Below are 70,101 nucleotides of genomic sequence, written 5' to 3'. Positions count from 1 at the left end.
TGGAATTTCCACCGCGGCGCTAATTGATGAAGTGCACTCACCATGTCGTCTTCGCGAGGGGGGCTGCTGCGGCACGGAAGAGTTCACGGGCCGGAGACGCGGGGACGCGGTCTTTAAGGGAACTCGCTCCTCTCTCTCCCTCTCACTCTGCGCTGTCTCCCCCCGCCCTCGCCACTCACTCCTCCCTTCCTACACCTACCTGCACCCACACACCCACCCGCTCGCTCTCTCTCTCTCACTCACGCCTCCACACTCTCTCACTCACTCACCCAGCCAGCCAGCCCGCTCAGCCCCCCGCCCGCTCACCCCCCCCGCCCGCTCACCCCCCCCGCCCGCTCACCCCCCCGCCCGCTCACCCCCCCCGCCCGCTCACCCCCCCCCGCCCGCTCACCCCCCCCCCCGCCCGCTCACCCCCCCCCCGCCCGCTCACCCCCCCCCCCGCCCGCTCACCCCCCCCCCCCGCCCGCTCACCCCCCCCCCCGCCCGCTCACCCCCCCCCCCGCCCGCTCACCCCCCCCCCGCCCGCTCACCCCCCCCCCGCCCGCTCACCCCCCCCCCGCCCGCTCACCCCCCCCCCGCCCGCTCACCCCCCCCCCGCCCGACCCCCCCCGCCCGCTCACCCCCCCCCCGCCCGACCCCCCCCGCCCGCTCACCCCCCGCCCGCTCACCCCCCCCGCCCGCTCACCCCCCCCCCCGCCCGCTCACCCCCCCCCCGCCCGCTCACCCCCCCCCGCCCGACCCCCCCCGCCCGCTCACCCCCCCCCCGCCCGACCCCCCCCGCCCCGCTCACCCCCCCCCCCCGCCCGACCCCCCCCCGCCCGCTCACCCCCCCGCCCGCATAAACAAACGGTGCTTTTTCTGGAAGATCGTATTGTTTTTGTAGGGGATGTTTCAACTTGCGTACAGTAAATTATAAATGTATCTTGTAATTTTATTGCTTGTTGCGGTTGCACCCGAATCAAGAGCCGAATGGCTCACAGGGTTATTCCACATAAATGAAAACTGAAACCCCCCCCCTTCTCTCTTTCCCACTCCATCTCGATCCCCTCCTCTCTATCCCCCCCCCTCTCTCGCTACCCAATTAGCTCCTCCCTTCCATTCCCCATCCCCCAATTACCCCTCCCCCCACCTCCCTCCACCACTCAACCTCCCCACTCCCCCTCTCTTAATTCCCTAACCTTAGCTACCCCCCCCCCTAATCCCTCCCACACCCTCCTCTCACTCGAGCCGTCTCTTTCCTCGCATCTCTCTTTCTCTACCTGCCTCTCTCTCTCTCAATCCCTGCCCACCCTCTCTCTCTATCGCTCTCCCGTCTGCCTTCTTACATCTCTCGCATTACATCTACTCGTATCTCCCTGACCTCGCTATTGATTTTCCATGAAGACGGACCCTTACCCGAAACGTCGCCCATTGCATAGTTTTCCTTTGAAGACCACACGCAAGTTTTGTTATTGACGGGCGTGTTGAGTGTTGCTGTTTGTCCGTGTGCATCACTGCCAACGCAGCAGCGGTAACAGCAGCATCACCAGCCACCAAAGTGTCTCCCATAAGAGTATTCTCACACGTTGTGATACATCAACAGTGGCTGTACACCGAATATACTGCTCCCCCCACACACACATAGGAATGTAGAATTTCCACCACAGGATAAATATCGATCCCCCTCCTCCTCTTCTCCCACTCCCCATCTTTCCCTCTCCATCTCCCCGCGTTCTCTGCCTCTCTCTCTCGCCCCCCCCACCGTGTGTATGAATCGAGTTATAATGATCAGTTTAGCGCGTGGCTCAACTTTCCAATTGCATCTCAAGGAGTCGGCACAAATCGGTGCCCGCGCGTCAATTATCTCAACCCTGGTCAGGACTCGGAATTCAGGATAAACACGAAAATAGATTGCCACATTTTGCAAACCGTTCGAAAATAAACGCCCGAATTCCACCACCGTCATCAACATCATCCCCATCGGCAGGCAGTGGTGGAAATTCCACAAAATGACGACGGCGACAACCATCGCGTACTCCCTGCTATGCGGCTGTGATCGTACTTGTAACAGAGCTGCTTAGATCTATGGGCCTTACCAGCTGAAATATTATCTGTGTAACTCAATGGATCTCTATGCAAACTATATGGATCTCTATGTAACTCTAAGAATATCTATACAACTTTATGGATCTCTAACTCTATGAATCTATGTGTAACTGTAAGGATCTATATTTAACTATTTTGATCTCTATGTAACTCTATGGATTTCTATGTAACTCTGTGGATCTCGATGTAACTGCATATATATGTATCTATATGTAACTCTATGGATCTCTGTGTGTAACTCGTCCGTGTAACAGGGCGGCTTAGCTCAATGGGGCCTTGACAATTGCCGTAATAAAGTCTCGTCGATACAAAAATAAAGTGAATACAAATAAAAATAATTTTTAAAAATTAAAATAATAAAAACAAAAACATATTGTAAAGAAAAAAGAATATGAATTCCTGCAGTCACGGAAGTTTAAAGTCAAAATGTAATGAAGTCCGCTTCTAAGAAAATTAAGACGCGGTCATTAACAAATGAAAACAATTGAACAACCAGCGAATGGGACGAAAGCGCACCAAGCGACAGGCAGAGACGCACGCTTTGACATTACACCGAGAGACGCAGACAGGAGCCCGTGGAGTTGACATAATGAACACGCGCAGGCGAAACGTGTCATCACTCACAGTGTTAATAAACGAAAGTGGGGTCCGGGGCAGGTGCCGTCGTCGGTTGAGAGGGGGGTGGTGCGTTGAGGGGGGGGGGTGGGAGGGGGTGGACGCGGGGGGGGTGGGTGGACGCGGGGGGGTGGACATGGGGGGGGGTGGACATGGGGGGTGGACGCGGGGGGGATGGACGCGGGGGGGGGGATGGACGCGGGGGGGGGGTGGACGCGGGGGGTGGACGCGGGGGGTGGACGCGGGGGGTGGACGCGGGGGGAGGACGTGTGGTGGGGGTGGAAGTGGGGGGAGGTAGACGCGGAGGGGGGACGCGGGGGGGGGTGGACGCGGGTCGAGTATAATAACGGAACGGCGGACAAGGGACGGAACGCGTCCGAGGGAGACGTCCACCCAGGGGAGATGGAGCCATGAAGTCCGTTCGTGCGAATGGTGGCGCGACGTGGACATCTGTGAAAAGAAGAGCTTCATAGCTCATCGGATTGCTCCAGTGTCAATAAATATTCTGATTCTGATCGCAGGATCGTGAAAGGTAGCGACGGTGTTTTGGGAAGTCTTCATCTCGTAGTGGATCGACAATTGTTGATGATGATGACGATGATGATAGTGATTGCTAACGTATCAAGGTCATCACGATCCAATGCCATCGCCTCCTTCCCTCTGCTAGATCTCGCAGCTGCCTCCGCTGCTGCTGGTGTTCGCGTGAAGGGCAGCCGTCTCTCAAGGGTTCACGATGGCCACCTCGCTCGAAACTCCATCTTCCGCCACCGAGATGGGCCCCATCCGATTGGCTGCGGGGCATCTGCAATGCGGCGCGGTGACGTCACAGCCGTTACCTGGGCGCAGGTGGGAGTCACGTGCGATTTGGCGCGCGCGTCTCGCCTACCCAGCCCCTCCCCTCCCCCGTCTTCACACCTAACCACCCCATCGCCCTTCCCCTCCCCTCGTGCCCCCTCCTCTCCTCCTTCCACCCCCTCCCCCCCAACCATCCCCTCGTTCCCTCCTCCTCGTCTCCCCTATCAACCATCACCCCCCCGCCCTGCTCCCTGTTGACTCAGCCTGCTCGGCTGCCCCGTTCATTCACCTGCGCCAGCAAAACACCTGTGCGTACCACGTGACAGCCCCTCATAATGGCCATCCACCTCATTCAGCTGCTCTTCCATCGTCACCGATCCACTTCCTTCTACAACATCATCATCATCGTCGGCTCCTCCATCACCTCTTCCATCATCATCAACTTCTCATCATTATCATCTCCTCCACCATCACCTATCCACCTCATTCTGCATCACCACCTCCTCCTCCTCCACCATCGCCTTATCCACCAACTCCTCCCTTTCCCCGGGGACTCTTTGCGTGCCGCGTTGGGAGCTCTCGGGAGAGGTTCGGATAATTTTACCTGGACGCGTCACCGCACCCACGCGTCATTTTCCACACGCACCACCTCCTCCACCACCTCCTCTGTTCACCGTTTCCGCGACTCACGGCGCGATACCTGAGTAGAGGTGTCCACCTCTGTGATCACAACGACAACACAAACATAAAATCCGCGGGACGGTATCACGCACGGAAAGGAGGAATACATATCTCACAATACCTCCAGAACGTTTTATTTGGTGCCCAAAAGCACAAAAACATGATAAATCAACTCAACACATTTACCAATAACAACGCTACGTATGTGTAGCCTTAACAGGAACAAAATGCACATGATAAGTGACGTTTCGGGCAATGGCTCTTTTTCATCGTACAACAAAAGATGAAGACTTTTTTTGTACTATTAAGAAGGTTCATTGCCCGAAACGTCGAGTTTATTTGTTGACCGTAAATGCAACGTCTTTTGAGGATTCAAGGCCTCCCGCTGCTCAAATAAGCATCGTGGCGGCGGGTTCTGTTGACAGCCCTGCAGAGCCGGTGATGGAAATTCCACATTCGTATGACGGAGGCGCGTCCGTCCACAGGACAACCACTGTCGACACCCCAACAAGCGGCAGTGCCGCGGTTAGCGCGCTGCGCTGCACTACGAAGCCGCCCACACGAGGTTCGATCTCCGATCACGGCCTCCAAGACCGGTCTGGGGCCTCACCCCTAGGTCGACTCAGCCTCGAATGAGTACCCGGTGTGATGTGTAAACATCGCCACTGGGGAGACAAAGACGCTCGGACGTGAAGCTGGCCACACCACTCCCTCGTGCGCCGTTCCGGCCTTAATATCTGCTCGCTAACAGCACTTGCCCCAACATCGTATGCAAGGTACAGGGAAAGAATTTTGTTTACAAAATGTTGAATTTGTATAGAGAGGGTATCGCTCCTGTTGTGTTGAGGTGTCAGCGCAGGTGAGTTAACCTGTGACACGTGGCACTGGGGGCTGGACGCGGCACGACAGCGCCACCACGTGGTTCATACAAAGCCAAAGATCCCCCGTATAGCATTTAACCCCCGACCGCTGTGGCCTTGACAGAAAAAAATTAAATTCAGCGACGTTTCGGGCAATGGGCATTCGTCGTAGCACATCAAAGATGCGTTATTGACGAATGCGATGTGAAGTAGAGTCATTGCCCGAAACGTCGCGTGTTGTAAAGTGTTTTTCTTACGAGGCCGCAGTGTTGTTGACGAATGTGTTTGATCTGGTCCCTCTACAGGTGTGGTCCAGATGTCTTGTGATTTGTAGGTGTGGTCCAGATGTCTTGTGATTTGTGATCTCCATTGAATTCTCTAAAACTTAATATTCTTGTTATTATTAATATGCAAAGACAAAATTAGGGGTAAATTTATTGGGGGTGGGTCACAAGACGTCTGGACCACCCTGTAACATCACATCTCATCTAAATCCAGTTGTAAAGGGCATCCCCAAGTTGCAGCTATCCCCGTCTGGTGCCACGAGGTGGCTCAGCAGCAATCCTGGCCGGCAGACTGCGGCCTCAGTCGATGAGAGAAACGGTGGTGAGGTACGTCTGCAAGTCAGGGAGGCCGGGTGATTATTGATTTTATATAATCCCAATTGCAGGTTAATGATGAATCTGCGTTGTGTAAATTGACTTAGGGACCGTCCATAAATGACGTCACGCACTTAGGGAGGGGGGGGGTCAGACATTTGTGACGATGTGTGACGAGGGTGAGGGGGGGTGTGAGAAATGTGACGTCACATCAAAATGCTTTCTCCTACAACATCAGAGTGCAGCGCCACATTAAATACGCACGACAATAACAATAGTTTAAAGCGTTTTGAAGCATGTTTTATTTTGGGGGGTGTGGGGGGGCAGAGCTTTGTGACGTCATATTTGAGGGGGGGGGGTCTGACTTTTTCTGACGCCGTGTGACGAAGGGGGGGGGGGGGTCAAAAATCGTCCAAAATCGCGTGACGTCATTTATGGACGGCCCCTTACAGGTGTGTGGGGAGGGGGGCGAGGCAGCGGAGTGAGTCACTGTGCACGTGACACGGCCTGTCGGATCGAGACGAGTTGCCACCCGTCCCGGTTTCACCCGGACATTGTCAAGGTGGCGATCCGCGTGTCGAGGTGCCAACAGGAATTGATTTGTACCAAGACCTCGTGGTATCGGTGTTGCTGTCTTGGTGATAGAACTCGGCTGAATGAGAGAGAGGGGGGGGGTATGTCCAGGTTTGGTCTGGGGATTAGGTGGCAACCTTCTTGGGATCATAACACAAGCACGCTGATGTGTACCTATGACTCACAGCGTTATATGGGGTACCAATAACCGGTGTGCAAACATCATTACGGGGGAGAAGCGGAGATGTGAACGTATCATGAACCAATCGGAATGCACAAGATGTCTTCAGAGGCCGTCCATAAATGACGTCACGCGATTTTGGACGATTTTTTACCCCCCCCCCCCCCCTCGTTATACGTCGTCACAAATGTCTGACCCCCCCCCCCTCAAATATGACGTCACAAAGCTCTGCCCCCCCCCCCAAAATAAAACATGCTTCAAATCTCTTTAAACTATTGTCATTGCAGTGCGTATTTAATGTGGCGCTGCACTCTGATGTTGTCGGAGAAAACGTTTATAAAAAAAAGTCTATTTAATTAAGTAGAACGTGTTGTCTATATTTATTGAAAGTTGCGCATTTTGATGTGACGTCACATTTCTCAACCCCCCCCCCCCCTCGTCACACATCGTCATACATGTCTGACCCCCCCCCCCCTCCAAGTGCGTGACGTCATTTATGGACGGCCCCTCAGGCGTCGTATGCTCAGCACGGGCTGAGCTTGGATAGAAGTTTGATGGCGGCGATTACCCCGCATGAAACAGGCTGCATGAGCATCCACTGTTGCGCTGCACTGTACTCCTATGTTCCCTCGGCCTTCACAAACCCGCACTGACCAGCCTGGTGAAGTATGGTCACATCATCCCCAAACGGCTCGCAGGGCGCGGCCTACTCTCATCCAGCAGTGGATTGACAATATATTTATCTGTAGCTGCACATGAGTACCTGTATGCTAATGGGAATCAATTCACTTAATGTATGCCAGTGTTTGTCCTGCTATCAAGTCTTTGTTATATATGTCGAGTTACACGCGCACTAATCTATTGACAGGTGCCTTTGAATGTACAGGGTGTTCCAGATGTCTTGTGACCCCCATTGAATTCTCTAAAACATTTTTTTAATAAGGTTTATTTAAAACATAAATGAAAATGCAAATGAAAAAAAGGATAGGTAGGGGTCAATTAATTGGGGGTCACAAGACTTCTGGACCACTCCTGTCGTGAAAGTGGGGAGCGGTCTTGAACTATCAACCCTTTTAAATGGGGGGCCCTGCGTTGTTAAATAAATAAATATCCCATCTTAAGCTTTGTGTGAACACGGGGGGGGGGGCGGGGGGTGATCACCCCTAAGCCCCACCCCCCTCCTTCTTTGTATCCGCCACTGTTAACCAGAGGTGGGACAAAGTCATTGTTATGCAAGTCCAAGTCGAGTCGCAAGTCATCAAATTCATGACTCGAGTCTGACTCGAGTCCAAGTCACATGACTCGAGTCCACATCTCATAGGTGGGACAAAGTCATTGTTATGCAAGTCCAAGTCGAGTCGCAAGTCATCAAATTCATGACTCGAGTCTGACTCGAGTCCAAGTCACATGACTCGAGTCCACACCTCTGCTGTTAACATGCTTGGGTGAATGAGTCTGTTTCTCTGCGGTTGTTTATCAAGTCGTATTTGTGCCCGCATCGGCAGGGTGTGTTGTTGTGAATCTGTGGAACCACGTGGCCGGAGTGTCGGGTTTGCCGAGCACGGTGATTCACGCCACCTTGATCCCCCCCCCCCTCTCGTTTACCCGTCTAACCTGTCTAACCTGCATCACACACACCTCACCTATCCCACATCGTTCACCTCCATCACACAATCACACGCCTCACCTGCATCACACACCTCACCTACCTCACCTGCGTCGCCCCTCGCACCTGCATCACATAACCTCGCGATCAGGGACAGCCGGAACAGAGAATGACATAATTCAAACATATAACAAAATGAATGAATGTGTGCTTGGGCAGGACACGTCATGGTTACAGGGATGGCGACCGATGGTCAAGACTCACGACGGAGTGGCAGCCAAGGGAGAAATGGACCGCATCACTGCCGGATTAAGCGAGTGCGGGGCCTGTCGCATATGTTATAAAGGAGCCCCAAACAAATAAATCACATAAATATTAAAACACACATGTTTTACTTGCACAGTAAAGTAATTGTATTGTTTCATTTGCTATACAGCCAGATAATACGACAAATCGCTAACCTTAAACACCCAGTCGTTCGTAAAAGTTGAAGGCGGTATAGTACTATAGTAATAGAGCAAGTGCAGAATCGCTGAATCTGAATTGATAGTTTGAAAGCATTTAGCGCGGGGCCCTTGAAAGTGCGGGGCCCGTAGCATATGTAGCTACTTTTGCTACTAGGATCATCCGGCACTGGACCGCGTGCTCGAGGACATCGAGGGGAGATGGAGCGATGCCATCGAGGGGAGATGGAGCGATGCCATCTAGCTCGTGCGTGCAACAGGCGCTGAGGATCACGTCGCAGAAACGTGAGAGATGGCGACGGCTTGGGGGGCATCCCCGTCATTCAGCAGTGGACAGACCATGGCTGCCGATGATGACGATGATGCTGATGATGATTGTGACCTCACCTCCCGACCAAACTTACCTTTGCCAATGACATCATCGAACATTCCATTCACCTTGGCGCATCACGCCACTTGCCCCGGAAACGCTCTGCCCAAATTAGGCGCGCCGTGCCGAACGAGTCACGCGTGGCGCTGGCCAAGACGACACACGGTGCTGACGGCTCGACATGGGGGTCACACTTCTTACTCATCAACAACAGCGCGTGGCTATAAACAATAATATGCCATTGGCGACATTTCGGCTTCTTGGTAGAAGATGAACGACGACTACGCTTCAATCGTGGATACAATCATCACCTTGTGTCATCGGTTCGCTATGGAGGAGGGCCATCGTCCGAAACGTCGCCTGTCGTTTCATTTTCGGGCCGCGCAGCGTTGCTGACAAATGAGTTGAGTTTGTTGTTATTCAATCTTGATTTGAAGCTTTCGTGACTGCAGGAATCCATACTCTTTGGTTCTTTCGGTAAAGTCACGTCGGTATAAAATCAACTAGATCACGACGTTTCGGGTGCAACACAAGCGTCCGTCATCAGTTTTCCCACCTGACTTTACCGAAAGAACCAAAGAGTTTGTTGTTGTTGTTGTTGTTGTTGTTGTTTTGCTCGTGCACCGCAGCTGCCCGCAACGCAGCGCTAACGCCCGCTGTGCATGACGGTCACCCATCCAAAGCGCTGTCCAGACTCATCACGGCTTAGCTTGCCACATCTCACGCTGCCCGGTACCGTCTTGTATTCATCGACGATGAAAGCATTGGCCGTCGTCTAGCCGCAGCGGGATGACGGCATCACCAAACCACTGCGCTTCCGCGACTAGATATCACGATCGTCCATTCTCTATCCACTGCTGGATAAAGCCCTCCCTGCACAAGCCTTGACACAACGCGTCACCGCTACTAGGCTTCATCAGTGGCGCGTAGCCGTGTCGCATTGCTGCCGTGACTGTTGACTCACGCGGTGCTGGTGACTCTTCGTCTGCAGGGAAGAGGATATGGTGATATGAGTCATATCTCCACTCAAACAAAGACACACATCAGCGTCAGTCATGATATATCCACTGCTGGATGAAGGCCTCCCCCCAAGCTGTCGCCTTCCCATCCCTACCGATGTAACAATCCATCCAGCACACGAGTTTACGTCATCACTTCCCTCATTTGGCTGCCACTCCGCTGTTAGTCTCGACCATCTTCAAGCGACGTTGTCCTGGGCTTGATCTTGGTGAATGGGTTACATATTCTCAACTCTTTTTGAGTTGCTGATCTAAGCTACATAATGGTCACACGTTTAGTTCTACCGATCTGGTGGCCTGGATAAGGCTGAGAAATGTTGAACAATACTTGCAATCTAGATTTCAAGTTTTCGTGACTGCAGGAATCCATACATACTCTTTGGTTCTTTCGGTAAAGTCACGTAGATATAAAACAAAATAAATTGCTGAGGCAGTGCCCGCCTCAGCAGTCGTTTCATGCTGTGGTTGTCCCACCTGATGACGGACGCTTGTGTTGCGCCCGAAACGTCGTGATTTAATTTATTTTGTTTTATATCTACGCGACTTTACCGAAACAACCAAAGAGTAATAATTGCAATGATGTACACCTCTCTCTCTACCTGTGTGTGTGTGTTGTTACATCTGTTTGGTAACATTTCTGTGACAATAAACAGCTGAACCATCTCAAATATTCGCAATACAGTACACGGCATACCAGCCTTCATACCATCGTCACCATGTGCTGTGTAAGAATAGCGTATAATGGTAGGTTTTTACCCTTTTAACTGGTACAAAACTGACACCTTTATTCAAGGCATCATTTTTGCAATGACCACAACACAAGTAGTCAATAAAGCAAACAAAAAGAAGCAACTCTGATAAGGATAATAATATGCACTGTCCTTGAAGTTGATTGGCCCACACCCGAGACGGCTTTCTTTAGAGCCTAGTCCCCATTGGTGTAGGGCCAGATGACTACTTGTGTTGTGGTCATTGCAAACATGATGCCTTGAATAAAGGTGTCAGTTTTGTACCAGTTAAAAGGGTAAAAACCTACCATTATATTTTGCCACTGGTAAAAGAGATCTCATAGTGTAAGAATAGCGGTTGATCAATTATCACCAGACATGCTGGATGTTATTACCAGCGAAACGTCGTACTCAAATTTTAAATGATGTTGATTTACTCTTCAACACACCGGTGGGCTAAAGTAGTGAACTATTTGTCCTTTGTAAACGTGACACATTTTTTACTGTTTGGCCGTGTCGGGTGGTGGAGGGTTACGACACATTTATAAATAACGCGATCTAACCCAAAAACCTTTATTATGAATATCACCAGACACCTTTCTAGATAATAAAAAAACTAAACTATATTTTTTCACAATCCATTGCTGTTTGAAGGACCCGGTACGCCCTGAGGGTCCCGGTGGTTGTTTAACCATACTTCACCACGACGGTTAGTTGCGGGATGGTGATGGGTCGGACGCTAGCCAAGACTGGTTCGGATATCACTCGCTACTGATGTTAGCCGTGGCCAAATAATCGAACTCATGGTGCCGGTGTCAACCGCGTCGCAAATACCACAAACATCGACAGCGACGAGGTTAATAGAACCAAAACTGGACAAATACACCACAAAGCCATGCGGACATGCATGCTTGGAATTACACCGATGGACTGAAAGGGTATCAGAGAACATACGCAGGTGAGATACCTCGGATTTACTGTTGAGCACAGTAAATGGGCTTGTGCAGGAGACGTCGCAGGCGCGAAGGGGGCCACAGGCAGCGGCGAAGACTAACAGCGGAGTGGCAGTCAAAGGAAGAGCAGAGGGAGGACTTCATCGGGACGGACGGAGCGATGAAATCAGCGCGTGTGCTCAGGTCTGCGCGAGGAAATTTAATTTCCCATCGCGGGGTCGTGAAAAGTGGCCCGGCGTTTGAGGGCTAGTGGTAGGGGGTGCGGGCAAGTCGTTCATCCAGCAGTGGAGTCGACCATGCGCCTGGCTATGATGATGACGACGCTACACACTCACCGAGGCGATGACATCATCTGGTCGTATCACATCGCAGGAGCATTTCGAGATAGCGGCAATTTTGGGGGGGGCGGGAGTGGGAGGGGTGATCCCTTCATCCAGCAGTGGATTTGACCATGATGATGTGAATGATGATGGGGATCACACATCTTGTTGTTATTGGCAAAGTTGCAACGTATCAACGCTCTTGCTATACGCACACCCCGCCCCCGCCTGCGCGCGGGTGCGGGAGGCGTGACCGGACGCGAAGAGGAGAAGGAGGAGGAGCAAGAGCCATTGTGGAACGCGTAAATAAATATATATTGAAGTGAACTATTTAAAAAGCCTCGTCCCTCCCCCACCCAGCCACCCTCTCGCCCCCCTGCCGTGACGTGAATCCGCCGCACAGGTCGCTTCGACTTCACCTGCGCGGCGAGGAGGAGGAAGAGGAACAGGAACGAGACGCCATTTCATCCTCGATCTTCGCGCGTTCCACATTTACCTGCCGTCTTGTCTCACCTGGCGCGGTGTCCTTTTGGTGAATAAAATCCACGGCGACAACAGGAGCGAGAAGAAAGGGTTGTGGTGGTGTTGTCCACGACGATGATGATGATGGCCTCCTCGCCTCTCGTGATGGTGGCGCTGGCTCTCGTTCTCGGCATGGTCGCCCGAGTTTCTGCTCAAGGTGAGGCTGCGGGTGGTGGCGAGGGATTTTGACCCTCACCTGTGTGGTGAGGATTGAAACGCTCACCTGTGCGGTGAGGGTGGGAGAACTCGCCTGTGCTAGATGAGGGTTGGAACATTCTCCTTTTGCGAGGTGAGCGTTAGAAGAACGGCTCACCTGTGAAGGGTGAGGGGTAATACGGCTCACCTGTGAGGGGTAATACGGCTCACCTGTGAGGGGTAGAGCGGCTCACCTGTGAGGGGTAGAGCGGCTCACCTGAGAGGGGTGAAGGGTAATACGGCTCACCTGTGAGGGGTGAGGGGTAATACGGCTCACCTGTGAGGGGTGAGGGGTAATACGGCTCACCTGTGAGGGGTAGAGCGGCTCACCTGTGAGGGGCAGAGCGGCTCACCTGTGAGGGGTAGAGCGGCTCACCTGTGAGGGGTAGAGCGGCTCACCTGTGAGGGGTAGAGCGGCTCACCTGTGAGGGGTAGAGCGGCTCACCTGTGAGGGGTAGAGCGGCTCACCTGTGAGGGGTAGAGCGGCTCACCTGTGAGGGGTAGAGCGGCTCACCTGTGAGGGGTAGAGCGGCTCACCTGTGAGGGGTAGAGCGGCTCACCTGTGAGGGGTAGAGCGGCTCACCTGTGAGGGGTAGAGCGGCTCACCTGTGAGGGGTAGAGCGGCTCACCTGTGAGGGGTAGAGCGGCTCACCTGTGAGGGGTAGAGCGGCTCACCTGTGAGGGGTAGAGCGGCTCACCTGTGAGGGGTAGAGCGGCTCACCTGTGAGGGGTAGAGCGGCTCACCTGTGAGGGGTAGAGCGGCTCACCTGTGAGGGGTAGAGCGGCTCACCTGTGAGGGGTAGAGCGGCTCACCTGTGAGGGGTAGAGCGGCTCACCTGTGAGGGGTAGAGCGGCTCACCTGTGAGGGGTAGAGCGGCTCACCTGTGAGGGGTAGAGCGGCTCACCTGTGAGGGGTAGAGCGGCTCACCTGTGAGGGGTAGAGCGGCTCACCTGTGAGGGGTAGAGCGGCTCACCTGTGAGGGGTAGAGCGGCTCACCTGTGAGGGGTAGAGCGGCTCACCTGTGAGGGGTAGAGCGGCTCACCTGTGAGGGGTAGAGCGGCTCACCTGTGAAGGGGTGAAGGGCAGAGCGGCTCACCTGTGAAGGGGTGAAGGGCAGAGCGGCTCACCTGTGAAGGGCAGAGCGGCTCACCTGTGTGGAGTGAGGGGTAGAGCGACTCACCTGTGAGGAGTAGAACGGCTCACCTGTGCGGAGTGAGGGGTAGAACGGCTCACCTGTGAGGGGCAGAGCGGCTCACCTGTGCGGAGTGTGGTGGGGGTATATACGGTATTTTAATATAATATTTTAATATAAAACGTCGACTACCTATTAACAACTGCGATGATGTTACGTGCGTCGTTGAGGACGACGTTTAAAAAGGTGTAACCATCTCCAGTATTGACCCAAATCTGTTCACGAACGTTTTTTTTAAAATAATCTTTGTTTTTAAAAGCAATATATCAACTTAACACGACGGGCGAGTGGTGAAGGTCTAATTTTAATCGGAGATGGCCCCAAAACGCCAAGCGGCCAGCGACAAACAGCACCGCTAAAGCAATGCTGCGGAGACTTAACTCGTTAAAGATGACGTCCGTAAGCGGATCGTTTACCAGAATTGACCCAAAGTGTATTAAAATCGAATACATTTTGTAACGACGACAACCAACAAAAATTGGTCCTTCGCTCCGACTGGCGAGGAGACTTTTAACGTGGAGATGGGCGGGAGTGGTGGCGGCTGCCATTTTGGAACGAAACGACAACTTTCGAGCTCCACTGCTGCCTAGAGACGGGCGGTGGCTAGGGGTTACCGGCGGGGGAAACGTGGCCAAACGAAGTAAAATAAACCACCTTGATAAGTGGAAATGCCTGAGCAAATGCGTGCATGACCAACGTGTATAGTATTACAAAAAAAATGTATTTTCACCCCCGCCTGTTTAAACACTCCCTGGGCCCCAAACATTGGGCGTTTGGTATATTGAGGGGGTCGTGGGGGTTTTTTTTGTTAACGAGAAACAGGAACCACGTAAGATGTATTACGCGCGCGTGCATGTTGAGGTGTGCGCGCGCCTGACGAGGAAGTGGCGTTTAATAATAAATAAATAAAGCGAACCACACATTTAAGGGAATCGTTCAAACCACGGAGCGTAATGTTTTGTCGAGAGAGATAAATGGCCCAAATGTATGAAACGTTACACACGGGAATGGGCTTTAAGAGTTATCCAGTATAGAAAATGGAGCCCCCCCCACACACCCACCTAACGAAAATCTCTCGTCGGTTCGAAAATATCTCCTTGTTTGACGAATGTGTTAGCGGTTTCCGTGGCGAGACGATCATGAGCCATGCACGAGTTCGTAAGCGAACGTGGTACCGTGAGGTTTGTCGATGTATCGTTAGACATCAACAAAACACCTTGTTGGGGCTGGGTGGAACGTTGCGTGGTTAGGGCCCTTTACCCAGACGGCAAGACGGGTGATGGGATTGCAGCCGGAGTGAATGCCCTGCTGAGATGGACCGGCCAAGTGCCTTGTTGTGCCCTTTATGGACCGTTATCGATGGCTACTATGGGGAGGCTTCTTCTTGGTTCTTTCGGTAAAGTCACGTAGAAGGGAAGTAATAAAATGATAAAAATAAAACATAATAAAATAATTCTCACGACGTTTCGTGAGAATTATTTTATTTCGTGAGAATTATTTTATTATGTTTATTATGTTTTATTTTATTATTATTATTATAATTTGTATTACTTCCCTTCTACGTGACTTTACCGAAAGAACCAAGAAAATGAATCCCTGCAGTCACGAAAGCTTTAAATCGAAATTTATGGGGAGGGTGATTCTACAGCACGGCCGATAGTAGTAAAGTTGGTGTTTGCGCTGCTATAACTTCCACCACCAAGGCCACGCGCCTTGTTGGCTTCATAAGTTGCATATTGAAATAAGCAATTTGTTAATCCAGGGTGATTCATTTATAGATAACCTACCGATTTGTAATCATGACCTCAATGACCTCGGCTTATGCATCTCATTAAATGTTGTAAGCAAATAACAACGGCTGCCGTTAGACACTATGTATAACGTTTGGAGCTGGTATTACTTGTTTTTGAGATTGGAGGGTGACCAAAAGGCTTTGGAATAAAATGTTAACCATAAATTCACCCGATTTCATTTCAGTGGGGGTATCTATACATGGATCGCCCAATGTGTAACCTTTAGATTCGTGTTGCTGTTGGTTGGGGTGAGGCTTTTCTTTGGGTAATCTGATGCTGGGGTTGTGTTGCGGTACGACTTTGGGGCGAGGCTGCCTCTGCCTTACGCCAGTGTTTAGCGTGGCCATTGTTAAAGATTCATCTGTCGGGGTGTGGTGACTGTCGGAGAGAGAGGATGCCTGAAAAGTGACAATTTATGGACTTGCCGGAAGGTTTCGGGGCACCCTCGTGGGTGTGTAATAACACCTCCATCACTCCAGGTCGTTCAGGGACCTTGCCCGTGTATGTATGTTGACCTTCTTCTTCTGCACCCGTACGTAGCCAACCGTGTTAATTGGAGGCGCGGGGGGAAAACGACAAACTATAAACACGACATATCCAAAGAAATTGGTTATCAATCCTAGATTTAAAGGTGTGCATAGCTCCAGTGGCATCCTTGCCCATGTTGCGCCTCCTTGACAAGAACTTCCCCCAGCGTGCCGGATGTCTCAACCACAGACCCCCCCCCCACACACTACGCAGTAACGCACCTGGCGGCTTCGATCATTTGGCTCCATGAGATGCGCGGTTCAATAAAATCTGCTCCTGTGACTTCTATAATATGGGGTTCTCAAGTCTTGGCGAGTTTTAATGGCGGCTCTGCCCCGTCACCAATGGCTGCACTTATAAATGGTGGCTAGATTCCGCCTCCCCTGAGGAATTAAAATGATCGCTTTTACCGTCGTGCGATCAACAGAGCAGAGCGCTCGTATGCAGAGCGGGTGGAGAAATGTTATTCGCTGCTGTGTGGACCGAGGTCTCTTAAAAGGGTTGGCGATCGCGTGAGGGGATTGAATGAATTCTGCGACACGTCAAGTCACCACCACCACCACCCCCCTCCCCGAGCACGTGGTTTTTTTTGCGTTCATTTTGTCCTTCCTGGCGCAGCCTCCTGATTTTAGCACTGGTTGGCTTCGTACGGTGGGAAATACATTTAACGTGCGGACAACAGCGCTCTCGGTGATAAGGTGGAGGGAATTTTAGCTTATATATTTACGACATTGGATGGTCAACTTTATCAGTCCGCATCCCTGCCATTTGGAGGAGAATACACCTGATTCCATGTCCGTGACCACCGTTCTCATCAACCCCTCCCGCAGACATGTGTCCCGCCTGCAAGGGGGTGGTCGACCCGTGCGTGAGTGCGTGTCGCTTCAACCCCTACGCGACCAAGTGTATCGTGGACTGTACCAGCGGCTGCAAGGCCCTGTGGAAGGATCCCGAGAACAAGATCGTCAACTGCGAGAAACGTGAGTCCCTTCCCCACCCCACCCAATCCTCCCTCCACTCGTTGCTCGTGAAGGCTTTAGCGCTTGTTCTCTGCACACATTGCCCGTGTCACGTCCCCCCCTCTCCTCCTCCCGCTCTGGCGGTGTGATATGGGTGTTTGTGTGGTCTACATGTGGAGTGGCGGTTAAGGTGTGTGGTGTTGTGTGGGTATGCAGATGTAACACAATGTGTGTAAATGTTACACAATGTGTGTACAGTGCTATTGGTAAATAGATGGGCAGTTATGTACTAATGGGCATCTGAAAAAGCATCGTATATCAAAATATTCTGATTCTGTGGGAATTCTGGTTTGCGGTGTTGTGCGAATGGTTCGGGCGTTCAGCATTGCCTGAAATGTGGTGGGTGTATACAAAGTCATGTTGCGTACGGTGCGAAAGAAGTTCAACACATACAGAGTGGTGTGTGTGGCGTCGTGGTGGTTTTTTCTTTGCGTGGTTTCTCGTGGCTGTGTTTGCACGTTCGAGTTTGGTGTGCGGATTTGCCCGTCCTTGTGCGTGCCGTGTGCAAGGGGCTGTCGTCTCGTGTTACACAACTCTCGTCGTTTACTCGCCCTCTCGCTTACACATTAACGAGCCCGCCGTGCCGTTGGTGTTTGCGCAACCGGCGTCATCGCACGGGTCACGGTACCTGCAAACGTGACCCGCCAGCCAACGCATTTTGAGCGCAGACTTCATGGACACACTACTCCCCTCCCCCCCCACAAAGTAACCTTCACAGTCATTGGGGAATTTCCCAGAGCATGGCAGGCGACAGTCCGTGCTTTCGTGGAAACGCAACTGATCTGGCAAAAAAATGTTTTGCCAAATGAACCTTATGGCGGTATACATAGGCTTAGTTCTTTCGGTAAAGTCACGTGACTTTACCGAAAGAACTAAGAGTATGAATCCTTGCAGTCACGAAAGCTTCAAATCTAGAACTTATGGCGGGACCCCGAGGTCCCATAAGCCCCCGGCTCTCGCATCAACTGCGTTGCGACGTCATTTTATATCTGAAGGCGAACGCTGCAGCAATCTATTCCTCTCGACGAGTTCTTCACGATGCGCTAATCAAAGTTTCAAAGTTTTTTGTTTATGACAACGGCCATTTTGGTGGGTCGCTGCGTTTATGTGCGCGGTGGGATGGAGGTTCAAAGAATGAATGTTAGTTTTAATGAAATGAGGCAGTTTTGGCCCATTTTATTGTTTTTTTTAAATGAAAATCTGGCCAGAAATCGTCCTTGCTTAACACCGTTGATGGCAATTGTTGATTCCAGTCTGCGTCGGTTTTCACGTGGTTTAAGCAAAGGTGACCAACGGACTGCACACTGTAAGTAAGCAAGTGGACATTTTGGACATGCGTGTGATCTCATTTGCAAGAGTGAATCACTGCACCCTTGTCACAGTCCAGAGTCCAAGTTTTTAAAAAATTTTATGCGCAACTCATCCGTGAATGTAACGGGGTGATTGAGTGGTATCCTGCCCTGCCTGCTCAACAAAGCAATGGCGTGGTTGCTCTTCATTGGCCGGCGGTGGAAATTCCACATTCCTATGGTAGGAGCCAGGCTCTTGATACTGATTGGCCAATTCACTGGTGGTTGGGGCACCACGCTTCAAGCAATTGCCTTATGTGCAGGTAAATTTGTCTCAAACCTCCCCCTAGCATACATGTTTTTCCTTAGACGGTGCTATAGACAAATGTGAATTATATATTTACATCGTTTGCTTTATTATGAAGCCACTGGGAACTATACACTTATCTAAATTGACAATTCATTCATATTTTTTTAGAACCGTTTTTGTGTTTAGTGGTCCTTCCCTCACACTTCCGATTTTAGTACTGTTGGCTACGTACAGTGCGAAAGACCTTCAACATACATTGTAATGAACCCTTTCCCGTTCGGAGACGTCTGAAAGTTGCAGGGTGGGTCCCATTCACCACTGAAGCGTACAAGCAGTCGGCGTTTATTTTATTTCTAGGCATAGCGATGTTGTTTTTAAAGACATTGTACTTACCGCAGAGAGCTATAGCGACCATGACCGCACTTTTTTTTTATAGCCGGCGCCAAACCATGCCACACGCCCTCCCGCATGGCCTTGTGGAAGCCTCTCCGTATGTCTTCCGACCTTAAGACGTACCGACAAAATAAATTTCATCTTAGTTTTTTTTCATCTGATTCCATTCCAATGACTTTCCCCATCGAAATGGGAAAGGGTTCAAGTTGCTTGCCTGTGGTGACCTTTGCTCCCCATCATCTCTCGTCCCGAATCCGCCGTCCCTCTTCCCCCCCCTCTCCTCTCCGTCGACGTTTGGCGGCGTTGCAGTGACGCCTCGCTGCATCCTCATGCACCAGGAGAGCGACGCGCTGAAACGCCAGAGCCGCTCAGGTCCCGCGTCCGGCGGCCGTCTCGACACGGACGGCCTCTACGACCCCAAGTGCTTCGACAACGGCACCTTCAGGGCGGAGCAGTCCAACGAGACGACGCGCCAACGCTGGTGCGTCAACAGTGCCGGGGTGCGCAACACCGACAAGCTGGTGGACGCGGACCCGGAATGCAAGCGGCTCGTCATGTGCACGTGAGTAGTAAGGGGGGGGGGGGGTGGTGGCACGGTGGCGATGTCGACTCTCCCTCTCGCATGGTGCGCAGGAGGTCGTGGGTTCGATCTTGACCCCTTGACGCCTGCTGTGTGTTTGGAGTTTGCATGACTCTCCTCGTGGTGGTGTGGATTTTTCTCTGGGATCTCTGGTTTTTCTCTCCACGTTTAGAAACGTGCGTTTTAGAGGATTTTGCTGCTATAAATGTGCTAGCCAGGTCACTTCTGAGAAAGAGCCTCTATACAGCTCTGGGCCTCCTGGTAAGATAAAAATAGCTTAAGTGTTTTACCTTCTAGTTCTGGCAATGCCGCAAAGTTGCCTCTTGCCAAGTTTGATTTAGTTATTTGTCAGTTGACTAATTGATGGTGATGATGATCGCTCATTGCAATGCATTCTACATGTAGTCCTTGCCCATTCCAATTTTTATTGTGAGATAATCCTCCTCACCTGATTGTCAAGTGCCAAGTAGTCCAGGGGGTGGTGGGGGTAGAGTGAGCGGCTCAAATCGGGCGGAAGGGTTAGAGTTCACTCGCACTGTCAGTACGGCCGCCACAGCCAAAAGGTCTAATCCGATGTGCGACTAATCACCACATTGCACACAGCGCAGCTATCCGAAAGAACCAAATAACAATATTTCCATAATTTTTCGTTGTGCGATTATTTTTCATGAAATAAACAAACACCTCAAATGAAGGGGGTGGTGAAGCGCAGGGCTTTGCCGCTGGTTCGCGCGCCGTGCGACCTTAAAAAGCCGCGGCCAAACGCCGGTGGCGAGGAGAGGTGCTCTCGTCAGATGACGACGACGACGACGACGTCGTCGTCGTGATGAGGTGCGACGTTTAATACCGATGTGTGTTTGCCCTTGCAGCCAAATCGTGCTGGACTTCTTCGTGAACATGACGCACCCTACTGTGCTTGAACCGCAGTTCAAGACGTAAGTTAAACGGCGGGGGGGGGGGAGCGGGCGGGGTGGGGGACGCCCCTGCGGTTAACTTTCTTGTTGTGGGTTTTAGGGGCTCCTGTTGGGGGAAATGAGAAATTATCAAAAGGTGGATTGTAAATTGTTAGAAAAACGTTAGCGTGGGTTATCTCTTCAGCAGTGTATACGTTTCTATGCGAGTTGTCGACTTGCTGCAGGACCCCATTGGTTATGGTGGATTTCGTTACTGGGTGAAAGTCTGACCACTTCCGCTTGGTTCGTAAGGATTTGTCCATTTAAAAAAAAAAGGTGTTCGTGGTACACGCGTCGAATTCTGCGTGTCAAATTGGATTATTTTAATTGATTTTTAAACTGTGCATGTGTTACCTAAATAGGCTGTAGATTTTTAAAATTCAGAATCGACAAAGCGATGCGACCTGGAGACTGCGGACTGGACAGATGACACGAATGTGATGGCACAAACAATTTGCGGACCTTGCAAAACGAGACTAAGAATCTATTCCGGAATCTGTCTCGAACCACGACGATTCACCAAACCTGCTCCTGCGTGTTTTTCGTGATGTTTGGTGCACAATTGTCTGACGTTTCACTCAATTTGCTGCGAGCTTCTTGAGGAAGTTACTGAAAAAGAGGGGGGGGGGGAGGTGAAACGTCATTGGATCGAACGTAATCCGTTTGTAATTGTGTTTTTTACCGACGGCTGAGGTTTAATTTTACAAATTCTTCTTTCTAGGAGACTTCAAAAGGTGATGCAGGACTCCTTCCTCCTGAGCCCCTCTCAAATGAGCGAAACCATGGTACGTCATTGTTAGTGCTCTATTTGTATTAAAACTAAAGTTGCCTGAAAGATCAATAGGATGGACAAACGTGTGTACATCATACGGCATGGGGAAAGGCCTTCGTCCCAGCATTAGATTGACAAAGATGTGTTTTTTTTTTTTTAAACATTGCCACGAATATTCGGCCCGAGCTGGAATCCTCCAACTGCTGCATTCTCTGAGGTGGAGCTCCCAGGTCTCCTTCCCCGTATAGAATTCCGCGTGATGCAGTCTGGGTGACCCCGGTGGGCTAGTGCTCGCCGATTGTTAAAAAAAGCATTTGTGACAAATATAATGCAAATTTTTTACGAGAGGACAAATCGCTAACGATCAATGTCGCCACTGCCCCCCCCCCCACCACGTAGATGGACGACACCGGAAATGTTCTAATCACCATCAAGGCCGGCAACACGTCTGCCGATCAGGATGTGGGGACTGTCGCCTACTACTTGGAGAAGCAGGTGAGTGGCCAACTGGGGTTCGCTCCCGCTGGGGTACGCCCCTTCACATGTTTGAGATGATGATGATGATGTGCGGGCCCGCTCGATAGAAGGGTACAGCAGAGTACAGTGTTCCGAGATGCCCCATCCACGTAAGGTGCTCTTAAAACGCTCGATCATTGACCCATAACATGGATGTTGAACTTTAGAACCGTATGTTGCCAACCGTGTTCATCGGAGGTACGGGGGGAAGGACGACAAACACAAAGTGGTTCTAAATAAGTGAGTTGTCAATATAGATTTAAAAGTGCATCGCTCCAGTGGTTTCATAATGTCGGAAGGAAGAGCGTTCCAGACGGCCACAGAAGTGCATCTGAAAGCACACCCATGCGGTGACCGTCTGTTCGCTGGTCAGCCAAAAGCCGCTGCGAGGCTGACCGACGTTTGCGTGATTTGTTATGATCCTTGACAAGATCGACAAGGTGTTGCGATTCATTTTGTGGGCGAGCACTTTGTGTAATGAGTGTGAACACCGTAATATGTAGAGAACCACAGAACTTGGGCAATTGTTAGTAGCACTGGCTCCTCGCTACCGCGTGGGCTGCCTTCCCCACTCGTCTGCAGTTCTCCTCACGCCCTCTCTTCGAGTCTTCTCCTTTATAATTATTTATTGACTCCCTTACCAAAAAACATTAAATCCTTCCAGCTTTGACTTTTTTATTTTCTCCCCCAGTTTTTGAAGGGGGAGCTGCCAGGCCTGCCACGCGAAGCGCTCGACCTGAGCAAGCGTGGCGCGCAGGTGTGGTACTACGACGACGAGCCGCCGCGCATGAACATGAAGCACATGGCCCCCGGCATCATCGCCATCATCTGCGTCCTCGTCCTCTCCCTCGTCGCAGCCATCGTCGTCATCGTGAGTGTCTGATTCGGGGTTTTTATTTTTTTTGCCCAAACGCGCGCGACACTCGTGCAGCGGTGTAACTAAACCTACGAAGTCAACTATTCTTATAGATCTTCTTGGTTCTTTCGGTAAAGTCGCATAGAAGGGAAATAATAAAATTTAAACATTTTTATTATTTTATTTCCCTTCTACGTGACTTTACCGAAAGTACCAAGAAGATGAATCCCTGCAGTCACGAAAGCTTTCAATTGATATTCTTATATAGTTTACTTCATATGCCCACGGCTATATAGCTCTTTTTCAGAAGCGACCTGGTCACAAATTATAACTCAACGAAGTGGCTTATCACGTGGAAATTTATAGCGGCCAAATACTCCAAAAGTATGTTAATTCTAAATGGCGGGAAAAACCAAACGACCCGGAGAAAATTACATGCGACCACAGGGAGGGGGGACATGCAAACTCCAAATATACAGGCGTCTGGATCGAACCCACGACCTCCTGTATAACAGGCAAGGGTAATTAACATCTCGCCACCGTGGCACCCCTGGTGGTATTGGCGGAACACCACGATGCTGAATGCTGCCCCGATTTGGGTTCAAACCTAGCCACAGGATTGCCCTTTAATGCAAATTTTAGCTCGGATCCTCCAGAAATTTTTTTTGACTCTGGTGAGGCTTTCCTGGGTAAACAAGCAGAATGATCATAGATTTTGTATTAAAAAAATACAATTGCAATGTGGGTGTGGATATAACTGCCATTTCTAACGCTCATTCGCACCCCAAAGACGACGCGTCGTCTTCCCCTATATCGCCTTCACACACTGATGGGTCAAGTGCTGTTAGTGAGCACTGATGAAGGCCCGCCTGGCTACCTTTGTCTCCCTAGTAGAGATTGTTTACACCGCACCAGGTACTCATTTGAGGTTTAGTAGACTTTGGGGGGGGAATCCCAGGACCGCTTCGTATAATCGTCACTGGTGTTGGCTGGTGCATAGCATGGCGTGCTAGCCGCTGTTGTATGATCTTGTATAAGAATATAATTACAGTGGCTGTGCCCTGCTAACGTTGTCCGTGTCTCCCCAGGTGGTGATGAAGAAGAGGTCGTCCAAGAAGAAGGACAACATCTTTGAGGTAAGGCCATAGCAGGCGGGAGCGAGGTCGCCGCCCTCCCGCGTAACGATTCGAAAGCGGTTGACGGGCCCCATCCTTTTCTTCACCCCCCCCCCCCCCCCCCCCCATTCATGTGGTCCCGTTGCACCGGGACAGCTATTTGCGGATTTTCAGTAACCCTATCGTTGGACCCTCCTCGGCGTTTTGTAATGAGCTCTCGTTACGTCGTCAAAATTTCTAGAATAAAAAAAAACGGATTGATCGCGCAGTGCTACGGGTGAGGCGCGAGGCAGCCAATGAGTCTGGCTTCTGGGTGAGCGAGGGTGGATCGCCGCCGCTGCTGCTGTTCCTCAGGGGAACGCGTGCGTTGGGCGATGTGTGGAGCCCCCCCCCCCATGCTCACAGATTGGCGAGTCCCTCAATTTTTCCACCCACCCTCGCGTGGCAGCCATGGCAGCACCCTAGCCGCGTGGCGTACGGCGGACGCGGTTTGATCCGCGGGGCCGGCGTCTCTCCACTCGAGTCCGAGGGGGGGGGGGGGAGGGGGAAGTTCAGTGGGTTGGGTTGTCGACGGCCTTTTTTTGCGAGACATGGTTGCAATGGGATTTGCGCTCGTGCCAACGTCGTGCACGGTGGAACTCCTTGTATAAGTGGTGATGCGAGAGGATAGAAGGTGGGGTGTGCATATTGGTAAATCTTAAATGTTCACATGCATAAAAGTTCCTCTATTGTACCTGCCTAGCCGCTTGGTGTTTTGGGGCTTTGGGCCTGTGCTTGGCAACTATGCTTTGGATTTGTATTAAAATGACTCTTGTTGTCCACCTGCCAATCCACATAAACAAGGGTCATGGGGTGCCTTTGACACGTCCACGAGTCTATTTCTGGCTACTCCCAAGGCTGCTTGCCTTTTTTGGGAAGGTTTTTTCAAATTGTTAATGCCTAAATTACCTGCAGGCTAATGTGGCTCATGATTAACAGCACTTGGCCAATCTGCTGCTGGATGAAGGCCTCTTGAAGCCAGCCCCGTGTCTCAAGATCCTTGTGCATCGCAACTACGAGGTATCCCTAAACCCACTTGTCTCCCCGTGTGTCTCTGACATATTAGGGCCAGGAGCTGCAACAGAAGCTGACATAAACAGCGAGCGACTCGTAAATCAAGGAGGGCATCGCTCCTGGGCAACACTCCTTCGGAAATCGCATCGCCATTATCTCCAACCTAGTAGTTAATGAATCATCCCCGATACAATGTCGGTAAATCTTGACCTCTTAGCTGTTTTTGTACATTTAGGTCATTCACGTTCATTGCTTTTGGACCTGGAGGGAAAAAAAAAAACTCTTTTTCTGGTCATTTGTCTTTGAAGAAATGAGGATGTTTTTCCTGTGGCGTTTTAGATATTGTTCTTGGCGCGCCGCCGTGTAATCATGCGATTGCCCGTGCGTGATTTGATTTTTATAATTGGTGTCCTTTAACCTGACCTCCCGTGTGTCGACTTGGATCTGTGAAGTCGAGTTAACCGAGCCGTACGTCGTCGCATGCCATTCTATATTTAGGATTGTGTTTTTATACTTCACGTTTTAATAAACATTTTGAAAACGGGGGGGGGGGGGGTTGTGGGAGGAAAAAAACCTGGCAGTGCGAACAAACACTCGCAGCCACTACCGTCTCCTTAAAAAAAAACTAAGTAGCAACGGTTACGTATTTTAATTGTCGACGCAACATTTAATACACACTTTTTAAAAGCTCCACAACCTTCAAAAATCTACACCCCAAAACTAGCGGCCATTGTTAATCTGTAGGCTTGTCTCAAAGTTGTGACCTCCGTATATCAAAAGTTGGGAATTTAGTCGCCTAGCCAGAATTGCCCCCCCGCCTAGGGGTCGTCCCAGTCGTTCATCCAGGGTAGGTAAACTGAAGATCCAACCCAGTCAACATGCTGACAACAGTGGCAGTTTTTGAGGTTGCACTATGGTATGCTTTGAGGATCGACAATTGTGGTTTATGTTTTGAATTGGAATTCCATGCTTCCCACTTTTTTTTTTACCAAACCTGCATTGACCGGCACGGTGAAGTTAGTCATATCCCTACGTGTCTCGTGTTGTGTGAGGCCCTAATTGAGCAGTGGGGTAACGGAGGGGAGGGGGGCTGTTTGTAGAAAAGCCACCCACCGTAGCGATGGGACGAATATCCATCCTCTCGTGGGAGGGTGTAGTAAGCGTTGTGCGTGTTGGCAACTTAAAATCCTGTAACTGTATTTTCCAGTTGTGCAGCTTGTGAGCTTGGTGGTGATGCCAGATATGGAGGTTAATTCTCTAGATCAGTGGATGGAAGTTTTCAAACATTTGAACATTTTTAAGTTATTTTCAATAAATCGATTGCTTGGTCTAAAGGGGCAAACGCTGTAATGTTATATTCCTAGATGAAGGAGCGTTAGATAATCGTGGCGGCTGTATTTTTGACACTTCACCACTTCCCGGCGATTCAATTTGTCACGATTTATTGAACCTTGTGGCGAAGGTAGCAGCTGCTGGTGATCGAAGGAGTTTCTATAAACCGGTACAGTGCACGTGACCTCGATAGAGGGAACATTGCTTCTTAAGTGCGTGCAGTTTTGTGAAGTATCGCGAGCCGATTTAATCCATATGCCGTTTGCCCTCTAGGCATACCTAAGTAAAGTTCACAGGTGGAAACTCAACCGTGCCCTGTGTTTTTTTTTTAAAGTGTAACCCCAACATTCGAGTTGTAATTCAGGGGGTCTGATCTCGGAGAAACCACTGGTCTGGCACCACACGTTTGGTTCCTGTTTGTATGTTGGAATTGTTTCATCCGTTAAGGGCAAAATAAAACTTTTGGAAAAAATGTGAACGTGGTCTCTGAAATGTAATGGTTAATGTTACGGTTGTGCGAGTGTTTATTGGCCATGCTTTCAAGTGTTAAGCTGTCGAGTTAGTGAACTTTGCACAGTGCTTTGCCACTTTATGATTGTGAGCAGTGGCACAGTGGTTAGCACACTGCTGTGAAACCGTGCAACCTCGGGTTCAAGTGCCAGCAACGGCTGTGGCTCGAATCGCTTGTGTGCGTTCACACAGCCACGCGTTACAAAGACATCCATACATAACGCTCGTTGGTGGTGACGTCATGCACGCCGCTTGTGCCAGGCTAGGTACACCTTGAGGCCACACTCGCACAACACAAACCCATATGCTTTACACGGGCACGACAATGATCACCGCAGTTTTGTTTTTTATTGCGATCGTCATTTGAGCAACAAAAATAGGTTGATGCAATTTAGTGTTTTACGTGGGGGGAGGGGAGGAATATATAGTTTGATGTAAAGGCGCAGCCCTGGAAGTGCTTGCTCGTGCCACTGCTGTGAGAAGGGGTGGGGGGGTCCACTCGAGGGAGCTCCCGCTCCGATTGTGCGGTAAATGGTTTGACACTCGCTCCAGTCTGCAGGCTTGCCCAAGTGTTGGCGGTCGGCAGCTACAAATGTATCCGCTAGATAGGTAAGCTAGCTTCGGGAAGGTGGGGAGGAAAGCCGGGTTGGGGAGAGCGAGAGGCCGTTGCTTAGCAGTGGGGAAGGTGACGTGTTAGGGGTGCGTTGATGGATCAAGAATGCCGGTGGGAGACTCGGTCGTAGCTCGTGTCCGGCAGGGCAGGCGTGGTGGGGTTGTTTAGGGGTTGCCCCAGTTGGTCCACGTCTTGATTTCGTTGTAGAGGGCGTCCCCAGGACAGGTGGTGGAGCCCACTTGACGGTGCCCGATGAGGCGGTAGCTGCTCTTCAGCTTGCCCTTGTTGATGGCGCAGGTGATCAGCGCCTTGGCCGCTGTGATGGCCGACGCCACGGGCTTGGAGGCTGTGCAGCGTGGAGCGCACGTGGCATGGGTAATCGTCATCATCGTCATTGACACCGCGACCAACATTACCGTCATCGTCGGCGTGGTCGCCGTGCAGAATGCAAGCAGCCCAAAATAAATACATAATCTGACCATCCGCCTACACGTCCTCCTATTTGCGCGTGTGTATATGTTGAACTTCTTTCGCGCCGTACCTAGCCAAACCGGACTAATTGGAGGTGCGGGGGGGGAGAGACAACAAACTAGACGCACAAAGAAGCTGATGGCCATTACCATGTGATCGGGTGTTCAAGTGGCGAGGTGGGCAGGTGATCGGAGCAGATGCCCAGGTGTGCCCAGGTGAACTCACAGGTGTGCCCAGGTGAAATCACAGGTGTGCCCAGGTGAGCCTAGGTGTGCCCAGGTGTGCCCAGGTGTGCTCAGGTGAACTCACAGGTAAAGTCTCCGATGAAGCTGGCCGCCAGGTGGGTGTTGTAGCCACTCGTGTGCGCGCCTTGGCGGTCCCAGCCGCGACCCTCGTACACATTGCCATCACCTCCCACCAGGAAACTGGGGGGCACGGGGGGGGGCAACAGGTGGGGGGGCACGGGGGACAACAGGGGGGGGCAACAGGGGGCACGGGGAACAGCAGGGGGGACGGGGGGGACAACGGAGGGGGGGGGGGGGTACAAGGGACAAGAGGGGGCACGCAGGGACAAGGGGACGTGAGGATACAGGGGCTATGCAAGTTGTTCGTGGGTTCGACCCCGACCCTGACGCCTGCTGCTGTATATTTGGAGTGTGCGTGTGTGTCTCTCTCTCCCCCCGTGGTCGCGTGGATTTTTCTCTGGGTCCTCCGGGTTTTCCCTCCACGTTTAGAATCAACATACCTCTTACAAGTATTTGGCTGTTTATAAATGTCCACGTGATAAGCCACTTGGTTGAGTATCATTTGTATCATGTCATTTATATCGCTGAAAAAGAGCGATGTAGTTCAGTGGGCGTTACCTGGTAAAATAATTATAGTTTCCTTGATACTTGATTTGGAGCTTTCGTGACTGCAGGAATTGCTCTTTGGTTCTTTCGGTAAAGTCACGTAGACAGAAAAAAGAAATTAAATATTCTAATTAAATTATTTAAAAACATTCTACGTGACTTTACCGAAAGAACCAAAGAGTCGTTTTCTTGATAGTTTAGTTTTACCGTAAATTGCGTGCGTGTCGACGCTTCTGAAAATAAGTTCTTACCTCTGGGCTAAAAAAAAATGTTGATTTTCATGTTATATTTGTAAGTGCTTTGGTTACCTTTCCGATACTTTGCCCTCTTATCGTATTTTTTTTTATAGTTTGTTGTTAATTTTCTGACCCGCCCCAACTGGACATCTGTGAATTAAAGAGCTTCATAGCCCATAGGATTCCTCCAATATAAATACAGATTCTGAGACCTCGCAACTCTCTCATCTACCTCAGGGGCCGTCCATAAATGATGTCACGCACCTGGGGGGGGGGTCAGACATTTGTGACGATGTGTGACGAGGGGGGGGGTGAGACATCAAAATGCGCAACTTTCAATAAATATAAACAACACGTTCTACTTAATTAAATATACTTTTTAATACAAGTTTTCTCCTACAACATCAGAGTGCAGCGCCACATTAAATACGCACTACAATGACAATAGTTTAAAGCGATTTGAAGCATTTTTGGGGGGGGGGGGGGGCAGAGCTTTATGACGTCATATTTGAGGGGTTGTCTGACTTTTTCTGACGTTGTGTGACGAAGAGAGGGGGGGGGGTAAAAAATCGTCCAAAATCGCGTGACGTCAATTATGGACGGCCCCTTACCCATAGCTCACACCTCTGGGGGAGGGGGCGGGGGCCCTCTCGCCTGTCACTCACCTGTATCCAATGTCGGACCATCCGTTCGAGTCCATGTGGTAGTTCTGGATGCTGCGCACGCGCGCCGAGCACGCGGCCTCGTCGGAGCAGGTCGGGGTGGCGGTGTGGTGGATGATGAAGTAATACACGGGCACCGGCATGGAGGTGATGCCGTTGGGGGAGCGGGCCCCCCACCCTGAGCGCGATACGATGCGCGGGCACGCTGCGCACAAAAAAGACAAAGATCCCCCGTGTAGCCTTAAGCAGACTGTTGGGGCAAGTGCTGTTAGCGGGCACCTATGAAGGCCGGGAAGGCACACGAGGGGGTGGGTGGCCAGCACCACGCCCGACCGCCTTTGTCTCCCCAGTGGCGATGTTTGTACACACTGCACCAGGCTGAGTCGACCTAGGGGAGGCCCAGGACCGGTTCAGATAATCGTCACTGTGTCGGCCGTGAGCGGGAATCGAACTCGGGTGTCCGGATTCGTGGCACAGCGCGCTAACCGCTACACTTCGACTGCGTACAAGCACACACTCAAGACAAACAACACCGCCCACATAGCCTTAGAGCAGTGTTCTTCACTAAATTTCAGAGGGGGGGGGGCACGTTCGCCGATAAGGCATCAGTGTGAGGGCCACCACACCGCCCGCTCAGGATGTTTTCACATGTTTGTGTTGCCAGGGGCCCCACTAAAGGCCACCAGGGTTCCACCAGTGGCCCGCGGGGCCTTGCAGTGAAGAACGCTGCCTTGGGCTGTTGGGGCAAAGTGCTGTTAGCGAGCAGCGCACCTGTGAAGGCCGGCACGGCACACGAGGGGTGGGTGGCCAGCACCACGCAAGGCCGCCTTTGTCTCCCTAGTGGCGATGTTTACACAGCGGAGCAACAGGTGCTCTCATTTGAGGCAGAATCCCCACAACTCGACACTCGAGTTTATACCCACGTGTACAAACACGTGTGCACGTGAGTACACACACACGTGGACACGCACACACACGCGTGTGCATATCCGAATCATTTCAGAATATTTATACTGGAGGAATCCGATGAGCTATAAAGCTCTTTTTTTGCAGATGTCCAGTCGTAGATATCGAGGTGTACACGTTAAAATTAAGCCCTGGCTTAAAATAATTTAGAAGTTGCGGGCGGGGTCTGAATGACACCTTTCAGCAAAGCGGGGGGCTGCGGGAGGTGGGGGGGTCAGCCCCCTACAGCCTCCCACAGCCCCCCACAGCCCCAGCCAGCCACCCACGACGCCACGGGGCTTTTCGAACACTCACCATCGATGAAGGGCAACAGAGCGAGCAGAAGAAGGAACTTCATGGCTGCGGGAAGAACTCGTACCACCTTCCTGGGGAAGACTCAAGTGCCAGTGAGATGGGCTCCATCCTTTTATACAAAACCCCCTGAGTTGCCTCGACCTTGTGCCGAGTCGCAGCATCACGTACGCCGGGCACAATCGTGAGAAGAACCCCATCGATTTCCCGACACGGCGAGCTGATGTTTTTTTGATGGCCGTTGGAGCTTACCACGACCCCTTCCCCGCCCCCTTCTCGGGCAATGACCCCCCCCCCCCCTTACGAATTTAGGTATTTTCAGGTGAAGGTCAGACACGTACGCAGGCTTAAGTTCGAGATGAGCCCTGGTGTCTTATAGTTTTATTTTGTGTGGGGAATTTCATTCATGTTGTATAACGTATTCAATTCCTTCCCTCGACTGTTTTAAATACCGCCCATACCTGATGCCAAGCACTTCGCCGATGTTCGCCTTATACTGGTAAGAACCTCCTGGTTACACCAGCCCACAGGGGATTATTGTGTCCGTCCGTCGTGCATCCAAAAATGGGAGGGGTGGGGCTGGGTGGAGAGGGGAGGGTGGGGAGGGGCTGGGTGGGAAGGGTGGGGAGGGCCTGGGTGGGGAGGGGAGGGTGGGGAGCGGCTGGGTGGGGAGGTGTGGGGCTGGGTGGGGAGGGCTGGTCACCCCGTGGTGCCCTTATCAAACTCAACGTTTAACCTACTCACGCCGGCTTGTGCCCGCCCTCACAGTCGGGCATATTTGCGGAATACACCACGCCGCCGTTGACCCTGGCCATTGACCGAGCAACCCAACGTTCCTACCAGCTCCCTCTGCCGGAATGTGTTCATCATCGTCATCAGCAGCATCATCATCAGCTATGGTAAATACCCTGCCGGATAAAGGCCTCCCCCAAAGCTGGCATGCCATCTCACGGTGCCGTGATGCAGCGATATATACAGCGAACATCTAAATCTGTGTTGATATTATTTCAGAGCCTTCCTCTCGTTTGCCTGCCACTCCGTCCTTAGTCTCGTCCACCGGTCATCATCCTCATCATCATCCCTTTCAGCGACGTGACCCTGCCAAGCTCCATTATACTTTCCTGGCCAGTCACAATGATGACTCTTATACCTTGTCAGGGCCATCTATAGGTGGGGGAGGGTCCAGGGCCCGAGGCAAATCCCACCATGTGGGCCCCCCGACGCCTTCAAACTAAACCGGGAGTATTACATCTGACACCGTGACCTTAAAGCGGCGCCCCCACCCCCCCCCCCCCCATGCGCGGGGCCCTGGGCAATCGCCCCGACCCGCCGTACCCGAGGAACGGCTCCGGAACTTGCGTTTGTTCGCTACTCCACGTGTTCCGCTTTGTCGTCGATCTGCGTAATTCCAAGCAGGATTATTTTATGCAACGCTCCGCTTACGTTCCGTGTTTATATGATCCACGCGTTACAGCAGATAATCCACACCGACGGAAATCATTCCGCACCGGGGGACATCCTTGCGTTGCTCTTGGGAAGTCGACTGCTGTGAGGGCAGAATTTCAGCAGCATTGGTTCAACACAAGCAAAGCTCAAGTGAGAAGTTAAGTTTGTATGTCGTGGTCGCGTGGATTTTTTCTCCTGGTCCTCCGGGTTTTCCCTCCACATTTAGAATCAACACACATTTAGAGTGTTCGACTGCTATAAATGTCCACGTGATAAGCCACTTTGTTGAGCTCTCATTTATGGCTGGGTCGTCTCTGAAAAAAGAGCTATCTATCTCGGTGGGCCTTACCTGGTATAATAAAAAGTTTTGTTTAAAGTTTATTTTTAGTGATTAGCTTATCTTTCCTATACTTTGCACTCCTATCGTTGTTTTTTTTATAGTTTGTTGTAACTTTCTGATCCGCGCCTACTGGGCATCTATTTAAAAAAGAGCTTCATAGCTCATCGGATTTCTCCAGGATAAATAGAGATTCTGATTCTGGATGAAGAGGCTTTGATTGTAACTGTTTGGTACTGCTGCTGCTGCTGCTGCTGCGTTGGCAGTGGTGCCAGAACAACACCAAAGACCGAACACGCTCGTCACCAACAACACGGCCTGCGTGCGTGCGGCCTTGAAAGGACAAATATAATAGGCGACATTTCGGCCAATGACCCTTCTTCATAGCACATAGAGAGGTACTGCGAAGAAGAGCCATTGCCCAGTGTTGTTGGCTGATGTACCTATTGACCGTCTAGTTCGTTGTAGACACGGTTGGATACGTACGGTGCAAAATAAGTTCACTATACGTGCACCGTACAAGTTGGATGGAACTCATGACTCAAGACCTTCCCCACTCCGATGCGCTGACCTAGGCCAGCGGGTTTCAACCTTTATTTGGCTACTCGTGTAGCCACACCTATCAAAACACACGGTTTAATCCCGCATTCTTGTCCAGGGAAATTGAGTTTTCAGCTCCATACGGCGTACAGCCGTTTCAATACGCGCAGCAACAAAACCATGTCAATTTGTTTGTGTTTCTCCCTTGTGATGGGACTTTGTAGGATTAACTTTGAGATCTATGAGGGGCACGGGGTGACCAATAATGTCTGAATTGGTCTGTCATCAGGTAGGGCACTGATAAGGGGTTGACAGGAATGTGTACCCCTCGTTGAATGTTGTAACCCCCTTGCCTGACCCAACGTGGTTCTGAGAAACAAATGTTGTGAACAAAACAAACGTGAACACTTGAACCCAATTTGCCCATTTTTAAATCCTTTATATTAAGTTCACTTGCTTGCTTGCTTGCGCGCTTACGACCGTGAAAATCTTTCTGTCATTTTTTAACCCACTTCCCGTGGTCCAATCGAGCTGATATTTTCCACACAGACTCGTTGTGCGTGACAATTAATGTTCGTGAACATTTTTTTCCAAAATTTTACACTTTTTAGGACAAAAATATCATATTTAATTACCAATTGCTTAATGGTGCCATGCAATCATCTGACCCATAGGTGGCAGCCATCTCAAGCCAGAGGACGAGAGGACTCTAGCCGCCACGCATATACAGGATTTATAGTGAAAAACTTTGTTTTTACGGGTTAATTTTTTCTGATCGAAATGCAAGAAATTCAACAGGGCGCTGTTGTGTCTATACCTTTTTTTTAATTAAGAACAATTCAAAAAAATATATAATAATTTTTTTAAATCTATATATATATACTTTTTTTTTTAATTAATTAATGAAAACAACTCACTTCTCCTCACAAGAACACCAGGAATCCATGAAACATGGAGGGCGGTTAAAATGTTGAGAGTTCGGTCACAAAGAGGTCATGGACATCCAGATGGACAAAAGATGTATGGACTAGCCTCCCAAGACATCTGGAGATGTACAAGATAAGGGCAGAATAAATAACGGTTGAAACTTCGCGTTTTCTTAACGTTTTCCTTACCGAAAAGTAGAAACTTAACAAAGATAATTAACCAACAAACAATAATATTTTTTCTATTATTATATGTTTCCTACCTACACGACCTTCCAAAAAAAATAAAAATAAAAAATAAAGAGTACGAATTCCAGAAAGCTTAAGTGGAAACATAATAACGCTTAACCTCAGGACATTAAAATATAACTCAGAATAAACACCAATCTCTGGAGAACTAAACTTGGCGAAGCCAAATAATGTGACGAGAATCATTACGAATATTCATTAAACATAGACGAATAATTACCACGATACTAAGACCGAAGGAACTCATAAAATATAATTAACGAATAAATGTAACACACAGGACCACATAAATGTATTACAAACATCTCCTCAGCCACCTTTGTCTTCCAGCGGGGTCTGACGGGCAAGGAGGGAGCAAAAGGTCACAAAGGGGGGGGGGTGTCTGCTTCTTCTCACTCTGTCTTGTTTGTTTTCTCTCGCAAGAGACGCGAAGAGAGGGGAGTCACGTTTTGAGTTAGGCACGGGCGCACACCGCGAAAGGGCAGTCTGGGTTGAGTCGGAGTCGAGCTCAGCGGTGCGACGGGGCACGCAAGGGAGCTGTGGCGGTTGTGCCTCGAGAAGTGATGGAACGAGGAGGAGTCGTTCGAGTCGCAGAAGTCTGAGTTCAACCTGGGTCGGGGCTGGGTTTCAGCCGTGCTCCGGCTGGCGGAGCGTCGTGAGGAAACGAAACACCGATGCCGATAGCAGGTGTCGCTTCTCGCAGAACAAATGTAAGTGCGAGTGAAGCTGGCAGCTGCACTAACAAAGGAAGCACGGAGCAGAGAGAGTGACGAGTGACGACAAGCAATCAACCTGTAAAAGGACGGAGATCGCCAAGCGTCGACCAAGCGTGCAAAGCAGAGAGCGCGAAGCAGTGGAGAAAGCCTGGTCAAACGGCTGTGGAGAGAGAGAGAGCACAAGAGCAGCACGACTCGGACGTCACCGGGCGTCACCGAGCGTCGTGCCAACTCGTCATCCAGCAGTGGAGAGAGAGAGCGCGCAAGAGCAGCACGACTCGGACGTCACCGGGCGTCACCGAGCGTCGTGCCAACTCGTCATCCAGCAGTGGAGAGAGAGAGCGCGCAAGAGCAGCACGACTCGGACGTCACCGGGCGTCACCGAGCGTCGTGCCAACTCGTCATCCAGCGGTAGAGAGCGAGGGCGCACAAGCCGAGCGACACGCTGAGCGAGGAAGCAGAGACACGCAGGTGCTCGCGGCGGCCACGCCCAAGCCAGAGAAAACTTCTGGCCGCTGGTTGTATCCTCCTACACCACACAAGCTAACGACACAATTAATATTACGAGGGGACAACGCACACACAGCACGCACACGAATAAGACTAAAAAAAAATTATTGTCTTTGCGTTTCAAAAAGGGTTGCCATTTCGAGGTGGTGCGTTCAATATGAACTGATCGTGCAAAGCGGTGCTGCCGTCGAGTTACATGAATAAGAAATGTTTTAGTCATTCATTTTCGTTAACTGCATAATTTCGCCAATGAAGAAGTATTTTAGTCATTCATTTTCGTTAATTGCATAATCTTGCCCATGAATTTATTGACGTATACCTGCTTTCGCATAAGAGAGTGTCATGTGCTTGTTTAGAATTAAAATTGCTTAACACCAACTGTTCGAGTGCTTCTTTCCAAGTCCATGCAAAACTGTCTTATTCATAAGAGCTGTATCCTGATGAGATCTGAACTGGTGACCTTAAATATCATAACACACACTAGGATAATCGGTAAACGTTTAATCGATGATAATCGTGTTATCCTGATTAACAACTCTGGATAAACGAAGCTGAGCCTAATTATCACAACTGCACACATTAACATCGTCGCAAGCATCCGCATAAATTACTACGATTATCTCAGCGATTATCATAATTTATGCATATCATTACACGCATCATCATAATTTATGCATATTAATACACACATTAACATAATTAATGCGATTTGCGCATTTTTCGGAAAATTATTAATTTTTATTATTTTCATCAAAATTTCATAACCCGACATATACAACAGCGCGCAAATAAATAAATAAATAACCGCGGGCCCCCACCGCGTCATCGCTGTGCGGCAACGTCACAGCCGCTTCGAGGGTGACGTCACGTTGCTAGGGGAAACGAAGTGGAGGGGGAGGGGTGCGAGGAGTGGGGGGTGGTGGGAGGAGAGAGACTCCCGTCTCCCAGCATGCACCGCGGCCAAGTTGCCCTTAGAGACAAGGACTGGGTCAGGGTACGGGGGGTAAAAGAGGGGCGTATCCGGCGGCCATCTTCCCACGGGAGATACCTCTGCAAAACCAATGGGGTGACGTCACCGAACGGCGACGCGGTCACTCCCCCCCCCCCACCGCGTGGGGTTGCCGCGAAGTGGCTCAGCGGTTGTTAGTGTCCCGTAGTAAGATGGCCGTCGCCTAGGCGCACGATGCCGCGGCGCGCCCCAGATGTGGTTCGGAGTGCAAAACAGTCCACGCTTGCCCAGGCGGCGACGCCGGCCATGTCGAGGTGAAGGAGGGTGAGTGCGAGCAGACGGGACGAGGAGAAGGAGTGGGGACGACGAGGGGACGGGACGAGGTGCTGAGTAGGTGATTGTGGTTGTTGTGGTGGTGGTGGTGATTGCTGCGGTGACGGCGGTGTTGGTGATGGGAGTGATGTGGTTAGTTTGGTGGTGGTGGTCGTGGAGGTGGTCGTGGCGGTGATGGTCGTGATTTTGATCACCGTGGGAGTTACGTGATGGTGTTGGTTGGTGGTGGTGGTGATGCTCGTGATTTGCGGTGATGGTGGTAGGCACGTGGAGGAGACGCGTTTGTGATGGCGATGATGTGATGTGATGAAAGTTATATTTCTCCAGGTGGAGATGATTGCCGATAGCAGTGATGGTAGGACAGTGAATATGGTGGCGATAGTCACATCGTACAGGCGGTGGCGATGATGCCTGATGGCACTGATTGCTGCGCTGATGGAAGCGATGGTGGTGGCTGTGGTCGTGATTTCATGATCGCGATGACGGTGGTGGGGTGCTGCTGATGATGATGACAGTGATGTGGGCGATGGTGCTTACGTGAAGGTGATGGTCCGGCTGGTGGGTATGATGGTGATGGCCGTGATTTCTACGGTCATGTTTTTGTGATGGTAATGATGGTACTGGCCACGGTGTAGGTAATGGCAAGGGCGTTGATGGTCATGGCGGTGATAATGATACCCTTTCAACTCGTAGAATACTCCACTCACTGTACGTTGTGTGCGTTTTTGCGCCGTGGTGGTAATGCACGCTCTGAATTACACTCAGATGCCTTAATTAAAACACATGGATTAGATGCGTAATCCCGTGCCGCATTGAACCGTGAGCTCGGACAGGCCACATGGCAAACAGAGATTATGGCCATTCGTTGAGGCGGAGTGGCCCAAAAGGACATCGACCGAGGAGATGGAGGGATGATAGCCCCATGGTTGATGGCGATGGGTTAGATTATAGCAAGCCAGGAGAAAGGGTCGGGGGGATGATGGGGCATGTTACGACTTGTCCTAAACAAAATCCTGACAATCGTGAACACACCGTTCCGTTACAACACAAGTTTTGAACACTATGTAAGCGGCATGTCTGTACGGTCAAATAAACCACCACTACACACAAGGCCGAGTTATAAGTCCTCGCCCAGCAGCGGATTAACATGCGTGCATGTTTGTTAATGGGTTATCATATTGCGTCGGTCAATAGAGCCGAGTTAAATGGCACGTGCCAAAAGTGCGTAAAGCCGTAATCCTTTAAGAGCAGTCCATTACATAGGGATATCGCAGTCCATTAAGTAATTCGCGTGTTTTAGATTAACCACAATGGCTATATAGTTAGGGGTGTACACATGCACCTATTGTACAAATTTGACTTGTGCTGGGTGAGGTCATTATTATTATTCACGATATCTTAAAGGTCCAAAGCGCTCAGCCCCATTCCCTATGTCATTACTATCACCCATGGTCAACCACCATCACAGGCATCACACCATCTCCTGAATACCATTATCAGCGCCACCGCAGCCATCACTATCATCACCTTCATCAACCCCCAACCACGACCACAACCATCATCGCCTCGGCAATGATCACAGACACCGCCATACCCACGGCCACTGCTCGCCCCCCCATCTACCACGACCATTATCACCAACATCTCCACTGCCACCATTTCTGCTGGGGTCGCTGCTGTGCATTGCGCCATTGTGACACTTCACATGGAGGGCGTCTTGGTGAAGGAATGCGGGCACGCGTGTAACCACACACACACGAGTTTGCGAGCACATATTCCCCATATCAACCACACTATTTGTACCGAGAGGGAGCGCCCTTGCCAAGAACATCTGCTAACCCAGCAGTGTTTGTTAACGAGCCTCAGCTGCTGCTGAGAGACAAGAGGTTGGAATAAATCAACCCAAAGGTCACTTGCTTAAACACAACCCAATAGGCTGATAGACTTGACAAATATTTATTTTCATGGGTGAGGTTAAAGTATGTTTATTTATTTAAGCCTCGTGAGTAGCAGGGAGCAGTGCATTAGAACCCATTATTCTACTGTACTGTGCTCTCTGCCTTTTCCGACCCACACTGACCAACATAGCGAAGTATGGTCAAACAGTGACTTCCATAGGCATCTTCATCCATACAGAAGGGTACTCTGAGTGCAGAACGTCGGCAAGTAATTGCTTTACCCTCTTTTAAACGATTCGAAGTGGTTTGGATGTGGGCGCTTGCCACTCAGTGCAACAGTTACACCCATTTTCCACTGGATCCCCTTTTCAATTCTGTGACTTTTGAAATCGAGGCCGAAATCATTTATCGAAAACTCGACAATTGTTTGACAGCCCTACTAGCATGAGAACCCCCATGCGTGTTGTTTATTCCCTCCGTAACCCTCCTGCCCTCTCCTTCCACCCTTTACAGGGAGAGGCCTCCACCACTCCCAGCGTCGCGAGGGCCCTTCGCCATGGGTCCCGTGATGCCGCCGGTCAAGAAGTCGACCCTCACGACCTTCCCGTTGGGGCGCCACCTCGCCCCCGGCAGCCAGTCCCCGCCGCGCGCCACTCGCCTCTCCCTCGGCGCAAACTTTGGCGTCTTCTGCCTGAACGCCACCGCCGCGGCCGCCACCGTGCCGCGACCGCTCAGCCGGCGTCGCCCCTCGCAGCAGCACCACCAGCAGCCGGCGGCGCGGAAGCGCTGGGCCATCGGCGCCGACGGGGACGACCTGACGAGCCTGCAGTGGCTGCACGAAGACCCCTGCCTGCTCCACGGCCTGGGACTCGGGGCGCAGCCACGCGCCGACCCGTGCCCCTCGGACGGCAAGCTCGGAGCGAGCGGGTCGTCGTCGTCGGGCGGCGACGGCGGAACGTTCGCCGGCGGCCACGCGTTTGGCGCCGCCGCCGCCAAGGGATGTCCGGGCGACGGGGCACTGCTGCTGCAGCCGCTGTCGGGCGAGGACAAGCCGCCGTACTCTTTCAGCTGCCTCATCTTCCTGGCGATGGAGGAGGCGCCCGGCAAGCGGCTTCCCGTGCACAGCATCTACGAGTGGATCGCCGCGCGCTTCCCCTACTTCGCCCGCGCGCCCGACGGCTGGAAGAACTCGATAAGGCACAACCTGTCGCTCAACAAGTGCTTCCGCAAGGCCGATCGGGGGAAGGTGATGACGTTTGTTTGAATAAAATGAACGTGTATGTAACAAATCTCTTTAACCGACTCTGTACATTGACGACGGGAAAAGGGCGGAGACTAGGAGACAAATGAAAAGGGGAGGGGGCAAACCAACAGCAAAGCAAATGCGAGGTGCACAGCGATGACGACTAATTTAGCAAATTAACTCTATCGTAAATAACATTTCTAGATTTGAAGCTTTCGTGACTGCAAGGATTCATACTCTTAGTTCTTTCGGTAAAGTCACGTAGGTAAAAAATGAAATAAAAATTAATAAAAATAAAACAATAAAAATCACGACGTTTCGGAGGCAACACAAGTCTCCGTCATCAGGTGGGACCGTCACAGCCAGATTTGCTGCATCAAGTGAGGGAGGGATTCAAGGTACTTAAGAGCTTACACCTTGAATCCCTCCCTCACTTGATGCAGCAAATCTGGCTGTGACTGTCCCACCTGATGACGGAGACTTGTGTTGCCTCCGAAACGTCGTGATTTTTATTGTTTTATTTTTATTAATTTTATTTTTTACCTACGTGACTTTACCGAAAGAACGTAAATAACATCTCCGCTAACTAACTGACTTTACCCCCCCCCCCCCCACTGCTGCATCGCAGGACCCCGGCAAGGGCTCCCTGTGGGGGGTGCAGCCCGAGTACCGACCCGTGCTGCTCGACGCGCTGAGGAGGACGGGCTACTGGACGCGCTCGCTGACGGACAAACCCTCGTCGTCGTCACCGTCGTCACCATCGCCGTCGTCGCCACCGCTGCCGCTGCTGCAGCCGGTGCCCCTCTCGCCGCGCCGATCTCGGCACGCGCCGCGGCACGGATGGTCGGCGTTCGCCCTGCGCAGGTACCTCCTGCTTGCCGCTCCTCGACGGCCGTCACGGCGTCGTTGCGAAGCCGTTGATCGGCGTCGTGACCTCCGATTAGCACGGTTGGCGACGTATGGTGCGAAAGAAGTTGAGCATGCGTGACGTCACCGTGTTTCGGCTGATGTGATGTGTGATAAGAATGTCATAGTTGTGCCTGTTGATGTCATTGAGGTGTCGTTATGAAGCCACTGGTATGCTTGTATGTACGTTGAACTTCTTTCACACCGTACATAGCCAACCACGTTAATCGGTGTGGGGGAAGGACAACACAAAAAGCAGTTCTAAATAAATATGAAAATGCTTTGTATGATTTGCAACGGTAGCAATCAAAATGAGTCCTAGGACTCTTAGTCGGGGGGGGGGGGGGGTCCTGCTTTGCGTGTTGTTTGACCGATTCCACGCTGTTAACGTTGGATGACCACGCCTCCTTTCGTCCCGCAGTTCCTCGTCGCTCGTGCGCGCCCACCGGAGCCTCTCCAGCTTCCACGGTGAGCGTCGCGTCGCAGCGGCCTCTTCGGACCCTCCTGCCGCTGACCGGCTCCGCGCTACAGGGGGCTCCCGCACTCGGGTTCCCATCGGGAGTGCATTCTGTGGCTTGTGGCTTGGTGGGCTAGCTGGATGGGTGTATGGATAGTGTCTAGTGGGGAACGGTGGCGCAGTGGTTAGGGCGCTGCGCTACAAACTCGGTGAACCGTGCTCGTGGCCAACAACAGTGACGATTATTTTAACCCATCCTGGGCCTCCCCTTGGTCGACTCCGCTTCAAATGAGTACCCGGTGTAGTGTGCAAACATCACCACTGGGGAGACAAAGGCGGCCGGGCGTGGTGCTGGCCACCCACCCCCTCGTGTGCCATTCCAGCTTTCATAGGTGCTCGCGAACAGCACTTGCCCCAACAGTCTGTTCAAGCTATAAGGGGGATCTTTGGATAGTGTCTAGCAGCTACTTGGCTGTTTGTTTAAGGCTAGGACTGGCGTTTGATTGGCTAGTCAGAGTTGGGGGTTGAGCTAGTATGAGTGGCGAGTGTTAAGGCTTGTACTAGTATTCACCTTAGCCTTAAGTCTTAACTAGCCAAACAGGCTCAGGGCCGATACTAGCAGCTGGTTGGCTAGAATTTGGGGTAGGGCTCACATTGATTGGTTAGTCGGCTAGGGATAGGTATAGAGCTAGCATTTCATAACCTAGTCAGCTCGGGTTAGGGTTAGGTCTGAGCCTAGTTGGCCATTTAACTCCGGTGACTGGTACCAGCAGTGTCAAGATCGGCCTCTGTGGAGGAGGTTCATGAAGGACGCTGCTCGGCATTTGGATGCAGTTGCCCTCCAGCAACAGCTGAGGACAGAGGAGCGACACTCACAACGAGCAGAGCGCTGGACGGCTAGGTGGTGCGTCTGCCAGTCATCTCTGTCAATCCATGGGACCTGACTGTCCCATGACCTGTCAGCAGTGAGCCTTTGACACTTCACGTTGCCTCGAGGTGCACCTAGCCTGGCACAATTGCCGTGGCGACGTCACCGACGCTTGGTGGCGAACGATTTTGTTTTTTGTTGTTGTCGTTGTTTAACTCCACCCCCAAACCCCACTTCCCCCACTTCCCCACTGCCGGTGCATTCTCCCTCTCCATGTTCCCCGCCACCGATGCTAACGGCGCCACCGCCTCTCTTCTCCGTTCCAGCTGCCGATCGGCGTTCCTCGATGGTCGTGAAGTCGCTGCACGGCACTGGGCCGTGGAGAGGTAGCGTCCCTCCTATCTTTGGTTCCTCCGGGCTGGAGTTAGGTTGTTTATGATTATTATTGTAAAAGAAAAGGCAATATATCGTGCTGCTGCCGTGCAGTAATTGCGAACGCGGAAGGACTTGCAATCCGGAGATTTTAAATTCTGTGTCCCAATGCGGCAGTTGAAATAACGAATTGTCCATTTTGTTTGTTTTTATATATTTATGTAGAACTTTTTTCGCATCGTACATAGCCAACTGTGCTAATCAGAGGTGTGGCAGTAGTACAGCAAACTAAACACAAAAACTTGTTTTAAAGAAATTAGTTTTTTGTAATCCCACTCTTTTGTCTACGTGGCAACTTGATTGATTTCGTGGAACAGTATATTTTTTACCGGGTTTCACCTTGTCTTTTGAGTATCATCAGCAGAGTGCTGTCACTTAGACGAAGACTGCTGGATTTTCCAATGTTACAGGCAATATCCGATAACAAACATGATTGGGCCCAGTAGTTTTCGTGACTTGCAGGGATTCATATTATTGGTTCTTTCGGTAAAGTCACGTAGAAGGGAAATAATAAAATAATACAAATATAAAACAATACAAATTCTCACGACGTTTCGACTGCAACACAAGCAACACAAAAATCCACAGCAAGAAAATGTTATTGCTGTGGATTTCACACCTGATGATGATTGCTTGTGTTGCAGTCGAAACGTCGTGAGAATTTTTATTGTTTTATATTTGTATTATTTTATTATTTCCCTTTTACGTGACTTTACCGAAAGAACCAAGAATATAAATACCTATTCAAACTGCAGTGTTTATTTAAAACCTGACAGTGCATTGAGACTTAAACATCTCTCTTTTCTACACAAACACACAGACCCTAGTGTGTGTGTTTAATTATAGATTAAGAACTAATTAATAACTACGTTCCTTATCTTTGCGGGAGTGCTGGTGAATCTCACCAGTTGCCCGTGCGGTCTGGCCAAATGGACGACGCTCACACGCGACTCGTGTTTTTTGCCGGAACTCCAGGCTCCAGACTCGATTGCGCCGACACCGTCAAGCCGTGCCCGAGAAGCCGGGGCCCGTGGTGTCGCCCTGCCACCGCCACCGCACCGGTGCTTCAGCCGCTCGCCGAGGGCGGCGTGGCGGAGAGTGAGCGCCGTTCGGAGGCGTACATGCGCCTCGTGCGCGGCAGGGATTCCAAACTCTACCTGAAGCGCGGCCAGGGCCCGTGGCCCTCTCGGCGCCACCCGCCGGCCGCCGGCGATGAAATCGGCGAAGCGTGCGGCCCAGTTGCCGGTGGTGCAAGCGGTACCGGGAGCGGCGGCACAAGTGACGCCGGCGGCATGGGGAAGGCGGATGTAAAACCCGCAGCGACGATCGATGGGAGCGCCGCCGTTGTTGCCACAGAGGCGGTGAAACCGGCGGTGAAACCGGCGCCGGAACCGGAAGCCGTGGGCGACAGTGGTGGTAACGCCGTCGACGGCGCCGGGGTAGAAGCGGAACACCCGAGCACCAGTGTCGGGACGGTCCCGAGCGACGACACAAGGAATCCCGGTGGCGGCGATAATAGTGCCGGGGTAGACATGGCTGACGGTAGGAGCGCTGTCGTGGTCAGACGCGGCGGTGGCGGCATCCGTCGCGTCGGTTGCACTAACGCCCTCGCTGACCACAACTACGGGCTCCCCTGCCCGCCGCCAACACCACCACCGGCACCGCCAGTGGTGCCGCTACAACCACCGGCGGCGCCAAGCGGCCATGTGCACCGCCAAACCCGGCGCGAGAAGCCTTCCGGCCGGCGCTGGAAGCGCGCGTGTCGCGAGGCAGTGAAGCGCGGCAGAGTCGGGCGTGAGGACGGCGAGGTGGAGCAGGAAGGGAGTGAGGGGGTAACGACAACATCGTCGTCGTCACGGCGCGGGCGGCATCGCAAGCGCAGGCGGGAGGACGAGCGGAGGGAAGAGCAGCAGCAGCTGAGCTGGGAGGCGCGGGTGGCCGGGGTGGATGAGGACGTGAGGGAGGCGGTGACGTCGTTGTTGTTCCTCGCCGGCATTGACGTGGGGCCCCTGTGGAGGCCGCCCGCCGGCGCGGCCGTGGCGGTGGCGGTGGCGCCGGCGCGCCGCGGCACTGCCCAGCTCAGCTGACCACGGCGCTCGGTCGGTTTGACGGAGGAGGGACGCGATCGCAAAGGAGAGATGAGCAAACGGCTCCCGTCATGCAAAGTTCACGCGCATTCGTTGAAAGTAGCGTTGGCAAAAAGTACAACATGTTTGAGATTACATTTACGTGTGTGCTGAGTAGAAAGACACACTTTAAGTCTCTGGGTTCTCGTCCACACGGTCAGCCGCTTTGTCAGTCCACCGCTGCATCACCACGCCGTGCCGATCGTGGTGGGTTACTTGACCGTACTTTACCAAGCTGGTCAGTGCTCGTTGGTGAAGTGGTGGGGTGGCCCAAAACTGGTTAGGATATATCGCTCGCCACGGATGTTAGCCATGGCCGGGTCACCACCGCGCACCATCCTAAGATCGACAACACCTACGGATTGGAAGTTTTATGAATGTTAGATCATTTGGTACGTGTCCAGTATTGTGGGAGCAAAGGATTCGATCAATCGATGTCTCGCTGCGTGGCAAGTAGCTACAAGATGAGAGCCGTACGTGATGTTTTTTTTTTGGGTTGTGTTCATCAGCGCCGTTGGACCCCCGCGTCCGATTGCGTTTTCCCTCCGCTAAACGACGGAAACATTTTCCTCACCGACGCAAATGCGGCTTTTTGTGGGGTCGCGCACGAGGCCGCAGGTGAGGGCGTGCGTCAGCGTTCGCAGACCATTGTGTGTGTGTTAGTTATTCATTAATACCTAATTAATAACTGGGCGTGCCTCGTGGAGGAGGGGTTTTCTGCCGAAGGGAGCCAGGATGTGGGGGTGGTCGCCGTTTCTAAAAGGGCACCTAGTAGTCAAACGCTGAAGTAAAGTTGCCAAGTATAATTTGAAGTCGGTTAATCGACGTCCCAGCTCAACTGAAAACTCGCAAGTTGTCTGCTAAATTGCGAATGTGTGGAACGGTCCTGTGCCGGTCGTGGAAATTCCACATACCTATAGCCCCTGGCCAATAAGGGGGCGGACGCCGTAGACCTTCCGCAAAGACGGGGGTGCCTGTTTTTATCCGCCAGAGAGAGATGGATGGGTAGTCGACCCTCACCCCCCTCATCCCCCACTAACCGGGGATTCAAACCTTCCACTTGTTTTGAGAGTGGAACACTCTCACCGCTGCCCCACCTTGTTGCTATCATCGTGAAGCAACAATGCCTTGACTCTTTCACTCTCCGAGACGTCTGTAAGTTGCATGGTGGGTGCCCCTAGTTCACCGCTGAATCTCGGAACGCGGAAGTGTTTAGCGTTAATTTTTATTTAGAGAGGCGTAGCGCCGTTGTTTTTGAAGATTTTGTCACTCACTGCGGAGAACCATTGCGACACAACCGCACTCTACGATAGCTGGCGCCAAACCGTGCCGCACACCCCGCGTGGCCTTGTACGTCTTCAGGTCCCTCCGACCTGAAGACGTACCAATAACTTTATTTTACTTTCTCTTCCGATTCCTTTCCGATACTTTTTTCTTCAAATTCCTTCCCGATGACGTACGTGTACGATGAGGTACACGTACGTCATCGGAATGGGAAAGGGTTTATTTCTGTCTCCAGGCACGGCCCACGACCGCCCCCACCTCCCACCCCCCCGGTTGTACCCCTTCGCCTGCCTTGTTGTAGGACCCCCCCCCCCCCACATCGCTCGGCTGCTGTTGAAACTCTAATGGCTTCCGAGATGTTCTTTTAGCCCCGAGTGTTCACCGGCACGTTCAGTATTGATCTCTCTCTCTCATTGGCAAGAGCGCACAAGTTGTGAATGCAGGGTGATTCCGTTTGCAGATACCCCACTAAAAATAATCGGGAGTGATTCGTAGGCAAGAAAAAGAGTTTGACTTCAAAGCCTCCGCACGTATACTGCCCATCTCCATTCTTCACGTTGGTAAATCGTCTAACAACCGTGTGAGATACGGAGCCATCACTTTCACAGTATTCAGTCGTCTTTGAGAAGAGAGTGAGGAGGGTCGTTATGAAGCCAATGGGCTATCTTTTAATTTATTGAGTAAGTTCCCAACTTGTTTTTTTTTTGTTAATCCTGATTGTGCCGTCGGTGTCGCGTTATCACGAGACGAAGAACCCTCCCACAGAGTCGCCACCTATTCAGTGGGGTATCTATACATGTTAAGCCATAACATTAAGTTTTATGTTGCTCATGGGTTGCTCACACAGTCGTTAAATATCTCCTTAACGAGGCCGCAAGTTGCTCATTGCTTCCCGCGTACCCCTCCCCCACAACACTTTACCTGTGCCCCCTAGTTGGGACAGAGGCCCCCCCCCCCCGTCCCCTGCTTCGCTGCTGCCAGCCACAGGGAGACTTCGCAGCTTCACATCGGCAGGAGCGGCAGCAGCGCGTTTCGTTTCCCCGTTCGTGTCGACTCCAGACGCGTTCTCGCCGCTTGAGTGCAGCGCGAGTCGCCGTCCGTCATGCGCGGCGGTCAGGTGACCCCCCCCCCGCCCCACATCGGCAGTGGTCGTCTTATCGCGTCCTGCCACCACAGTGGCAGGTTTTACGAGTATCGACGGCCCCGCGCTCTTTGCGATTCACCGCGGCGACACGTGCCGGGGGGGGGGGGTTAGGGTTATGGCGATTGCCCCCTTTGCGTCAGTGATCACGACGACGACGACGGCGGTGATCATGCGTGTCATAGTTTAGGACGAGGGGTGGGGAAGCTTTACGGCTCCCCGCGGGCCACACGATGAGACCCACCAACCACTTCTTAACGGCGAGCGATGACGTCTTGGCCGCACTGATCGGGTACTCCAGAGGGGGGGGATGTTTTCGATGAACCTTGCAACAACAACTTGTTTCTAATTTTGATAACGCTTGGTCACCTGTAAAGTTTGTGAGCCCTGGTTATTTCTCGTGTTTATTTTGGATAGTGCCGAGGTGCGTGCGTGCGTGCGTGGGGCAACCCGCCAACGGTATCCAAACGTCATAGCACAACACCGTGGCTCTCGTGGTGCGAGGCACCAGGGAGGCACCGCCCAACGATCGGCATCGGAGCCGTCGCACGCTCGCACGCTCGCACGCGCGCACGCTCGCACGGGCGCACTTGTCAGAGTGGACAGTGCAGAGAGGCCGTTTGCATGGTACTGGCGGAGCTCGGTACAGATTGTAGACTCCTGGTTGAAGCCACACCAGGTTCGCTGGAGGCTGCTGGAGCAGTTCTCTCGTTGCCTTTTTGGACCCGGAGCCTTTTTGGAGAGGTGGGAGCGGGCAATGTTGAAGGTCAATGTTAACCTGTGGTCCTTTAGTGGGGTCTATCCCCCCCCCCCTTCGATTGAGCACCTCTTCGTTGCGGATATTGGATTTGCAACGACGTGTTGTTAATACTGCGCTCTCGGCGGTCATGGTGAATATGGAGAATATTAAATATATATTTTGATTTTTGTTTTTTAAACATATTTCTAGAGAGACAAAAAAATATATCAATTTGCATTTTAGAAAATATTTTTTTTTCTAACTTTTGCAAAAAAAAAGTGTTTGAGCTAACGCTGCCAAAACCGAACGGAGGCTTCCACGTGGGACAACGAGTGGAGTTGGACACAATTGGCACAACGAACCCCTCCTCCCCAATTACACCGTGACATCACTGCCTTATCTTGCCGATGCCACCTGTGAGGGGATGTGAACTCTGACCCGTTACCGCGGAGGCACGAGCGTTGGCTGCCTCCTCCCTCCGCCGTGAGACGGGGAGGAAGGGGTTGTGGGGGGTTGTGGGTAGTCCGTTCGCGTGTACGGCTGCCAAACGTCGCCCCGGTGTGTTTCAGAAAGGGCCGGCTGTCCGTCTGGGTTGTGTGTCCCACCCCCCCCCCCGAAGGTTTTTTTCCGGCCGGATCGGTCGGTCGGACGGGGCATCGCGTCCCGTTGGAGGCCGCCCAGAAAGGTTTGCGTCTGCGCCCCGTTAACACCGAAGACGTTCGCAGGTTTTTGGTTTCCCGCTGGACATGTCCCGGCTCGCTGATAGAGTGGGAGTCGGTGGCGCATGGCTGGGTAGTCTCGGCCAACCAAAGCGAGATGTATATTTGGATGCGGTGATCCTGGTGGCATTTAAGGCCTTGGACCGTCTGGGTTTCCCTCGGAGCTAGCCGGCGCGCTGGTTTGTTCTTTTTTGCATTAACGGACACTGCCGAGGAGATTTTATTTGTGGAAAACCGGTCGGGTTCTCGGTAAGGGGAGGGAAAATTACATTTAAAATGTTCTCTTAAAGTGTTAAAATAATGTTTGAACTATTGTTGTTGATAACGTTGGTAATAAAACTAAAGCTATATCTGTTAGTGGTTTTGTTGGGTGATTTTGTTGCTATAATAAGCATAGGAGTGGGGGGGGGGGGTTAGAGGCGCAGCCCTTGCAAGTACTCGCTTACTCCACTGCGGGTGGAAAGGCGTCCACTAGAGGCAGCTGCGGAGAGCCCCGCACTACCGGTTGGATGTCTTGGCAGAGGTGGAAGTTATCCACATCTTACTCCCACCACACGCCACCTGCCAATCAAAGGGGGCCGCGGTGGCGGGATGTTAATTACTTGGCCTGGAATACAGGAGGTTGTGGGTTCGATCCCGACCCCTGACGCCTCCTGTGTATTTGGAGTTTGGGTAATTTTAGAAACTTGCGCAATCGTTTGAACTTCCGCACCCGGAGATGGAATCGAACTCGCGACCTCCGGATTGCCAGTCACGTGTGGTGGCCATACTGGACATCTGTGGGGGGGTGGGGGGGGGGGGAAGAGCTTCATAGCTCATCGGATTCCTTCAGTATAAATAAACATGCAGACTCCGACTCTTTGCACGAGGATCCTGCTCCATCGGAACGAACGTTTTGGCAATTCCGGTAAATGAGAGTTCTGCTTTTTTTTGGGGGGGGGGGGGAGGAAACCAAAGTACGTGTCCGGAGAAACCCCCACCACACCCGGGGGGGGGGGGTAACATGCCCCGCGGAACAGAAAGGTTCACAGTGAAGCACCGCAAGATAGCCGTGCGGCATCTTTGTCGTGTCGTGCAATGCGCGTGGATTCATTCGTTGGTGGTGGCTGAGCGAGTGAGTGGCTGAGCGAACGAGTGGCTGAGCGAGCGAGTGGCTGAGCGAACGAGTGGCTGAGCGAACGAGTGGCTGAGCGAGCGAGTGGCTGAGCGAGCGAGTGGCTGAGCGAGCGAGTGGCTGAGCGAGCGAGTGGCTGAGCGAGCGAGTGGCTGAGCGAGCGAGTGGCTGAGCGAGCGAGTGGCTGAGCGAGCGAGTGGCTGAGCGAACGAGTGGCTGAGCGAGCGAGTGGCCGAGCGAGTGGCTGAGCGAGTGACTTTCGGGCACCGTGGCTGCGTTTTTAAGCTCGTTTCAAGTCCACGATTCTTGAATTGATCAAGCGCGCGCAAGCTCAGCAAAGCGGTGGTTTCGGCGAGTCAAGACGGTCACCAGTTCCGTTCGCCTTCAACTCTTCGCATCCCCCCCACCCACTTTCACGACCGCTTACCGCGACGTGAAAATGACTGGGAATGTTTAAATTACCGTAATCCGCGACTTCATTTGGGGGAGATCGCGAAGCAAGATCGCCCCCTGCCGCCGTGCGACGACTTTTAATGAAGGATGCCACAGCAGAGGTTTGTCAAGAGCATGTTGATCATGTGCTCGCAAAACAACGACGACACTGCACGTGCGATGTAAACAAATATCAAACGACGTTTGCAGTTTCGATTTAAAGCTTTCGTGGATTCATCTTCTTGGTTCTTTCGGTAAAGTCACGTGACTTTACCGAAAGAACCAAGAAGAGGTTTGCAGTGTACAGCCCGAAGTCAATCCACTGCTGGATGAGGGCTTCCACCAGGTGGTGCTGAACGAGTGGTTGGCACACAGCACGATGAACCCAGCGGACCCGAGTTCGATTCCCATCTGAAGCGGTCCTGTCACGTCACCAAGTCGTATTGACCAGCATGGTGAAGTATGGTCAAACTGACATGACATTGAGAGGCCTTCATCCAGCAGTGATGACATGGCTTTGAATGTTCAATATATGATATAAAATGTTAATTGCAAAAAAAAACTTGTTATCTGAGTCAACAGAACGCTATGAACTACAACACATCACTGCATCACATCGTACTCCATCGCAGTAAGAGGCAAGGGGGTCTGGGAGTAGGGGTCCCAGGGGTTAGGGAAGTAGGGATCTTTGGTTGACGGCGTTCTGCGCAAAAACCAGCGGCAGCTGAACCCCTTCAAGCAGGAACGACACGAAATCTGTACACCTGGACAGAGACACAAACACCACCACCATTGTCAACATCGCCACAAATGAACCACAATACCTTGTCGATCTCGTCACACAAGGAGCAAACCATCATCACGCAAACCCCGGTCATCCTCGCCGCCGCGGCGGCTTCTGGCTGGCCATCGAACAAAGATGGTCGCCGCATCGCGTGCTTTCAGATGCGCTTCTGCGGCCGTCTGGAACGCTCTTCCGATATTCGGAAGCCACTGGAGCTATGCACTTTAAATTCATAATGTAGATTGAAAATTCCTTTTTTTTAGAACTGCTTTTTGTATTTAGTTTGGTGTCCTTCCCCGCACCTCCGATGAGCGCGGTTGGCTACGTGCGGTGCGAAAGAAGTTCAACACAAACATTCATAATGACCATCATTATTCGACCCAAAAAACGCGACGGCCGCAACTTCAACACCATCACCAAGAGCAGCAGAATCTCGACAAATGTCCTCTCATCTACCCTGTCATCGTCTCTGCTTCCTCGTCTTCGCTCTCCATCCTCTCCTCCGCCGTGTTCTTTTCTCTCCATATCCTCTCATCAAACTAAAACTAAACACTTTTATAAGGTAAGGCCCACTAAGCTACGCAATTGTTTTTCAGAAGCGACCTGGCCATCACGAATGTTAGCTCAACGAAGTGGCTTTATCATCATGTGGAGATTTATAGCAGCCAAATACTCAAAACGCATTCCCATTGTAAATGTGGTGGGGAAAACCCGGAGGGGTCGGGATCGAACCCACGACCTCCTGTATACCAGGCGAGGTAGTTCACATCTCCTAGCCACCCTTAATGGTTTGGGTTATCTCCTCTCACCTCCACAAATCTCCTCTCAGCCACCATCTCCTGCTCTCAACCAACATCTCTCTGCCATCATCTCCTCTCTCCACAAATCTCCTCTCAACCACCATCTCCTCCTCTCAACCACCATCTCCTCCCAGCCACCATCTCCTGCTCTCATCCATCATCTCCCCATCTCAGCCACCATCTCTCAACCACCATCTCCTCTCAACCATCATCTCCCCATCTCAACCACCATCTGCTCTCAACCACCATCTCTCAACCACCATCTCCCCCTCCCAGCCACCATCTCCCAGCCACCATCTCCTCATCCCAACCACCATCTCCCCATCTCAGCCACCATCTCCTCTCAACCACCATCTCCTGCTCTCAACCACCATCTCTCAACCACCATCTCCCGCTCTCAGCCACCATCTCCTCCCAGCCACCATCTCCTCTCCCGTCTGGGCCACCACCCCCTCCTCACCCTCCCAGGCAGGCCGTGAAGGGCAGCAGAAGGACGTAGAAGGCGGCCACGAAGGCGGCCACGGGCCACGCCACGAGGATGAGCGCCGCGAGCCACAGCAGCGCCCTCGCGCAGCCCAGCAGCCGCCGTCGGGCTCGGCCCGGCGCCTCCGCCGTCTCCTCCTCCTCCAGCGCGGTCTGTGAGGGCTGCGGCGGTGGTGAGGAGGAGGTGGTGGTGGTGGTGACGATGGTGGTGACGATGGTGGTAGTGGTGACGATGGTGACAATGATGGTGGTGGTGGTAACGATGGTGGTGGTGATGGTGGTGACGATGGTGGTGGTGGTGACGATGGTGACGATGGTGGTGGTGGTGTCGATGGTGGTGGTGGTGACGATGGTGGTGGTGAGGAGGAGATGGTGGTGGTGACGATGGTGGTGGTGGCGATGGTGACGGTGGTGGTGACGATGGTGGTGACGATGGTGGTGGTGGTGACGATGGTGGTGGTGTTTACATCTCTATATATTGATTTTTTTATTTGACCATGTAAGGCCCAATGAGCTATGAAGCGACCTGGGCCATCACAAATGACAGCTCAAGGAAGTTGGCTCATCATCGCGTGGACATTATAGCAGCCAGGTCCTCTTAAACGCACGTTGATTGAAAAAGCCACGATGAGAACACGCAAACTCCAAATATACAGCAGCAGGCGTCAGGGTCAGGATTGAACCCACGACCTCCTGCATACCAGGCGAGATAGTTAACATCTCCTAGCCACCGCGATGCCCATCCCAGTCAGTCCACACATGGCACCTGGGTCTGTCCCAAGCCTTCCTTCCTGCCAGCAGCGAGCATTCGACCAACTAACTCCGCGCGTTACAAATTCTAAATTATTATCACGTCACGTGGCCTCAAAATGCACCTAGCCTGGCACGGGCGCCGTGGCGACGTCACCGCCACTGAGTGGCTAATTGCGGGGTGTTGTTATCACCGTTACTGTGTCAGTATTATTAGAATTGTTGTCATCATCACCACCATGGCAGATCCGCTCACACCATGGCAGCAGTAGATGCGCGGATACCCGATGCACAACGAGGGCGACTTAAATCAATCAAACAAACAACAACAAAGTCTATCGGGTCGTGCACGACCCCGGGGGTCATCCAGAAGAGACGCAGAAACAAGCGACGTGCACCCAGGCGCCAATGAACTCCTCCTCCGCCACCCCCCACTCACTCACTGACTCACTCACTGACTCACTGACTCACGACTCACTCACTGACTCACTCATTGATTCACGACTCACTCACGACTCACTCACTGACTCACGACTCACTCACTGACTCACTCACGACTCACTCACTGACTCACGACTCACTGACTCACTCACTGACTCACGACTCACTCACTGATTCACGACTCACTCACTGACTCACTCACTGACTCACGACTCACTCACTGACTCACTCACTGACTCACGACTCACTCACTGACTCACGACTCACTCACTGACTCATGACTCACTCACTGACTCACTCACTGACTCACGACTCACTCACTGACTCACTCACTGACTCACGACTCACTCACTGACTCACTCACTGACTCACGACTCCGCTTTGCTCGCGACGCGCGCTCGTCTCTGGCTTTGGCCACCTGCGCCGTGCCCACTGCAGGCTGACGCCCTCGATCTGCGTCGACGACTTCAGCCGTACGGGGAGAAGAAGTAGAAAAGCGACTCCAGATTGTTTACCCAGGAAAGCCTCGCTGGGAGGGATTGGGGGTGTTTTTAAATCCTTTATATTAAGTTCACTTGCTTGCTTGCTTGCGCGCTTACGACCGTGCAAATCTTTCGGTCGTTTTTTAACCCACTTCCCGTGATTCAATCGAGCTGATATTTTGCACACAGACTCGTTGTGCGTGACAATTTATTTGCGTGAATTTTTTTTCCCAAAATTTTACACTCTTTAGGAATTTTTTTTTATATTTAATTACCAATTGCTTAATGGTGGCAGGCAATCATCTGACCCATAGGTGGCAGCCATTTCAAGCCAGAGGACGAGAGGACTCTAGCCGCCCGTTTCAAAGACCAATGTGGGCTGGGTTGTGGCCCATTGAACACGCATATAAAGGATTTATAGTGAAAAACTTTCTTTTTACGGGTTAATTTTTTCCTCTCTCTCTCAGGAGGATCCTGAGAAAAGTGTTTGCGGTGGCGGGTCCGATGATCACCGCAAGAAAAACTGCTGTGGTTGTCTCGCCTGATGACGATTGCCTGTGTTGCGATCGAAACGTCGTGATCTATTATTGTTTCTACCCACGTGACTTTACCGAAAGAACCAAAGAGTCTGGATTCCTGCAGTCACGAAAGCTTAAAATCAAGATTAAATGTCACCGTTAGGGGGTTCTTAGGAAATGAGCACAGCGCCGCAAGTTTAAAGGATCGAAGCACGGAAGCATTCAACCTTATTGAAGCAACATCAACGTTATCTACATCAACAACGTTATGCACATCAACTGTATCATCATCAGCTTCATAAACATCACCTTCAACATTATCTAAATCATCGACTGTTATAATGAACATCAACTGCACCAGTCATCGGCTGTATCGACTTCAACATTACTATCCAATGAACGATGTCATCATCAGTACGTCAACAATACTATAACATCCACCCCATCATCACCATTATCATCTTACATCATCAGCTGTATTATCAACATCACTCTAAGTCCGTTCACAAATAACCACATCACTCAGATCAACAACTCTATTCAACACCATCAGGAACTATTCCCAACTTTACCAGCACCGTCAACATCACGGTTAACGTTACCTCACATCACCTGCCAGTCAGCCTGTATAATTCACAATTACTGAAACTAATCAAGTACACAGGCATTTGCCACTCCACTGCTGGATGAAGCCCCCACGCCAATCATGGGGGTCGTTTGACCATACTTCACCACGCTGGTCGTTGCCTGTGCTGGAACCGATTTCATATCTCGCGCGCCACTAATGTTAGCCCGTGGCCCGGAATCGAACTCGGTCGGTTTTGTTACAACAAAAAAATCGAACAACAACCTGACGGAGAGACTGTCACTGCAACCTACAGACATCGATCACGAATCGTGTTAGCAATTGGTGACTGGCGGCGAAGAAGCGAGAGCTCACAGTCACGAACATTTGGCATCTCTCTTGGCAGAGCAGGACTGAGTGAGTGTGGGAGCTGTGTCCATGACCACAGCTGAAGAGGAGGCAACGAGTGGAGAGGAGTGAAGGGCGGGTTTCCTCGTCACGACGTCTTCGGCAGAGTCGTGCGCACTCTCGTGCACGCATACACACGGGGAACACGCACACACGTGCGCCTGTGTGTGTATATACAGGGTACTTTAAAAAAAAAAATAGATTTGAAGCTTTCGTGACTGCAAGGATTCATATTCTTAGGGGTTTTCGGTAAAGTCACGTAGGTAAAACATTAAAATTAATAAAAGTAAAATAAAATAAAAAATCACGACGTTTCGGAGGCAACACAAGCTTCCGTCTTCAGGTGGAACCGTCACAGCCACGACAGCTGTATGAAGTAAATGAGAGATTCCAGGAGCTACCACTCTGTTTATATAATGGTTGGAGAGGGGGGGAAGGGCCAAGTACAGCACACTTTTTATTCATATGGTAAGGTGAGAATATTTCAAAAAAATTGCTAACACTTATACGGGACTATCGTTTTTAATGGAAAAAGAACGGATAATAAACCGTGTCATGATAACGAATCTTGACTAAAAGCTTTCGTGACTGCAGGAATTCATATTCTTTGGGTCTTTGGGTAAAGTCACGTAAATAGGTTCAGAGGAAATAACAAAAAGGAACAAAAAACTACGACGTTTCGATCGCAACGCAAGCGTTCGTCACATGACGAACGATTGAGTCTCCCACTTGTTCGCCATCATCGTCAACGCGCGCCTGGAATCTTCTCCAGGGTTGTCTCCAGAGCCCGAAGGCAGCCCCCATTGCTCATGGTTACTGTTGCAAATTCTCAGAAGTGTTAAGATTTTTTTTTAAGCACCCTGTATATTGCACATATACAAAGATCCCCCGTATAGCCTTAACAGACTGTTGGGGCAAGTGCTGTGAGCGAACACCTATGAAGGCCGGCACGGCACATGAGTGGGTGGCCAGCACCACGCCCGGCCGCCTTTGTCACCCCAGTGGCGATGTTTACACATCGCACCAGGTACTCATTTGAGGCTGAGTCGACCTAGGGGAGGCCCAGGACCATTTCAGATAATCGTCACCGGTGTTGGCCGTGAGCGGGTATCGAACTCGGTTCGACAGGCTCATAACGCAGCGCGCTACCCCGCCGCACTCTGCTCCCCGCGCCATCCAACACACACACACACAGGTTGCGGGCCATTATGAACCTTCTCGGTCTCAAGAGGGCTTCTCAGTCCCCTTGAGCTTGCCAGCCACTTCCACCCTCTCCAGGGACCCCACGGGGGCCCAGAGTGGCCTTCACTCGACATCCAAAACCCACGCCTCTGGAACGCAAACAACAACCACGCTGGCTGAAAACACTCCACACGGCACCAAGTTAGGGGAAAAAAATCATGCACACGCATGGATTCTGTAACACCTACCATGCATTTACCTTAATGGATATTCCATCAACAGGGCGGAAACCCAACGGGTAGCTGTTACAGCAAAGTGCCCTTTGCGTGTTTGCAAATAGCAACGTTTGGCCCTGTTTTTTGCAAATGTTCGTTAAACTTCTTCCACAATACAGGTTTTTTTTGTATTATGGATATTGGTGGCGAAAGCCTACGCGTTAAATTGAATTTCTTTCGCACCGTCCGTAGCTAAACCGTGCTCACCAGAGGCGCGGGGGAAAGGCCAACAAACTAAGCGCAAAACTCAGTTCTAGAGAGATGAGTTTTAAATCTGGAATCAGAGTTTTGAGCAACACTCTTGATCATCGTGGGCGGTCTTCTCAGGGACGAGAGCCCAAACAGCGACACGACTTCACACCACACACGAGTTGGGATTGAACAGGCGACCCGAGACGTTCGTCAACAGCGCTGCATGGCCTTGAAAGAAAATATATAATAGGTGACGTTTCAGGCAATGACCCTGCTTCGTAGCACATTGTCCAAAACGTTACCAATCATTTTCTTTAAGGCCACATTGATAGACATAAAACTGCATTGTGCTTGTGTGCATTGTGTGCTTGTGCACCACTGCCAATGCAGAATTACCAAATCATGTCTCGTTCATATGGGATCATCTTTACGAGTCATCGTGACCCCCCCCGTTCCCCATATGTACAAAACTATTTTAATAACTATTATTTATCATTAATTTAGTTATCAGAAAGCCACACTGATCCTTAGGACTCGTTTTCAGGGCACTGCTACATTGGATTTAAAATTTTTTAAAGAAATGTTCAGTCAACTAGTGGTGTTTATTATACAAGTGGGAGGAAATCAGAGCCCCCCCCCACTCCCGAGAAAACCCACACGCGCGACCGGGCAACACTCAATTACCGCACAGATTGCAAAAGATGGCAATTCGTCGCACTTGCTGTACTGCCTTCTCCTGACGAATCAGGGTATGGCACCTCTTCGATGCAACACACTTCAGAACCTGGTCTCATCACAGCTCAGTTAATGCAATTCTATGGGGCCTCGAAGTAGGTCTACATGAAAGTCTCTAGGCCTTCTATCCGGTAGTCTGAAACGAACTCGTCTATCGACTCGTTTCGCTGATGAATCGTCACCAGAATTCTTCCGTGCCCTTCGGCGCAGTTCTGCATCGTAGCCTCCCGGAGATTGAAAACAAATCCCGTCAGAAAGAAAAAAAACATCAACGGGGAAACGCAAAGCGCTGCATTCAACTGAAATTGGTCTTTATTTGGAACACATTAAAAGAAAAAGCAGGAGACAATATATGCATATTTGGAAGTATAATTGTATAAATGAGAAGTTGCCACATCAGGGAAGAGAAAAGAGTGAGTTGGCTGGGCTGGTAAAGGAGGGAGGAAAAAAAACCCAACAAAATATTAATCCATTACGCAAGCGTGTTGTTAACGAGACGAGACAAATACATCAATTAAAGATTTGCACTATCTTACAGGTACGTATTCCAATATTTGTGCTTTAGACAAATATGTACCAATGCATACAACTCGGCCGCACGGCGCCAGCAAGAAGCAGACCGCGCTATTTCTTGGCGCGTTGCCTCTTGCTGCTGTTGCTGTCGACCGCGGCCGTCGTGCCGTGAGCCTTGCGCGTCGTGCGCCGCGCCGCCGCACCCCCCACCGCCTCCTCATCTCCGTGCAACATCTTGCGCCGTTTTGGCAGCGCGTGACCGGTCGCGGACGGGCACGGAGAACCGGCGGCGACAGGGACCGTGAAGGTGGTGGCGGCGGCACAATTGGCGGCGCCGCACCCACCGTCGCCACCGATGGAAGCGGTAGCGGATGAACTGGCGGCTTCCCGTGCCAAGCACCGCTTGCGGTGGCTGCTGCTGCTGCCACCCCTGCCGCCGCTACCGCCGGCGCTGCCACCCTGCGCCGCAACGGCGCCGGGATGCGAGCGACTCCGGTCGGCGGCGGGCGGCGCCAGCTGGGAACCGTCGCCTCTGTCGACACCACCACCACCACCGCCACCGCGTCCGCCACCCCTACCGCGACCCCGACCTCCGCGTCTGTGCGCCGATTGCCCCGCCGCCCTCCCTCCCACGCCGGCAGCGAGAGCAACGTCACCGGCGTCCGCCGCCGCTGAAGTCGATGGCGCGCCTCCGCCGTCCTTGGACGTTTGTAGCGGCGGCGGCGGCGGCAGCGCGAGCTGCACGCTGTGCTGCTCTGCGAGCTTGGCCTCGGTCTGGCCCAGCTTGCGCTCCTGCTCCAGCAGGCGCGTGCCCTGCTCGACCATCACCTGGCTCTGCTCCAGCAGCTTCTGCTCCTGCTCCTGCAACTGGCGCTGCAGCTCACCCAGCTTGCCGCGCAGGTCGTTAAGCTCCTTGCGCAGGCCGCCCAGTCCGGCGCTGTTCGACTTCAGCTGCGTCTGCATCTTGTTGAGTTCCTGCTTGGCGCAGCTCTGCTTCGAGAAGAGCTGCACGGTGGCCAGGGCGCCAGACGGGCCTGGTACTTGATCGGCGACAGGCACAGCAAGGGAGAGGAGGAGGAGGTGGTGGGGAAGAGGCGGACATGACGAGAAGAGACCCGGGGTTAATGAGAATTCTTTACAACGATCATTACGCACGTGACGATTTTCCCCACTGCCACCACCACTGCCGTTTGCCCAGTGATTAAGTATTCAGTGAGGATCTTGATTCACCATTCAGAATCTTGATTCGATTTTAAAAATATGTATACATTTTTATGACTTTTTCCGTATATGTATTTACCAAATATATATACGGTTTTGTTTAAACCATTTCCCTGAAATTTAATATTCGCATACAGCTTGCGTGAACCTTAAATTATCCATTCCAACACAGTGCATGTTTGTACAAATGTTCAACCTCTTTCGCATCGTACATCGCCAACCGTGCGTGCATCCATCGTGTACCATAAGTCTAAGCATAGATTTGAGGATATGTGGGCTCAGGATCAGATGTCAGAGTGCTAAGCTGGCTCTCAACAGTCTCAGTCTGGTCACCAATAACTGCGCAAAACAACGCTCACTTTTGGTTTTGGATTTAGTTTAACCCAGTTGTATTTTGGAGGTCACGGGATCCAATTTTTTCGAAGCACCATTTTATCTCGGCAGGGACCTGTAATTTTGGCTGCATGAGTGTTTATTAGTTTTGCCCTCCCTTCGGCTAAGTTGAATTGCAATTTGCATCGCTACACTCTGTGGTCATTGTTGAAGAGGCACCACTGACAAATAAGCCTTAAGCCCCCGGCTCTCGCATAAACTGCGTTGTGACGTCATTTTACGTCTGTTGAAGGCGAACGACTCGGCGATCTATTCCTTTCGACGAGCTCTGCACGATGCGCTAATAAAAGTTTAAAAGTTTTGTTTCTTCTACGCATTCGTCCTCGCTACGCTTGGACGACATGACAACAGAATGATCTGCGCTAGGTGTGTCGTGACGTTCATGTGCGCGGCGGGACGGAGTCGCCAAAAATAAATAAATAAATTGCTTTCTCTACTTTTGTTTATTCGGGACCCCGGGGTCCCACCATAAGGTTCAAATGTCCTTCTGTGAAAAAGATCTTCATAGCTCATCGGATCCCTCCATTCTAAATAAAGATTCTGATTCCATGCATTTGTATCTCTGGCTAATTTTTTAAAAATTTTTAGGGATGGACCTCTGTTGATCCAGCTGACACGGGATGACCCGGATTAAGGTGGCAGGAGAGAGATGGGGAGAGATACGCGGAGAGACACTGAAAGAACCAATTTCACAAACACAGGGAGAGACTCGGGGAGAGACTCGGAGAGAAAAATGTGACAAACACAAGGAGACATTTTAAACAGAAAGTGTGTGGGGACTTGGAGACGTGGAGACACGGAGACACGGCGGGAGGGAGCGAGCGGAGCGGCTACCGGAGGTGGCGGACAGGAAGCGGGTGGACATGTCTCCTCCAATCTTCTTCTTGAGGCCCGGCACGATCTTCTCGTCAAAGTACTCCATGGCCATGGAGGAGATGTCGCGCAGCTCCTGCAGCACCTCGTGGGCACGCTGCGGCGTGCGCGTGCCGTTCACGTAGCGCAGCACGCGGTAGATCTCGTCAATCACCTGTCACAGCAGGGGGGCGGTGGGGGGGGACAGTGGGGTAGGGGGGTGATGTTCAACACGGTGAGGAGTTTCAAGTAAATGGGAGGGAGGGTCGCATCGACGAAGCGTAGCGTCGGATCTCTCGCAGAGCAGTGCCACAATACCCCCATGTTAGAGAACGCCCTCAAGGACGTGGCTACCACAGAGCTGGGGGGTAAACGAGGAAAAAGCGAGGGGGGAGGGAGGGGGAAGCGAGGGGCAAGCGATGGGGAAGCTAAGGCAAGCGAGGGAGAACGAGGGGGAAGAGAGGGGCAAGTGACGGGGAAGCAAAGGGAAGAGAGGGGACAAGCAACAGGAAGCGGGGGGGGAGGGAGGGGGAGCTAAGGGAAGCAAGGGGAAAGCGACGGGGAGCGAACAGGAAGAGAGGGGGGAGGGAGGGGGGAGCGAGGGGGGAGCGAGGGGGGAGCGAGGGGGGAGCGAGGGGGGAGCGAGGGGGGAGCGAGGGGGGAGCGAGGGGGGAGCGAGGGGGGAGCGAGGGGGGAGCTAAGAGAAGCGAGGGGGGAGCGAGGGAGGAGCGAGTAGGGAGCTAAGAGAAGTGAGGGGGAAGCAAGGGGGAAGCTAAGAGAAGCGAGGGGGGAGCGAGGACTCACTCTGCCGGGGATGAAGCAACACAGGTTCATGTCGACGTATTTCATGAAGGTCATGGTGAGCAGGGAGAGTCGCGTCTCCACCGCCGCCAGGATGTCCGCGTGCCGCGCCAGCGGGTGGCTGCGTCGCTCCGATTCGCGCCTGCGCCGCACACAAGTACGCGTGGGAACATGAGCACTGGTGTAAGTGCGAGCACTTGCACGCACGGGGCGAGTGAACGACGCGATTTGAACGTGAGCGTACAAGCAAAACGCACGTGCACTCAAGCCACGCACGAAAACTCGTCAGTCTTGCATAATTAAAAAGATCAGAGACCACGAGCCGGGAATGCCGAGAGCCTGGGTTCAAATCCGGGTTCTCAGCCGGCTGTGATTAAACTGGGTTCGCAAGTGTGGCGAGTTGAGGGGGGTGAGGGGCCACAAGGACACGTGGTATCAACTGGGAGCCGTACAAAGAAGGTTTAGAATCCACCGATGTATTATTGTTGTTGTTGGTGGTGGCTGGCTGGCTGGCACGAGGACCCTACGTACCTGGGCAGCTGGGACTTGACTTGCTTCTGACACTGGGCGTGGTAGCGTTCCACCCGCAGGAAACCCTGGTTCAGGACCCGCTGGCAAATCACGTTCATCTTCTTACAGACCTGGGCATCGGCAAGCGCACGGCAACAGCTTCACCACTGGGCAAGCTCACGATTCGGCGATCGCAGTCGACTCTTACGCCGGGGATACGCGTGTCGAGTCGCGGCCGTGCAAGAACCGATCGTGTTTTTATTATCCATAATATCGGGTCATCTCATTCACACTGCTCATCGGCCACACTGTACGTACGTACGTTGAACTTCCTTCGCACCGTACGTAGCCAACTGTGCTAATCGGAGGTGTGGGGGAAGGACAACAAAGTAAACACAAGAAGGAGTTCTAAAGAAATTCGTTTTCAATGTAGATGATTTTAAAATGCATAGCTCCAGTGGCTTTCTAATCTCGGAAAGAGCGTTCCAGGCAGCCGCAGAAGTGCATCCTAAAGCGTGCGATGCGGTGACTGTCTTTGTTCGATAGTCAGCCCAAAGCTGCTGCAAGGATGACCGAACTTCACGTGATGGTTTATGTTCCTTCAGATCAGCAAGGTAACACTTATCTCTCACACTCTCTCTCTCTCTGCTTCTTCCCTCCCACTGCTCCCCACTGTGGAATTCCCTCTTCCCATGCCTGTCTCTTTTTCCCCAAGCACTCATAATCACCGCGCTCAAGGAACGCGTTGACGCCGATGTATTGTGCTGTTTGTTGCTGACTGCTTGACGTTTTGGGCCCGTGCTCAGCCACTTTTTTACAAAAAAAATAAGAGCAAAAATATTGTAATCTGAATACAATGAAGCCGGTGATCCACTCCGTGAGCCCATTCAAGTGATTCGCTTACTTTTCCTTTACTTGTCACTGCTATTGTGTTTTTGTATTGTTTGTTGTTGTAACGTTCTGTCCTGCCCCTACTGGACATCTGTGAAAAAGAGCTCAATAGCTCATCAGATTCCTCGAGTATAAATAAATATTCGGAATCTTAAATCCTGCAATCCACGTGGCTTCCGTCTCAAACGAGTGTGTGGTGGTGCTCATCTCCCGAGACCATTGTGGAGGAAACCCTACACGACCGCTCTCACTGGCGTAGCTACTGAGTGTGTAGGCGGTGCAACTGCCCCAGGGCCCACGGGCCACAGAGGCCTGGGCACCGGCCTACGAAGAAGGGGGCGACGAAATTGGACAGGGAGTGAGAATAAGGTCAGCCACTGTTGACTTCCCACAAAGTGGTACTTATTTTATCAGGCTGAGTGGAACTCACAATCTTAAGGACTGTAACTCGCGATACCACGACTGCAAGTGCGCACTCTTACAATTGCGATCTCACAATTGTGAGTAGGGCACTAAGAGCTGCTTACTCGGCCACCTCAGTCGCTGAATGATGCATTGTAAATGTGCGTGTTTGTATACGCTGCGATAAAACATGAATCGGCATCGTTAATGGAGGGCTCAAACTTTCTCCAAGTAAACAAAGACATCATTATTACTCTTATTATTGTGACAATCACAGCTCTGGTTGGTGTTTATCCGTGCGGTCCTGTTCCACTCATTGCTACTGCCGCCGTATTTTTAGTCCCTAATGCGTTATTTCCATTCTCCTGCGGGTTCGGTTACGTAAACTCCACCTCAACGCCACGTCTATATTTAACTCAATGTCATTAACAAACCCTCGCAGGCGACAGAAGACTTTACGCAGCAGAGCCGAGGTCCTTAAGTTCGCAACCCTGCCCCTCATCAAATGACGGCCATCCCCCTTCCAGTGGCGTAGCCTTTCGGGTGTCCAGGCGGTGAAATCGACCGGGGCAGGCGGGGCCGAGAGAGAAGGGCTTAGCCCCAGTGGCAACAGGCAAGAGTGCAACGGCGGGGAGGGGTGTTTAGGAGAGAGGGCAGGGTGAGGAGGAATAGTAGGATGAGAATTCTCCCGGTGCTGCCCAGAAGGAAACGTCTTAGCTGGGGGATAATCCTGATTAGAGATAACCCGCACTGGGATAATGCATGAGTGCTATCCTATGGAGGTGAGGGGAGGGGTCTTGTCCACCAGATCAACATGTCCACCTCTCCAATTGTCCCAACCGTCACACCCGTCCACTCGACAGCCGATATTCCTCTCCACCTAAATTTAAAGTCCATTTGTTAATCCAACTAAAAGAGACGAGGATGTAGTTTCATTTTCAGGAGTGATCTGGGTCACAAAAATTACAAATTCAACACAATAACCAACTACAAAATTGGGGGGGAACCGCATCATCCTAACGGTGTACGCCCATGACCCCAAACTTTCGAGGTTTGGGGTTAGTGGATTGGGATGATTGGTGATACTTTTAGAAACAGACTGGGTTGTGATTAGGTGGCATGGAGGTGGCAGTATTGCAAATTAGTTTGTGAACCCATGTGCAGAACCTGTTGTGTTATCCACTGTAATTGTGATGGGGTTTTTTCGTGGGTACTGTAATTTCGTTTCTTCACACACAAACACCAGTTACAATTAAACTATCCAAACACCCCAAATACAGGATACTCCTGAAAAAGTCTCGAGAATCGATGAGGCTTTCATGATAAAATGCTTGACTCGCTAGCCATTCACTTAATGATCCATCAATCCATCCATCCAGGTTCCTCTCCACCCAATCATTAGATCACTCAACTCATCCACCAATTAACCTATCTACACAGCCACCCATCCAATTCTCTGCCATTCCAACTATCGAGCTCTTCACCCATCCACTCATTCACCTCTTCCCCACCATTCACTCCCCTAACTCTCCATGCCTCCCAACAATCCACATCTTACACGTACTCACCTGTCTCCCAATCTACCCATCCACATGTTTAACCATTCAACTGTCCACTTCTCCGCAGATTCCCACCGACCATCGTCTGTCTACTCCGCCACCCCTCCACCACTTCACTACTGCTCCACCCCTCAACTCCTCCACCACTTCACCACTCCACCCCTCCACCACTCCACCCCTCAACCGCTGCACCACTCCACTCCGCCACCCCTCAACTTCTCCACCCATCCACCACTCCACCCTCCACCACTTCACCCCTCCACCACTCCACCCCTCAACTCCTCCACCCATCCACCACTCCACCCCTCAACCACTTCATCACTCCAGCACTCCACTCCTCCACCACTCCACTCCTCCACCCCTCCACCACTTCACCCCTCCACCCCTCAACCCCTCCACCACTTCACCCCTCCACCAGTCCACCCCTCCACTCCTCCACCCGTCCACCCCTCCACTCCTCCACCCGTCCACCACTCAACCCCTCCACCACTTCACCCAACTCTTCCACCACTCCATCCCTCCACCCCTCCACCACTCCACCCTTTTCACGAGAGTGAGAGCTTCAGGGGAAGCGGCGGTGATGTGAAACGGTGGTTCAGAGCGCGCAAGCCGAGCAATCGTAAACAGGTTACGAGTTCAAAAGACCCCCGACCCCCTATCGGGGTGGGACACAAACATCACGTTTCTTGTGGAGGGCGATAAAGTATGTGCCACTTTGTGGGAAGATCAAAAAGGTGTTCGTCCGTGGACAGACTAATCTCGCACATGGGAATGTGTACATTTATCCAAATGGCCCAGGCCTGTAAACAGGATATGAGCAGCTCCCACCATTTGTTTGAACAGGAAATAACTTTTTTCGTGTGAACATTAATCGACTGTACAGACGTTGGTAGAGGCGATGGGTTGGTTACTGCAAGGAGGGGTCAAGGCAGAGATGATAATGAAGTGGGCAGCTATAGATACGTGAACAGAGGGCAGCACTAGCAGATGATGAACGGAGGAAGGCATCACATTTTGAACAAGGGGAATTATCAACACATTATGAAGAGGGCAGTGGAGGTTAGCACCAATAGATGATTGTGAATAGGGCAGCGTCAGTAAACATGATGCATAAAGGGCAGCATTATGAGATGGTGGTTATGAATAGGGGCAACATCAGGGGATGATGAACCGAGGGGAGAATCGGTAAACACGATGAGGGCGGCTTTAGGAGGTGAAGGTTATGAATGGGGGCAGCATCAGCAAACAATGAATAGAGGGCAGCGTCGGTAAATAAGAATTAAAGGGCAGAGGCCGCGGTTCACATTCCCTAGCACAGATACGCAACAACAGGTCTGCTCAGCCAATCGTGGTCCACGTTGCCGCGTGTCAGCCAATGAGCGCGCGCGTAAGCGCGTGTGCAGTGGGAAATGTGGTTGCCGGGGCAACGGTGTCCAGCCCCCTCCCACTATCGGGTCCCCACCCCAAGCCCCCCACCTCAGCCTCACCCCCCCCCCCTCAGCCTCACCCCCCCCCCTCAGCCTAACCCCCCCCTCAGCCTAACCCCCCCCCCTCAGCCTAACACCCCCCCCTCAGCCTAACCCCCCCCTCAGCCTCGCCCCCCCCTCAGCCTAACCCCCCCCCTCAGCCTAACACCCCCCCCTCAGCCTAACCCCCCCCTCAGCCTAACCCACCCCCCCTCAGCCTAAACCCCCCCCTCAGCCTAACCCCCCCCCCTCAGCCTCACCCCCCCCTTAGCCTCACCCCCCCCCCCCTCAGCCTAACCCCCCCCTCAGTCTAACCCCCCCCCTCAGCCTCACCCCCCCCCCCTCAGCCTCACCCCCCCTCAGCCTCACCCCCCCCCCCTCAGCCTAACCCCCCCCCTCAGCCTCACCCCCCCCCCCTCAGCCTCACCCCCCCCCTCAGCCTCACCCCCCCCCCCCTCAGCCTACCCCCCCCTCAGCCTACCCCCCCCCTCACCCCCCCCTCAGCCTAACCCCCCCCTCAGCCTAAACGCGCCCTTCGTAAGCCACGCTCCCGCTTAGTCCCCCCCCTTCGCTCCGCCCACAACACAACAGGACCCCTCCCACAACACAACAGGGACCGCCCCCTCCCCTCATTCGCAACCCTTCAATTGGGAGCACGGCAACTCTCGTCTCGCCCAAGCCCCGCCCCGCAACTTTAGCCCCGCCCATTATGACAATAGTCCCGCCCCTTAATTATATCGCCACGCCCAACTGGCTAAATCCCACCCCCCCACTTTAGCCCATCCACTCCCCCCATTTAGCCCCCCCCCCATTATACCCCCCCCATTATACCCCCCCACCAACACAGCCCCGCCCCCACCCCCCCACACACACACAGCCCCGCCCCCTTCCCACCAGGCGCAGGCCGCTGATCTCGTCGTAGCTGCAGAAGGCGAGCACCGCGTCCATGGCGACGGACGGCAGCGACAGGAGCTCGCTCTCCGCCTCCATGCGGCCACGCGGTGCGAGCCCCGGGAGGCGACGAGGAGAGGAGGAGGAGGGAGGAGGAGGATGCGAGTGGCGGCGCGGGGGGGCTCGCAAGATGTCCTCCGCGGGGGGGGGGGAAAGGGGGAGGAGCCTGAGGGGCGAGGAGGTTTAAGAAGCGGAACTTCCTGCGCACGTGACGCGGACGTGACGCCACGGCCAACTTTGGGGGGGGGGGGGGGTGGCGCGATGACGTCACGCGATATCGGGATATATCGCGCGCTACAAACGGTGCACGATTATCGCGATAATCGCACTTTTATTTCTCTCTCTCCGGCCTCCCCCACTATCATAGCGTCTCGTCGTAATTCTTCTAAGTAGAACTATCATGGTCTCATCGCTCTCACCTGGTTAAACGGAAAACACTCGATCGTTGAAGGAGGGAAGCCGATATCGCGATAATCGTCAAAGTGTGATATTTACAATCAACGTGTTTCTGATTATTTTGTTGCTATTACACATTTCACCATGATACGCCAATTTGTTTAGCTATAATTTGTGGCCAGGTCGTTTCTGAAAAAACACATTCCTGCGGAGGGAGCTGGTAGGAACGTTGGGTTGCTCGGTCAATGGCCAGGGTCAACGGCGGCGTGGTGTATTCCGCAAATATTCCCGACTGTGAGGGCGGGCACAAGCCGGCGTGAGTAGGTTAAACGTTGAGTTTTATAAGGGCACCACGGGGTGACCAGCCCCTCCCCACCCAGCCCCACCCCCCACTCAGCCCCTCCCCACCCTCCCCACCCAGCCCCTCCCCACCGTCGCCTCCCCACCCAGCCCCACCACCCAGCCCCACCCCACCCAGCCCCTCCCCACCCTAACCACCCAGCCCCTCCCCACCCTCCCCACCCAGCCCCTCCCCACCGTCGCCTCCCCACCCAGCCCCTCCCCACCCAGCCCCTCCCAGCACGACGGACACAATAATCTCCTGTGGGCTGGTGTAACCAGGAGGTTCCTGCCAGTATACATTAATACCTCAGTGAGCTTTACCTGGTAAGATTTTTTTTATAAGTTTAGTTTTACTTGTATATTTTTTTTTACCTTCCTTATGAAATAAAGTTAATCAAAGTAAAAAATAATAAAAAACTAAAAAACATTAACGTAGAATGTAGCCTAGTTCTTAATCGGAGTGAGTGTACTGGCAGTCTATGATGTAGACTGTAGCCTGGTTATTAAGCTGGGTGAGTGTACTGGCAGTCTATGATGTAGACTGTAGCCTGGTTATTAAGCTGGGTGAGTGTACTGGCAGTCTGTAATGTAGACTGTAGGATGGTTATTAAGCTGGGTGAGTGTACTGGCAGTCTATGATGTAGACTGTAGCCTGGTTATTAAGCTGGGTGATTGTACTGGCAGTCTGTAATGTAGACTGTAGGATGGTTATTAAGCTGGGTGAGTGTACTGGCAGTCTATGATGTAGACTGTAGCCTGGTTATTAAGCTGGGTGATTGTACTGGCAGTCTGTAATGTAGACTGTAGGATGGTTATTAAGCTGGGTGAGTGTACTGGCAGTCTATGATGTAGACTGTAGCCTGGTTATTTAGCTGGGTGAGTGCACTGGCAGTCTATAATGTAGACTGTAGCATGGTTATTAAGCTGGGTGAGTGTACTGTCAGTCTATAATGTAGACTGTAGCCTGGTTATTAAGCTGGGTGAGTGTACTGGCAGTCTATAATGTAGACTGTAGCTGTTTATTAAGCTGAGTGAGTGTACTGGCAGTCTATAATGTAGACTGTAGCCTGGTTATTAAGTTTGGTCAGTGTGTAGTGTACTGGCAGTCTATAATGTAGACTGTAGCCTGGTTAAGGTGGGTGAGTGTACTGACAGTTTATAATGTAGACTGTAGCCTGGTTAAGGTAGGTGAGTGTACTGACAGTCTGTAATGTAGACTGTAGCCTGGTTATTAAGGTGTGTGAGTGTACTGACAGTCTATAATGTAGACTGTAGCAATGGTTATTAAGTTTGGTGAGTGTACTGGCAGTCTATAATGTAGACCTTGGCCTGGTCCTTAACCTGAGTGAGTGTACTGGCAGTCTATAAAGTAGAATCCCTCAACCTGGGTGGATGAAACAATGGGTGGAGTTCACCACGGAACAGTCGTCAATCATTGTGGCAGCGGTATAAGGGTGACAACGAGGCGACTGACCAATGATGGTGAGCGAGCGACTCATGTGATGAATCCAACGAGTTCTGTATCGACAGTCAAGCCTGATTGAATGTAAGTTGAATTCCATGAAGTTCATTCCGCGCCTCCGATGAGCATGGTTGGCTACGTACAGCGTGAAAGAAGTTCAACATACATTCATCAAGGTAGATGGGGGTATGGCAGTCGTTTCGATTCGTAAAAGGCCCGATAGGTTGTTTTTATCACGTGACCTTCCGAACTTTCTACAGCGTGCGGGTTTGATCATTACAGACACTATTGTACGAAATTAATGTACCGTATTAATGTTGCGTCTTGCAATACACGGTAGTTGATTCAAGTTGGGGGCGCTGTGGCCGGCGAAACGCGGCCCGCAATCGGAAGCTTGCCAGTTAAAATCCTGGTTGGGCGAGGGGGGGTTGACTCAGCCCATCATTCCTCCCTCGGGGAGCGATAAAATAGTTACCACTTTGTGGGAGAAGTCA

General features: G+C 51.9%; 5 protein-coding genes across 6 annotated transcripts in view; 2 read left to right on the top strand and 3 right to left on the bottom strand.

Annotated features, from left to right (window-relative positions):
• Nucleotides 1–191, bottom strand: part of LOC144941750 (calmodulin-alpha) — a 13,221-nt gene extending 13,030 nt beyond the window's left edge. The window contains exon 1 of the mRNA XM_078868163.1: nt 42–191. Coding sequence (XP_078724289.1) covers nt 42–44 — 3 coding nt within the window. The 5' untranslated portion in view covers nt 45–191. The remainder of the gene's footprint in view (nt 1–41) is intronic.
• Nucleotides 192–12,133: 11,942 nt separating this feature from the next.
• On the top strand, nt 12,134–26,504 carry LOC144941893 (epithelial cell adhesion molecule-like). Its single transcript, XM_078868397.1, has 9 exons — nt 12,134–12,528; nt 16,911–17,060; nt 19,401–19,653; nt 20,541–20,606; nt 21,346–21,409; nt 21,796–21,891; nt 22,604–22,783; nt 23,857–23,904; nt 24,989–26,504. Exons 1-9 carry the CDS (start codon nt 12,447–12,449, stop codon nt 25,016–25,018), a joined length of 969 nt encoding a protein of 322 aa, XP_078724523.1. The 5' UTR covers nt 12,134–12,446; the 3' UTR covers nt 25,019–26,504.
• A 1,011-nt stretch (nt 26,505–27,515) lies between these two features.
• LOC144941892 (peptidoglycan-recognition protein SC2-like) lies at nt 27,516–30,973 on the bottom strand. The gene is made up of 4 exons (XM_078868396.1): nt 30,872–30,973; nt 29,615–29,816; nt 28,172–28,287; nt 27,516–27,737 (listed from the first exon to the last, which is right to left on the bottom strand). Exons 1-4 carry the CDS (start codon nt 30,912–30,914, stop codon nt 27,556–27,558), a joined length of 543 nt encoding a protein of 180 aa, XP_078724522.1. The 5' UTR covers nt 30,915–30,973; the 3' UTR covers nt 27,516–27,555.
• Nucleotides 30,974–36,864: 5,891 nt separating this feature from the next.
• Nucleotides 36,865–49,044, top strand: LOC144941749 (uncharacterized). Its single transcript, XM_078868162.1, has 6 exons — nt 36,865–36,935; nt 39,286–40,018; nt 40,644–40,879; nt 41,343–41,389; nt 42,573–42,632; nt 43,654–49,044. Exons 2-6 carry the CDS (start codon nt 39,329–39,331, stop codon nt 44,763–44,765), a joined length of 2,145 nt encoding a protein of 714 aa, XP_078724288.1. The 5' UTR covers nt 36,865–36,935; nt 39,286–39,328; the 3' UTR covers nt 44,766–49,044.
• Nucleotides 49,045–58,142: 9,098 nt separating this feature from the next.
• On the bottom strand, nt 58,143–67,545 carry FBXO28 (F-box protein 28). Of its 2 annotated transcripts, none has more exons than XM_078868160.1 (5): nt 67,351–67,545; nt 62,160–62,269; nt 61,632–61,770; nt 60,810–61,002; nt 58,143–59,401 (listed from the first exon to the last, which is right to left on the bottom strand). In XM_078868160.1, the coding sequence occupies exons 1-5, from the start codon at nt 67,444–67,446 to the stop codon at nt 58,473–58,475; spliced, it is 1,467 nt and encodes a 488-aa protein (XP_078724286.1). In that variant the 5' UTR covers nt 67,447–67,545; the 3' UTR covers nt 58,143–58,472. The 2 variants fall into 2 exon arrangements, with proteins under 2 accessions (XP_078724286.1, XP_078724287.1); XM_078868161.1 differs by having other exon boundaries at nt 58,143–59,395.
• Nucleotides 67,546–70,101: the final 2,556 nt, after the last annotated feature.

This window comes from Lampetra fluviatilis, chromosome 25 (assembly GCF_964198595.1).
Source record: "Lampetra fluviatilis chromosome 25, kcLamFluv1.1, whole genome shotgun sequence".
NCBI classification, from domain to species: Eukaryota; Metazoa; Chordata; class Hyperoartia; order Petromyzontiformes; family Petromyzontidae; genus Lampetra; species Lampetra fluviatilis.
This window is presented reverse-complemented; position numbering and strand designations above follow the sequence as displayed.

Coding starts and splice junctions, on each gene's coding strand:
- LOC144941893 (XM_078868397.1), top strand. CDS start 12,447: ATGATGATGATGGCCTCCTCGCCTCTCGTGATGGTGGCGCTGGCTCTC. Junction 12,529..16,910: donor CGCCCGAGTTTCTGCTCAAG/GTGAGGCTGCGG, acceptor CCCCTCCCGCAG/ACATGTGTCCCGCCTGCAAG. Junction 20,607..21,345: donor CTTGAACCGCAGTTCAAGAC/GTAAGTTAAACG, acceptor TCTTCTTTCTAG/GAGACTTCAAAAGGTGATGC.
- FBXO28 (XM_078868160.1), bottom strand. CDS start 67,446: ATGGAGGCGGAGAGCGAGCTCCTGTCGCTGCCGTCCGTCGCCATGGAC. Junction 61,003..61,631: donor GTTGCTTCATCCCCGGCAGA/GTGAGTCCTCGC, acceptor CTGCTGTGACAG/GTGATTGACGAGATCTACCG. Junction 59,402..60,809: donor CTTCCTGTCCGCCACCTCCG/GTAGCCGCTCCG, acceptor TCGCCGATCAAG/TACCAGGCCCGTCTGGCGCC.
- LOC144941892 (XM_078868396.1), bottom strand. CDS start 30,914: ATGAAGTTCCTTCTTCTGCTCGCTCTGTTGCCCTTCATCGATG. Junction 29,817..30,871: donor TCTGTTGCCCTTCATCGATG/GTGAGTGTTCGA, acceptor TTTTGTGCGCAG/CGTGCCCGCGCATCGTATCG. Junction 27,738..28,171: donor CTTCATCGGAGACTTTACCT/GTGAGTTCACCT, acceptor CACGCTGCACAG/CCTCCAAGCCCGTGGCGTCG.
- LOC144941749 (XM_078868162.1), top strand. CDS start 39,329: ATGGGTCCCGTGATGCCGCCGGTCAAGAAGTCGACCCTCACGACCTTC. Junction 40,019..40,643: donor GCAAGGCCGATCGGGGGAAG/GTGATGACGTTT, acceptor GCTGCATCGCAG/GACCCCGGCAAGGGCTCCCT. Junction 42,633..43,653: donor CGGCACTGGGCCGTGGAGAG/GTAGCGTCCCTC, acceptor CCGGAACTCCAG/GCTCCAGACTCGATTGCGCC.